The 71354-nt window shown below is 44.2% G+C and overlaps 3 protein-coding genes and 1 long non-coding RNA gene across 9 annotated transcripts; 2 read left to right on the forward strand and 2 right to left on the reverse strand.

Annotated features, from left to right (window-relative positions):
* Nucleotides 1-3542: 3542 nt before the first annotated feature.
* Nucleotides 3543-26773, reverse strand: LOC129824206 (SUN domain-containing ossification factor-like). 4 transcript variants are annotated; one of them, XM_055883667.1, is made up of 23 exons: nt 26594-26773; nt 26306-26400; nt 18737-18851; nt 18425-18589; nt 17807-18150; nt 17510-17651; nt 17220-17337; nt 17012-17136; nt 16848-16915; nt 16409-16516; nt 15836-15941; nt 15308-15328; nt 14787-14842; nt 12802-12896; nt 12439-12504; nt 12104-12245; nt 10451-11848; nt 10215-10302; nt 9865-9969; nt 9453-9613; nt 9148-9239; nt 8890-8945; nt 3543-8727 (listed from the first exon to the last, which is right to left on the reverse strand). In XM_055883667.1, the coding sequence occupies exons 2-23, from the start codon at nt 26368-26370 to the stop codon at nt 8281-8283; spliced, it is 4083 nt and encodes a 1360-aa protein (XP_055739642.1). In that variant the 5' UTR covers nt 26371-26400; nt 26594-26773; the 3' UTR covers nt 3543-8280. The 4 variants fall into 4 exon arrangements, with proteins under 4 accessions (XP_055739642.1, XP_055739644.1, XP_055739645.1 ...); XM_055883669.1 differs by having other exon boundaries at nt 17807-18129; nt 26306-26773; XM_055883670.1 differs by having other exon boundaries at nt 17573-17651; nt 26306-26773.
* A 4593-nt stretch (nt 26774-31366) lies between these two features.
* Nucleotides 31367-51891, reverse strand: LOC129824207 (dynamin-3-like). Of its 3 annotated transcripts, none has more exons than XM_055883673.1 (21): nt 51606-51891; nt 50988-51175; nt 48327-48400; nt 48108-48257; nt 47740-47943; nt 47467-47565; nt 46849-47009; nt 46553-46695; nt 46323-46458; nt 46157-46224; nt 45909-46047; nt 45693-45779; nt 45247-45317; nt 45007-45067; nt 41421-41534; nt 36953-37062; nt 36585-36699; nt 35235-35411; nt 34746-34972; nt 34301-34483; nt 31367-33129 (listed from the first exon to the last, which is right to left on the reverse strand). In XM_055883673.1, the coding sequence occupies exons 2-21, from the start codon at nt 51146-51148 to the stop codon at nt 33084-33086; spliced, it is 2526 nt and encodes an 841-aa protein (XP_055739648.1). In that variant the 5' UTR covers nt 51149-51175; nt 51606-51891; the 3' UTR covers nt 31367-33083. The 3 variants fall into 3 exon arrangements, with proteins under 3 accessions (XP_055739648.1, XP_055739649.1, XP_055739647.1); XM_055883674.1 differs by having other exon boundaries at nt 31367-33126; nt 50988-51286; XM_055883672.1 differs by having other exon boundaries at nt 50988-51286.
* A 7478-nt stretch (nt 51892-59369) lies between these two features.
* LOC129824491 (myocilin-like) lies at nt 59370-60060 on the forward strand. Its single transcript, XM_055884193.1, has one exon. It carries the CDS (start codon nt 59370-59372, stop codon nt 60033-60035), a length of 666 nt encoding a protein of 221 aa, XP_055740168.1. The 3' UTR covers nt 60036-60060.
* A 2468-nt stretch (nt 60061-62528) lies between these two features.
* LOC129824212 (uncharacterized) lies at nt 62529-68624 on the forward strand. The gene is made up of 3 exons (XR_008754728.1): nt 62529-62703; nt 65831-66300; nt 67414-68624. It is a non-coding gene; the product is annotated as an uncharacterized LOC129824212 (long non-coding RNA).
* The last annotated feature ends 2730 nt before the right edge of the window (nt 68625-71354 follow it).

The raw sequence follows: 71354 nt of genomic DNA on the forward strand, positions 1-71354 counted from the left end.
ATTGTGGATAAACATCAGGATTGCGTTCAGTAGGGCACACCGTAGCATAACATTTTGTATACGAAACGCGAACAGACGTGTTCTTATTGGACAGCTCAGGTAGTAACCTAGTTTGTCGTAGAGCTCGTTGATCATCGGTTATCACTGGTCATCAGTCACAATGTCATCTAGAAACACGGATATGACTCAGCTCTCAGCCGGCTAAATGTGAAACGCCTCTAAGGAAGTGCGTGTCCATGTGTGCTTATGATGACTCCATACCGCAGGCTGGAGTGTGTGTGCTGGGCTTAGCCAACATGTCTCAGCCATGTGTGCCCAGTGCACATGGGCAACAATTCCACCATGCATTGGGTGTGTGTATGTAGTGTAAGTCCATATTGTCCACATCAATATTGTATGTAGAAATGATGTGAGTGTGTGTGCATACAGTATGTGTGTGTGTGAGTACACACCATCACACCTCAACGAGCCATGATCACACAAACACACACTTCCTGACTGCCCTGTCAGAGAGAGCAGCAAATCTCAGGCGACAGAAGGGCGACGGAATGAAATAAACCCATGAAACATTGAGCAGAAAGGCTCCCTGGAGAAGAGAAGGAAGTTCTTCATATATATACTAGATCTCCAGGTCTTATCAAATGTGACATGTCAGCCTCTGCTATTTCAATGGCTGGTCCATTCTACACGCCTGGCCTAATCATACATTAATGGGGCTGGAACGGGGCTGGGCTGTGGCTGAGGATGCATCACTGGGGACTTATAAGGAGGGGTAAAGGCATGGCTCAATTGATTTCAAGTGGCTGCCAACGTCTTATCAGCCTGTGGCTAAGCGGACCACTAAACACCCTCCGTCAGAAGGCTATTGTTGCTGAGGCATGAAGATATCGCTGAAGTATAAATCGCACTACGACAGTTTATTGTGATGCTTTTTCTTACCGCAGAACCACATCAAATGTGCAGTGAATTCTAAAATTGGAGGGGGCAAAAAAGAAGCGTATCAATAACAGTCAAAATACGGTTGGGGGGGGGCATCTGGAACATAAATTGCAAATCCTCATTTTATTCGGTGGTCTCAAAGGGTATCCGCGTAACATCAAAGAACATCCCCCACAAATCAAAGCAAGCCAAACACTCAAAGGATTCTCCTCCTCCAATCACAGAAGGCCTCACTGAGGGGATTCTCTTCTCTCTTTTTCTGCAGTCACAGATGAGCTCATATACCCCCGGACCCAGAGAGAAGGAGAGAGGGGGGGCAGGGAGGGCGAGGGGGGATGGGAGAAAGATGGAGAGGGGAGGAAGAGAGAGAGAGAGGTGGGGTAGAAAGAGATGGAGAGGGTGGGAGAGAGGAAGGAGGTAGGAGAGAGGTAGTGAGAGGAGGGGGAGAGATGGAAAAATGGAGAGCAAGAGATGGAAAGAGAGACAGATGGAAAGAGAAGGAGCAAGGAAGAGAGAGAGAGAGAGAGTGGGGCGGAGAGAGATGGAGAAAGGGAGGGAAAGAGATAGAGTGATAGGAAAAGAGATGGAGAGTGGGATGGGACAAATAGGGAGGAGGAGAGAGACAGAGATGGAGAGAGGGTTAGCACCTCTAGGCTTGAGATGAGCATTTAACCTCCTTTAAAGGATGGATCAGCATTCTCAACTAATGAGACCTGACATTGGTATTTGAAAACCCCAACAGCAGCCAACACACACTCACATCCTCATCCTCCCACACTGACACAAAAAAAATCTAAAAATGCTGTCAAGACGAGAATGATTACAAGTGTTGGGAGAATGCTGTTGAAGGCAGCCCTCCCCTGCTGTCAATATTAGAAAGCACTCTCAGTCATAACAGACAACTAGCCACAGTAAGGTTGTCTTAAGGGGAAGTTATTCAAGAAAAATGTTATCAAATACTGAGAGTAGCCAGTGGAGGACCTCAGATGAAAACAGAGCCCCAAAGTAAAGAGGATTGTAGCCTTACGGCAGTGCATTTACAGATAATCCTCGGGATGAGAGAGAGAGAGAGAGAGAGAGAGAGAGAGAGAAACCTCGGAATTCTGTGCACCACAGAACAGAGTGAAGGAAAAAAGACCATCAGAGACGCTTATCTGTGAAAGGGTCAGAGGAATAAAGAGGTTTTAACCTAATTTCTGACATCAACCACAACTCTCGCTGGGCCCGTCCACAGAGAGAAAGAGAACGGGGGTGGGGGAAATTAATCCAGTTTTTCACATAAAAACAGCAGCAGCAGCTGTATGTAATAAATCCATGTTGGTCAAGGCTGCACATCCAAAGCTATAACCTACAATGACAATAGAGCAGGGTTTCTCCCCCCATTATTTTTCACTACAGGTACAGTAGGCTAAACACAAAATGGGTCTGGGTGAGCCCTGTAAGAAGGTAGATGTCACACAACTAGATTATTGGGGTTCAATTCCCACACAAATGTAGGCACAGATGTAGGATCATCATTTGATCACCCTGTTGCAGGATAACTTTCCTGCAATGCAAAACATTTCAGACTCGATACTCCCTTCCGGAAAATGTTTCAATCCCTACAAAAATTGAAATGAATTATAAACCACATAATAATTCACATTTCTTGTTCCTGCAGGATTATCTTCATGCTGTAGCAAACTGACTCAAGTTAAGATCCTAGATCTGTATACTACAGCCGTCACCTCAAATTGAATCCAAGGCTACAGTGCCCTCTGCTGGGCCCGAAATGCCATCTCCACACTCCAGCACTGAATGATGATGATGATGATGGTTTGCAGGTTTGGGTTGGATGACACCTGCCTGTATCTGCTGGGTCTTTGATACCTGCTGATGTAAAAAGTCAAGTAAGTAAGTAAGTAGCCTTGGCTTGGATTATGTAAAAAGGGCTTTATAAATATATTTGATTGATTAATACTGGGATATGTTGAGGAGGGAGCAACATTCTGACTGTGGCAGATGTGATATGTACGGACTTATCTCTATATGACAGAGAAGCATGTTAAACAGATTCTTATTAGAGGCTACGTTAAGAACTAGTGAAGGTGATCTTGTAATAGACATCTTGAGGTTTGGATGCAAAAAGACCCTTTAAAATATATGTAAACAGACCATCAATTACCATAAATATATGTTTTCTTGGTAAGCTGTGAGTGCCATTATATGATACAATATCCAGTTCTTGTTGCTTTTACAACTTGTCTCGGTCCTATCATCAACTGATTTCAGCCAGTGGATTGACTGCATTGTTCGAATGGAATGTTGGCAAATTGGCAGTTAATTCGAAAAATGTTTGGAATCATTCCTCTAAAACTGGCTGGCAAGCTAGCTAACAAACATACAGTGCAGATAAAATATTGTGTAAAACAATGAATTTGAATAATTTATCACAGAAGTGGCAAACCATGGTTGACAACTCCCTGACTAAAATTACTGACCTTTTATCCCATCATAAGAAGGTTCATGTCCATTCTAGTATTGGAATTCCTATAGTCTGAGTCGATAAGGAATTTCCCTTGACCACAAATTGGGGAAAACAAACATTCTTTCCCAGTCACCCCCATTGTCAGAGCCAACTTCGGCGTAGATTTTTTATTATACAGATACAACAAAACACACCGTATAGCTGCTTTGTTGTTCAATGTACATGTAACGTTAACCAGATAAAAAAATACAGACCTATGGATCACAATGCTCCCACGTAGGGAAATAGAGCCTTCTGAAGAGCCCTGTGGCTTCAGGCGATTTGGCATGGAGGAGTGGGGAAATGTGGGGACCCGGTGTCCATGTAGGCTACACGTAGCTGTGTGTGGAAAACATTTCATCACTAGTAAGACATTTAACTTGTTTAGTATAGTCCATTTTGTTTGTGTTATTGGTCTTGCCTAGTGTAATGTTCTGGTCGGTAGCTAGTTAGCACCCACTCACCTGGCTGCTAGCACCGTCATGAAAAGGGGCATGAGGGAAGCCTTACAATATTACGTTTTTCTAAGTAGTGAGAACGCTCTGGAGCAGGCAATGTTGAAAAGTAAATCTTTACACAAGTTGTACATTCATTAAATGTAGTTTTGTAATTGACTAAAACAAGGAGACAACAGGAAATTGTGTTTGTTTCACAGCAAAAACCTTTTCAATGGGGTAACCACAAGTTGTTTTCCTATTCGTTCTATCTAATACCGATTGGGGACTATATCAGCAGAGCTTGAAGATTATATTGACTTTTTATGAATATTCAAGAAAATAAATACATTTTTTCGAAATAGAACTTCATTAATTTGCCATTATCATGACAGCAAACAGAGCAATTCTGTATGAAAATAAGAAAACAATTGTATTATACGATAGTTAATACCTTAAGACCTAAAGGTCTTGACTTTTTCCAAATGTTGTTACGTTACAGACGTTTTCTAAAAATGATGATTAAATAAATAAAAGGGAGGGCTTTCTGGGTGGGAAACAACCCATGGATGAGTTTCCGTGTGGGTCCTGCTTTTTGTTACAAATCCATAGGCTTATCAACACTAAAGATAATCATATCATTAACGTAACATTCCTTTTAGAAAAACAACGGCAACGCTAGCTATTCTCTCTTGGAATTGGAAAGGACTAAATTGTCCTATCAAACATTCCAGCTGTCTTGATATCCTGGCATGAAACCATATTGACACAGCAATGCTCCAAGAAACACACCCGCTACAAAAGGACGCACATAGAACAGAGAACCATTTGGACAAACTGGCTGTTTTTTCATCATATAAGAAACTCAAAATCACCATCTTGGGTAAAAGCGAATAATAAAAAGGCAGGATCCCTTTCCTTAACTGTAGCCATGATGGAAATAAAATTGCCTTTATTCATATGTATGCTCCAAATACATATGATCCTACGTTTTTTTGATTTACTAAACAGCATATTGTCAGAATTAACTGAATTCTAACTGGTTGTTGGGACAGACATGAAAACCATTTCGGAAATGCAGGACAAATCTAATAAGACAAACTACAATCCGCAAGCGACCAAAAGCTCTACAACATATGTCTGATCACAACCTCATTGATGCCTGGTGAGCACATACTCCAAAAGCAAGAGAGTACACTTTCTACTCAAATAGGCATAAAACATTCTCTCGAAATGTAATTTATATTATCTACACCTGTATCTTCTACAATTAAGAAAATAGAAACATATGAGCTCGTCTGATCACCACGCTTACTACTGCCAACTGCACATTTCAGATTCCCCTAAAAAGAGCCACTACAAAATCCTACATTCTGGGATCAATTTGAAATTAAACTAAATGAATTAATGATGATCAATAGAAGTGTAGTCGATGACCCCAGGATTCTATGGAATGCTGTAAAAATAATGCAACTGCATTAGCATACGGGTTGAATAAATCCCAATTAAAAGGTGTCAGAATGTAAAATGTTAACTGCATTAGAGCGTTCTCAACCAACAATCTTTTCAGAGCAGGTAGCTACGGCGCATTCGGAAAGATTCAGACCCCTTGACTTTTTCCACATTTTGTTACATTACAGCCTTATTCTAAAAAAACATATCTTTTTTTTAAATCCCTCAATCTACACACAATACCCCATAAAGACAAAGCAAAAAAAGGTTATATTTTGTGCACATTAAAAAAATTAAAACCTGAAATATTACATTTACATAAGTATTCAGACCCTTTACTCAGCACTTTGTTGAAGCACCTTTGGCAGCGAATACAGCCTTGAGTCTTCTTGGGTATGACGCTACAAGCTTGGCACACCTGTATTGGGGGAGTTTCTCCCGTTCTTCTCTGCAGATCCTCGCAAGCCATCCAGGTTGGATGGGGAGCGTCGCTGCAAAGCTATTTTCAGGTTTCGATCGGGTTCAAGTCCAGGCTCAAAGACTCCAGCATTGTCTTGGCTGTGTGCTTAGGGTCATTGTCCTGTTGGAAGATGAACCTTCACCCCAGTCTGAGGTCCTGAGCGCTCTGGAGCAGGTTTCCATCAAGGATCACTCTGTACTTTGCTCCCTTCATCATTCCCTCTATTCTGACAAGTCTCCCAGTCCCTGCCGCCTAATAACATCCCCACAGCACATTGCTGCTACCACCATGCTTCACCGTAGGGATGGTGCCAGGTTTCCTCCAGACGCAACGCTTGGCATTCAGATCAAAGAGTTCAATATTGGTTTCATCAGATCAGAGAATCTTGTTTCTCATGGTCAGAGTCCTTTAGGTGGCTTTTGGCAAACTCCAAGCGGGCTGTCATGTGCCTTTTACTGAAGAGGGGCTTCCGTCTGGCAACTCTGCCATAAAGGCCTGATTGGTGGAGTGCTGCAGAGATGGTTGTCCTTCAGGAAGGTTCTTCCATCCCCACAGAGGAACTATGGAACTGTCAGAGTGACCATTGGGTTCTTGGTTACCTCCCTGACCAAGGCTATTCTCCTCCGATTGCTCAGCTTGACAGCCAGCTCTAGAGTGTTGGTGGTTCCAAACTTCTTTCCTTTAAGAATGTTGGAGGCCACTGTGTTCTTGGGGACCTTCAATGCGGCAGACAGTTTTTGGTACCCTTCTCCAGATCTGTGCTTCGACACAATCCTGTCTCGGAGCTCTACAGACAATTCCATCGACCTCATGGCTTGGTTTTTGCTCTGACATGCACTGTCAACTGTGGGACCTTATATACAGGTGCGTGCCTTTTCAATCAATTGAATTTACCACAGGTAGACTCCAATCAAGTTGTTGAAACATCTCAAGGATGATCAATGGAAACAGGATGCACCTGAGCTCAATTTCAAGTCACATAGCAAAGGGGTTGAACACTTATGTAAATAAGGTATTTCTGTTTTCTGAAAAGCTTTTTTCGCTTTGTCATTATGGGGTATTTTGTGTAGATTGAGGAACTAATTAATTGAATCCATTTTAGAATAAGGCTGTAACTAAACAAATGTTGAAAAAGTCAAGGGGTCTGAATACTTTCAGAATGCACTGTATATACAGTACCAGTCAAAAGTTTGGACACACCAACTCAAGAGTTTTTCATAATTTTACTGTTTTCTATATTGTAGAATAATAGGGAAGACATCAAAACTATGAAATAACACATATGGAATCATGTAGTAACAAATCATTTTGATGACTCTATCGGTGATTTACTTAGAATTCAAGGCACACTTAACCAGCATGGCTACCACAGCATTCTGCATTAATACACCATCCTATCTGGTTTGCGCTTAGTGGGACTATCATATGTTTTTCAACAGGACAATGACCCAAAACACACCTTCAGTCTGTGTAAGGGCTACCTCAACCCAGTTGAGATGGTTTGAGATGAGTTGGACCGCAGAGTGAAGGAAAAGCATCCAACAAGTGCTCAACATATGTGGGAACTTCTTCAAGACTGTTGGAAATGCATTCCAGGTGACTACCTCATGAAGCTGGTTGAGAAAATGCCAAGAATGTGCAAAGCTGTCATCAAGGCAAAGGGTGGCTATTTTGAAGAATCTCAAATATATTTTGATTACTACATGATTCCATATGTGTTATTTCATAGTTTTGATGTCTTCACTATTATTCTACAATGTAGAAAACAGTAAAAATATAGAAAAACTCTTGAAAGGTAGGTGTCCAAACTTTTGACTGGTACTGCATATGTGACCAATAGATGCATATCTGTATTCCTAGTCATGTGAAATCCATTGGAGCCTAATGAATTGATTGAAATTGACTGATTTACTTATATGAATTGTAACTCAGAAATCTTTGTTGCATGCTGCGTTTATATTCTTGTTCAGTGTAGGCGGTCTTGCATCCCTGTGTACTGTAAAAGCGGCAGTTGTAAAAGGTTTCAACTTCAGAGAATGAGAATCGATCTGGATACAGTACAGGAAAACACTACTGTTTCTGTCTAGACCGGCCACTCCCCAGTAAAAGCATCTTCAAAACTCTTTTTTACATTTTTCTATTCCTTTAGCCCATTATTGACATTGGCTATTATTTGCAGGTTTGATTGTTACATAGCGCAGGGTTGACAGTATTTACAAAAAAAATTACCATTTTGAAGGACAGATGGAAAATATATTTTTGTCTTCCATTGGTCAAAGCAAGAAAGAAACATCAAAGCCCGACAAAGGTTCAAAAGAGAACATGGACAGAACATAACATCCTGGTTGGGAGGTGGACGAAGAGGGATTGTCTGATTCCTAGCCTAAAGCTTCCTGTGTATACAGGGATAACAACGTCCCTCCTTTCAGGGGGCGACTGTTCCAGAGTCTGTTTACAGGAGGAGAGTTTAGTCTCGGTCCGACAGGAGCTCAGAGCGCCGTCACTCCCAGCATCCCTGCAGAGAGCTCCTTCCCCCCCATGAGGTCCTGCAGGGTGGGGGTTATGGGTGTTGCATCTCTCTGCGGGGCCTGCAGGAGATCCTCCACAACCACGCACCCAGGCTTGGAGCGATGCCGCTTGAACGCCTGCTTCTCTGCCCTGCTCCTGGGCGGGGGCAGGCCGTCACAGAGGCGAGTGCAGGAGGTGGCGGCAAGGCCGCATAAGGAGGGCTCGTCCGACTGGGAGGAGCTCTCTGAACTGCCCCCGGAAGGGGGGTCCATGAAGGCGTGGTGGCTGAGACGCCCCATGCGGGGTGTAGGGTCTGTGGTGCCACCAGGGGAGCCGCCGTTACATACGGGTGCTCCGTGAGCAAGCAGAGGAGCGCAGAGTACAGTGCATTTCAAGGTTTCCACGGTCTTCATCTTACTCCGTTTCTTCTGCAGAGGGAGAAGGGTTGGGGACAGAGGGTGGAAAGATTGAGGAGCGGAAGATTTGACTTGTCGAGGTTGGCGATGAGAGATCATGTTCATAAGACAGTTATACTCTGAGAGTATGAGAGAGAGACGTTCCTTGAGATAGGGACACTATTCCATCCATACCTTTTTATTAGCTGGTAGAAAAGTCAGTGGTTCAACAGTGCGCGGTGACTCTGGACCTGCGAGCACAAGGAGGAAACCAAGTAAATTACTTTTTGGTTTTTTACTGTTGAAACAATATTATCAATCAGCAAAACAAAAACTATCATAAATATAAATGACAAAGATCAAGATCCAAAGTCAAGTTATATTTGTATTCATCAGCAACAAAGAAATCACAAGGGAGTACACTACACATAACATAGTCATAGGTAAACTTGCCTTCAGTGGTGGGTAACTGGAAGGAGCCCGAGTGCAGGAGAGGATATGACATTCCTCTCTTCAAGCTCATGTCTTCATATTCCCAGAAACGCCTGAGAGGAACAGATGTGTTCGTTCGATTAGGACAAGACTTAAACACAGTATCCGGATGACACAATGTGCATCTCAACAATATTGTGCAGGCGAGTGTGTGGTGTCCCTTGGATGGGATAACTCCCATTCAAGGGTACCTTTAAGGACTTCATAACACGTTCGTAAGCAGTACATAAGCACAACCAATGGTGTTCCACCCCTAGTGTAGATACCTCTCTGGGCAGCAGTAGCTATAGCTCTTGGGTATAGGAGGCTCTGGGTCTGTGGAGGGAGGCTCAATGGCAGACATGCGACTGTGCTGGACACAGAGCAGCAACCCCAGGAACAAACACAACACCAGGCACAGCAGGAGGTAACTCTGCCTTTCAGACACCTACAACATAGGCAGAGCAAAACTAACACACAGTGCAGCAAAGTGGTGTGGGTTGGTAAAGACTTTAAAGAAATATACAATTCATTCACTGCTGCATTCCAGGTTTGGGACCAATTCCATGTCAATTCAGGAGGCCAAACTTCCTTGTTCAAAAGTAATGAATAGGACTTGTTTACTTACCGAATTGACTGACATGAAATTGACCCCAACCCTGCTGCATTCAATAGGCTAGGTAGGTATGAGGTATCTACCTGGCTCTGCAGCTGACTGACTCCGACAGACAGGTTGAGAACCAGCTGTGTGATGTCCTCCAGCTGGCCCTGCAACGACTGGATGGACTCCGTCTGTCTCTGGTCCTATAGGGATCCAGGAAACTAATGAGCTGGCCAATCACAAACACTCCCACAAGCCACATTCCCATACATTGCCAATCACAGCTTGATTTTTGATTGATTAACATCCAACCAGAGCCTTTCACACGACAGCCTTGACATTCTCATTATTCAAAAGGCCAAAACGGTGCGAGATTCCATCTTAAGATGGGCTACGTAGTATGTAACACTCTACACAAACACATTGAAGGTGGCCCTCCACTCCCCACCTGCTCCTCTGCTATCCTGGATGTGTTCTGCAGTTTGATGATGGTTTTGTTGAAAGCCCTCTGCATCTCTTCCATCTGCCTTCGGTACCTTCAATTCAAAGACAAACATCACCATCTAAACCTTCAAGGGACTGACTGTGTTCAAATGGAATTGAAAGCACTGGTCACTTCAACAGCATTTCACTTTGACATTGGACATTTTAACGAAGGCTGACTGGATGATGTACAATGCTTACCTCTGACTGAGCTGCTCCAGGTAGCGTCCGCTCAGCGACATGTTCATCTCCAGGGCCTTGATGCGGTTGTTGAGCCTCATGAACACAGACTCCTTCTGGCTGGTGGAGCCGTGCATCAGGTTCCCGTTCGCCTGTTCCGTGGGTTTGTGGAGCTCTGCGTAGAAGTCTGAGGAGGAAGGAGAGGGGGAGGGTGGGGGAAGCAGCTGCTGCCCGTTGCCATGGGGCGACGAGGTGAAGAGGATGTCCTCCACAAGCTCTGCTTCCCCCTTGGTTTCCGTTGTGACAGCCTGGCCACGTGAGGGGGGTTCTGTCATAACCACGGCGGGGACGGAGCGGGACTCCCCAGGAGTAGTGTTGCCACTGCCAGCAGCACTCTCTGGTTCAGCTGTGGGGGCGGGAGGCTGCTGCTGCTCTGTGGGGGTGGAGACAGTGGGGAGGGGATGGGGATCGACCACATGTGGGGGGTGGATGACCGGGATGTCTTGTTTGGCAGGCTGGTCGTCCAGACAGGGCCTCTCTACAGGGGCTCTCCAACTCTGCTCTAGGGGGCCACTGGGGCTGGAGGTGGTGACAGTGGGAAAAGGCTGCCTGTTCTCCTCCTGCTGCACCTCCCGGTTCTTCTCTGCCCCAGTGGCGGGCTGCTTCTGCCTGGGCAGGTCTCTCGAGGAGGCCTGGTGTGGAGGCTCCACGGTAGGGGTGGGCCTAGTGGCAGAGCTGGCGGTGTCGATGGAACTGGGTCTGGGCAGGGTGGAGCTCTGGCTGGGCTCCAGGTAGGGCAGCTCAGTGCTGGGCTCTCTCTCTCCCACTGCCTCCGTCTCAACCCATGGAAGGAGTGGTGGGGCTTCAGTGGGACTTGCTCCCCTCTCCCCAAAGGCAGAGCTGGCTTCTCTCTCCTGAGGCTGTTCCCCAAGAGTGTGAGGCTGCTGTGGGGTCTGAGTGGCCGTGGGGGAGATGGTGAGCTGCTGTGACGTGGTGGTGGTGGTTCCTGGGTCTGGGGGTGCCTCTGGCTCCCTCTCCTGGCTGGTGCAGGTCCTTTGAACGGAACACTGGTGGAGGAGGTACTCCTGGAAGGAGGCGGAGCAGGAGCAAGAATAGGAGGAAGACAGGCCGCAGTAGTCAAGGCTTTCTTGCTGTCGGAGGCCAGGGCAATGGTGCACCTCTCTGTCCCTCCCTTCCTCTTCCGTATCTTCCTCTTCCTCCTCCTCCAGCATAGTAACTATGAACTGGACCTCCTCCTCCTCTATAGGAGTCACAACCGTCTCCTCCCCAGTTAGATTCTCTAGTTTGGGTTCCTCTCTGACAGGGGGTTCTGGAGTAGGGGGCTCTGGTGTGGGATCCTCTGTGGTAGTGACAGGGTGTTCTGGTACCTCAGACTGTTCCACACCTACAGTGTCAGGCCTGGAACAGAGAGACGGGGACATGAGCTACTACAGCGGCAAAATAACATTATTATGCACATCCAAGCACAGTACATGCTAGGCAGAAACTCGACGGAGTCTTACTAATGACAAAGTTATCTCTAATTTATCCTGGTAAATGTCATTGCTTAAAAAAAAATAAAAAACGTTTTAAATGACAAGATGTGTGAGATCATTGTAAATGTAGATAAAGTAAAAGACTAGGCTAAGAAGTGAATGGTTGGCTGGTACTTACACAGGGCTGACGGTGGAGGTGGTGTCGGGGTCAGATGATTTACTGGCAGTCATATTCACTTCCTGGCCTGAGAAGTTCCCTTCCCCTGGTCCTCCTCCCAGCACGTTGACTTTAATGTTGTTCACCATGTTCAGAATGACATCTGGAACAACAGGGCAGCCCGTTAGTGAATACTTATCCCAGTCACTGAATCCATCTCCACATTGGCTTCGCAAAAGGAGAGCGACTCAAGTATGACACAGCACATTCTTTCAATATTGATATGCAGTTTGATACCATATTTGTGTGACTGGTGTAACAGGATATTTAGCTGGCTGTACGTGTCGGTAACTCACCCTTGGCTGATCCTATGAGGTCATTTGACGCCTCGTCCTCTACAGGAACATATCCAGGAGGATAATCTGAGGGTCACACAGCAGAGCGATAACACTACACTTACCAACATCAGTCACCCAAACAGTTCAAAGGTGAGAGGTAACATGTACATATAAAACCTGCAGTAGAGTCGCTTCAGGACTTCAGACGTAAACATTATATTACATCAGGTCTCCTCATGAAAGTGAAAATGTTGTTGTGTACATGTAACAACATATAAAATGACCATTGGTCAATGTGTCATATCTTATACAGCATTCACTGTCTTGGTGATTGTGATATGACAGGTATTCAAGCTACTGTAGAAGAGGCTCTCCTCTCACCGAGGTGGTCATCCTGGTCGCCATCCTGGTCTTCCGGTCTGTCCAGGGGGTCAGCGATCTCCTCGTACTCCTCCACCATACTCGTTCCAAACACCCTTCAACAGAGCGGAGAGAAACCGCTCTAAGCCATCTCACATAGTTGTGTTTTTGAATGAGATTGAGGATTGCCAAAGAATGGCCTACATTGACTGGTGGCCATATTGGTGAAGAGCTGTTATACCTTCTAGGAGCCACTAGAGGGAAGACAGAGATAGCCAGTAGCCCAGTAATAACACACCAAGTAGGTCGAATAATAGTTAAGGTTATTATAAGAATCCTAAAGGAAAAGGTTTCAACTAGGATATCTACTATCCAACTGGGACTTGAAAATACTACAAATCCCACAGTACTTACTATGACTGTGATATGTGGTTGTCTCACCTAGCTACTTTAAAATGAATGCACTAACTGTAAGTCGTTCTGAATAAAATGTAGTCATTATCAAGGCTGTATGCGTGGTTGAGTCTTTGGTCCCTTACAATAATGACCCCCATGGTCCATAGTGATTGGATTTGGTACGTTATTTTCCAGTTTCCTTAAAAATATATATATATATAAACTGACTAACAGAAATGGAATAATGTGTCCCTGAACAAAGGGGGGGGTCAAAATAAAAACTAACAGTCAGTATCTGGTGTGGCCACCAGCTGCATTAAGTACTGCAGTGCATCTCCTCATGGACTGGATCAGATTTGCCAGTTCTTGCTGTGAGATGTTACCCCACTCTTCCACCAAGGCGCTTCCACCAATTAATGAACATACACCTGTGGAACGGTCGTTAAGACACTAACAGCTTACAGACGGTAGGCAATTAAGGTCACAGTTATGAAAACTTAGAACACTAAAGAGGCCTTTCTCCTGACTCTGAAAAACACCAAAAGAAAGTTTCCCAGAGTCCCTGCTCATCTGCGTGAACGTGCATTAGGCATGCTGCAAGGAGGCATGAGGACTGCAGATGTGGCCAGGGCAATAAATTGCAATGTCCGTACTGTGAGACGCCTAAGACAGCGCTACAGGGAGACAGGACGGACAGCTGATTGTCCTCACAGTGGTAGACCTTGTGTAACAAGCTATCTTGCTACCTTGTGTAGCAAGTTCCCGGACATTTCTGGGGAGAATGGCCCTAGCCCTCACCCTCCGATCCAACAGGTCCCAGACGTGCTCAATGGGATTGAGATCCAGGCTCTGCGCTGGCCATGGCAGAACACTGACATTCCTGTCTTGCAGGAAATCACTCACAGAACGAGCAGTATGGCTGGTGGCATTGTCATGCTGGAGGATCATGTCCACCTCCAAATCGATCCCGCACCAGAGTACAGGCCTCGGTGTAATGTTCATTCCTTCGACGATAAACGCGAATCCGACCATCACCCCTGGTGAGACAAAACCGCGACTCGTCAGTGAAGAGCATTTTTTGCCAGTCCTGTCTGGTCCAGCGACGGTGGGTTTGTGCCCATAGGCAACGTTGTTGCCGGTGAGGACCTGCCTTACAACAGGCCTACAAGCCCTCAGTCCAGCCTATTGTGGACAGTCTGAGCACTGATGGAGGGATTGTGCGTTCCTGGTGTAACTCGGGCAGTTGTTGTTGCCATCCTGCCTGTACCTGTCCCGAAGGTGTGATGTTCGGATGTACCGATCCTGTGCAGGTGTTGTTGACTAGCAGTCCCAGATGCAACAGTCCTCTCGGCTCAGCCTTACCAACTGGTTTAGGAGGGGCGACTAGGGGCATATTTTTACCACTCCTACTCTATTACATAACCCCCCCCACACACACTATCTTCAGTTTGCTGGTAATCCATTGGCAAACATTACTGTACAATACCTGTGGATTCGGTAAATGTATGCTTTTTACAGCTCGCTATATGTTTTCTTTATATTAGCTGCGATTTTCCCAATTACCTTCTAAAATGTTCCATTAATTCAGTGTTTTTCTATTCATTGCCTACCTTACGAGACTGAGAGGGCAGAAGTGTTCAGATCCATGGTGAGAGACCAGCTCCACCTGCGATGAAACACAGACATCATTTATATCCAGGAAACAGGCATCAGCGCATGGTGGGATTTGGCCGGTGGCCAAATTCTCATTGAACTCGTGGGACAAATAGAAATCGTGGGACAAATAGAAGTATGTTGTTAACGTTGATGCTTTTCTGGGTGACCAGCGACAAGCTAGCGCGCTTTGAAGCTGTGATCAAACATCCGTGCCCTAAAGAATGGGTTTCTCTACAGTAAAAATGATATGGAATTCTCATGAGTGACATGACTAGATGAATGATAATATTTACAAATATATTTTGATTGGCTTGGTCCAGATTGTATAGATTCTGTGCTACCTGGCCTGCAGTAAGCTAGGGCTGATCAGCTAGCAAGCATCTCCTACTGTTAGCATTGTGACTAAACATTCCCTCCACTCCTATCTACATGCTCCTCCACAGACCGACCACCTCTAAGAGAGAAATGGGCTAACCTTTATGTACTTGGTGAACATCTGAAGCAGGAGAAACAAGAGAAGAGAAACAAATAATTACAAGAAGAAACATGCACACATGCATTTAAAACAGGACCGAGTGTATGAACGCTGGTTCCTGCTCCAGTCCTGAGACTGTGAGATAATGTGAGATAATGTCTAGATGCTTTTTATAGTGGAGATCAAGTTTATAAATTGCCTGGCTGGGCTGATGAGACAGTGGATTGCGCAGTCAGATGGAACAGATTAAAAAGGCATTTTAACGTCATAGATTTGGCCGGTGGTAACTTGTGGAATAGACACCGGCTGGAAAGCCGTTGAATAATTGTAAACTATTACTCTAGAATGAAAGGAACAGCATACATACACAGGCCTGCAGGATTTGAGTAAAGTGGGGGATACTCTAGTATTGATTATCTTTTCTTTTCATTTAAATAAGAAGTCCCATTCAGAGTACCTCTTCCCCCCCCAAAAAACCTGAAAGAGTAGAGTGGGAGTAGAGAAGGAACAGGAGGACGCCATACACACCTTGACATATTTGGTATACAGATGCTCATCCAGAGGGAAACTCTGAACAGTGCGCTCGTCCCGAGCATGAAAAGTTCCCCACTTCACCCACTTGTTGGTTGGATACCTGACGGAGCATCATCCAACATCATTCAACCTACTGATCTATCCTTAGTGCAGTAGTAGTGACTGTTTCTGTTTGTAGCATTTAGGATGTTCAGTATCAAAATGACAGATTAAAAGATATCAAAATGAGACATTCCTATTGGGGTCGTGTTCATTCGGCACCAAAAATAAGAAAACTGACAAATACAGGGAGAATATCTGGTAAAAAAAATAAACAGCACTCATTTTTGTTTCAGTTTCTAAACGGTTTAAAATGTAATTGTTTTGTTGTTGAAACGGAGGAGAGGAGCCGTGGTAAAAAAAATGGGGAACATATTCTGCTGTTCTATCACTTGTGCAATGATGTCCGAGGGGGGGGGGTGTTCGTTATTTGCAGTAACTTCTTTGTTGTTGTAATATCCCAAACGGACGTGGCAGTTTCACCAATTTAAGGACACCAGCTTTAAATGAACATGATGCAGGTCAAACCTGTCACTGATGGAGACCAGGAAGTCTTTGGGTGTGGAAGAGAAGAGCTCAAAGTTAGCGATGTCCAACTGCTTCACCTGGATGGGATCACACAGCTCGATGATGAACCTGAAGAAGAAAGAAAGAAAGAAAGAAAGAAAGAAAGAAAGAAAGAAAGAAAGAAAGAAAGAAAGAAAGAAAGAAAGAAAGAAAGAAAGAAAGAAAGAGAAAAGATGAAAAAAAAGAGAGAGAAAGAATGAGAGAGGATGTTGAGGGATGAGGATACAGTAGGTGGTGAGTGGAGTAGTGGATGTTGTTCTACCTGTGGTTATAAAGGGAAAAAGCAACAGGGAGGTTTTACAGGAAGTATAAGGATAAGGACAGAAGACATTTTTGAGAGACAGAAACACATGAACTCTCAAGAGCAGCAACACACAGGGATCTAGACACACACACTCACCAGATCTTGTTGCTGCAGGGATTTAACATGTAATGATCCATGCTCTCCATTAATATGGCTGAAGTGCTCTGAGAAACAAAGATCCTTCCATCAAAATCTGCAAAGCTAGACATAAAAATCTATATATTAGATAGGTTTGCAGGGTGACAGTTTGAAATAGATACCTTAGCCTCTGGGTTAGAACCCAGGATCTTTGCCCCACACTCCACCGATGCATAGTTGTTGAAGTTCTTCTGCACCTTCTTTACAGCGTGGGAGCCGCCGTTGGTGGAGGTATGAGTGGCCTGAGCTATGAAGAGAGATAGACTTTTAAATCAAAACCAGTGATTGATTTGAGTGACTGAGACGGGCCAGGAACACCATCTATCTTACTCTTCTCTGTCTCCACCTCCATCATTTTCTTCTTCCACTCGTCAAAGGTGGGGTTGTCCTCCGGATCCTTGGTTGCCACGCTGGGATCTGTCTCTGTGGCAATGTGTGAGATCAAACCCTAAGAATAGCAGTCAACAGACAAGCATCAGACCTGGGTCAAATACATACTGTCTGTGTGTCAAATACTTTCATTTGAGTTCGGGATGATTAAACTCGGAGGTTGTTACTTTTGGAACTATCGGCATCAGAAAACGTTATTGCCGTGCAACAAAATGTTGGTGTTTCTCTACCGGTTCTTTGAGCATGTGGGAGGCGTTGGCCACCTGAGCCAGCCCCACTGAGGCCTGACCTGCCTGGGCCGGAGGGGGGTCTATGTCAGTCTTGGTGCCCTTTCCCAGGGCATTGGATGTGTTCTCCAGGACAACAGGAAGACTACATAGGGGGACAATAGAAAGACAGCCTACATTCAAAAAATGGATTCGAACCTGAGCACCACTTAACCTGCTGATTTAAGCCTAGCCATTAGCTCTCTGGGTTCAGTCCTCTAGTAAGGCTACCAACCACAGGAGCACCTCCGTTACACTGACCTGGTGAGGGTGCCGTCAAAGGGGTTGGTTTCTCCAGCTTCACAGTCGGCTAAGGCCAGATCAGCATCACTGGATTCTGACAAAGGGACATCAGACACAATTTCCTCTGGTACACTAGAGGATGAGCTAGGGGTGCTGGAGGGGTCTTCGGGGATGGGGTTGAGGACAGGGGCAGATGGTGGAGGAGAGAGGTCAGAGGCGGGTGTTGGATTCTGCTCTTGTGTGACAACGGCCTCTGGAGGTGGCTGCTCAGCCTCTGGCCAGACCTCTGGCCGTGCTGCCTCTTGCTCCTTCTCTGCTACAGAATCCTCCAGGTCCAACGTCTGGGAAACATCATCACGGCACTAAAACACCGAACTTAGTATTGATGGCCCACGAAAACCACCCACCAGCCTGAGCCATACGTGCTGTATAACCTTTAACGCTAAAAAGATTTCAGGAACAATCAAAATGTCTGATCAATAGGTCACTAAAGAGAGAGAGAGACATCTGCTTCACATCTAGTAAGCAAGCCAGGGTGGAGTAGTTTTTAGGATTCATCATTGCAGTACCGTGTGGACCCCAGGAGCAGTAGGTTGTAACAGTTAAATGGGGGATCTAAATAAACCAAACGAATACCTTGACATGCTCCTTGTCCTCCACCTCTGTGCCTGGAGTCTCCGTCTCCTCCCCTGCTAGGCCCTGCTGCTGTGTCTCCACCTCCTCTCCCTCTGGCAGCACCTCCTCTTCAGATAGGTACTGGGCATACTGGGACCCCCAGCCCTCCTCTACCTGAACAACACCCTAACAGACGGGACAGGAAGGAAACTTTCGTTGCTGTTTGATCCAACATTAAAAGAAACGTGTGTCAACAGAAAAGTTGCTTATATTAGGTATGTAGAAAGAAAATTAAAACATCTTATGGTCCAACAAGTGGGGCAGGTTATGTACCCTGTGATGGGACTTGTCGCCTGGGTCTTCCTCTCCACTGCTGTCCTGAGCAGGTGCAGGCATGCTCTGAACCTCTGGGGGCTGCTCTGCGCAGCCAACATATTTAGTTGGGTGCCTGGGGAAAACACAGGAGAAGACATCAGTGTTATTGTTTTGGGCAAGGTGAGTAGAGTTAGGAGAGACGAGAGTAATGGGAAAAGTGGAATTGGAATTTCAGCTTACTTCCCGAATCGGCTTCATTTAGATTAAATTGACCCCGAATCCTGTTAAGATGTGGCAATATCCTGTAACCTAGCGTCACTATGTTTACTATACCAACAAGGACAAGCCGTAATCAGAAGGAAAACAACTTGATTTCAAAGAATCCATGAATGAGTCATGAGCAATCAGAGGGGGCTGCTTCCCAGCAGTCAGACCTGAGTGAGGTGATATGGGAACGACCAGGTGGCTGACACTACGAGAGAGACACATTTTATCTTATCACTGTGGGGGGCTGGCCAGGCTGGAGGTCAAAGTCAAAACCTAAAGCCATGTGGCTGCACAGAGAAAATGACAACTGCATGCCGTCTGTTGACAGTCTGACGGTGTGACAGGGAAATGGACAAGTCAATGTCACAGCTGTCCTGTTCATCCTGGCATGGGACAACAGAGATCTCCGGTCAGTCATAACAAGGCTTTAAATAGTTCCACTAACAACAATGTCAAATTCCTACTAGGGACAAAGGTCCTTGTCTTGAGCTCCAGTGTCAAAATACTTCAACACAAACTTGGCCTTGTCAACAGCAAGTCTATTGTCTAGTAGTGAGGTTTATAGGGTAAGTTATCTACTCTGCTTGGCTCTGCTTGAGTCTGGTAAGACACAAATACTGTAAGCTGTACAGTGTTTGTTTACCTTTTAATTCATAGCCAACAGTCTTAATGTAACCCCTGAGAAGCCATGCTGATTTTAAGGCACTAGACAATGAATAACGTATCAGAGTGTGTGGCCATTTTAACAACAGAATGAATTGTGGAAGGACATGTACTCCCGAGCATCTGCTGACCAACTGGCAAGTTTCTTCACTGACATTTTCAACCTGTCCCTGGCCGAGTCTGTAATACCAACATGTTTCAAGCAGACCAGCATAGTCTCTGTGCCCAAGAACACTAAGGTAACCTGCCTAAATGACTACCGACCCATAGCACTCACGTCTGTAGCCATGAAGTGCTTTGAAAAGCTGGTCATGGCTAACATCAACACCATCATCCCAGAAACCCTAGACGCACTCCAATTTGCATACCACCCCAACAGATCCACAGATGATGCAATCTCTATTGCACTCCACACTGCCCTTTCCCACCTGGACAAAAGGAACACCTACGTGAGAATGCTGTTCATTGACTACAATTTAGTGTACAACACCATAATGCCCTCAAAGCTCATCAATAAGCCACGCTGGGAATAAACACCTCCCTCTGCAACTGGATCCTAGACTTACTGATGGGCCGCCCCCAGGTGGTAAGGGTAGGTAACAACACATCTGCACGCTTGTCCTCAACACAGGGGCCCCTAAGGGGTGCATGCTTTGTCCCCTCCTGTACTCCCTGTTCACCCATGACCGCATTGCCAAGACAGCCTATAAGGAGATCAGAGACCTGGCAGTGTGGTGCCATGACAATAACCTCTTCCTCAACGTGATCAAGATAGAGGAGATGATCGTGGACTACAGGAGAAAGAGGGCCGAGCATGCCCCCATTCTCATCGATGGAGCTGTAGTGGAGCAGGTTGAGAGCTTCAAGTTCCTTGGTGTCCACATCACCAACAAACTATCATGGTCCAAACACACCAAGACAGTCGTGAAGAGGGCACGACAAAGCCTATTCCCCCTCAGGAGACTGAAAAGATTTGGCATGGGTCCTCAGATCCTCAAACAGTTATACAGCTGCACCATCGAGAGCATCCTGACTGGCTGAGTCACCGCCTGGTATGGCAACTGCTCGGACTGCGACCGCAAGGCGCTACAGAAGGTAGTGCGTACGGCCCAGTACATCACTGGAGCCAAGCTTCCTGCTAGTCAGAACCTCTATACCAGGCGGTGTCAGAGGAAGAACCTGAAAATTGCCAAAGTCTCCAGCCACCCTAGTCATAGACTGTTCTCTCTGCTACCGCACGGCAAGCTGTACCGGAGTGCCAAGTCTACGTCCAAAAGGCTTCTTAACAGCTTCTACCCCCAAGCCATAAGACTGCTGAACAGCTAATCAAATGCCTACCCGGATTTTTGCATTGACCCCCCCCCGCCACACACACACACTTTTTCCTATGCTGCTGCTACTCGCTGTTTATTATCTATGCATAGTCACTTTACCAATACCTACATGTACATATTACCTCAATTACCTCGACTAACCTGTTCCCCCGCACATTGACTCGGTTCCGGCACCCCCAGTATATAGCCTCGTTATTGTTATTTTGTTGCTCTTTTATAAAAAAAATGTACATTCATTTATTTAGTAAATATTGTATTATCTTAAACTGCATTGTTGGTTAAGGGCTTGTAAGTAAGCATTTCACGGTAAGGTTTACACCTGTTGTATTCGGCGCATGTGACAAATAGATTTTGATTTAGGCAGTAGAAAGAAACAATGACAGTAAAGCAAAAGTAGGCCTACTTGCCAAATATAGTAAAATGTCATCAAAACCATTAGCCAAGACTACATCCCTACACGTCTGAGGAATTTCAATGATGAGTCAAGTTCAAATAGGCTAAACTATTATCTGACATCACCTATGCTTCACGGAGTCGTGTCTGAACGAGGACATGGTTAATATAAATCTAGCTGGTTTTTCTATGCATCCGCATGACAGAACAACAGTGTCTTGACAACTCAAGGGCAGGGGTGTGTCTCTCTTTGTTAACAACAGATCGTAGGCGATCCCTAATATTAAGGAAGTCTCGAGGTTCTGCTCGCCAGATTGAGAATAGCTCATGATAAGCTGTAGACCATACTACACTGAACAAAAATATAAACGCAACACGTAAAGTGTTGGTCCCATATTTCATGAGCTGAAATAGAAGATCCTAGAAATATTCCATACACATAAAAAGCTTATTTCTCTCAAATGCTGTGTACAAATTTGGTTACAGACCTGGTAGTGAGCATTTCTCCTTTGCCAAGATATGCCTCAGCTGTCAGGTGGATGGATTATCAAGATGCTGATTAAACAAACAGCATGATCATTACACAGGTGCACCTTGTGCTGGGGGGCAATAAAATACCACTCTAAAATGTGCAGTTTTGTCATACAACACAATGCCACAGATGTCTCAAGTTGAGGGAGTGTGCAATTGGCATGCTGACTGCAGGAATGTCAACCAGAGCTGTTGCCAGATATTTGAATGTTAATTTCTCTACCATAAGCCGCCAACATCGTTTTAGAGAGTTTGGCAGTACAACCAACCGGCCTCACAACCGCAGACCACGTGTAACCATGCCAGCATAGGACCTCCACATCTGGCTTTTTCACCTGCTGCATCGTCTGAGCCCAGCCACCCCGGACAGCTGATTAAAACTGTGGGCTTGCACAACCAAATCATTTTGGCACAAACTGTAAGAAACCGTCTCTGGGAAGCTCATCTGCGTGCTCGTCGTCCTCACCAAGGTCTTGACATGACTGCAGGTCGGCGTTGTAACAGACTTCAGTGGGCAAATGCTCAACTTCGATGGCCTCTTGCACGCTGGAGAAGTGTGCTCTTCACAGATGAATCCTGATTTCAACTGTACCGGTGGTAACTTGAATGCACAGAGATACTGTGACGGGATCCTGTCGGGCCATTCATTCGCCGCCAACACCTCACGTTTCAGCATGATAATGCACAGCCCCATGTCGCAAGGATCTGTACACAATTCCTGGAAGATGAAAATGTTGCAGTTCTTCCATGGCCTGCATACTCACCAGACATGTCACCCATTGAGCATGTTTGGGATGCTCTAGATCAACATGTACAACTGCATGTTCCAGTTCCCGCCAATATCCAGCAACTTTGCACAGCCATTGAAGACGAGTGGGACACAATCCACAGGCCACAATCAACAGCCTGAATAACTACATGCAAAGGAGATGTGTGAGGCAAATGGTGGTGACACCAGATACTGACTGGTTCTGATCCATGCCCCTTACTATTTTTAAAGGTATCTGTGACCAACAGATGCATATCTGTATTCCCAGTTATGTGAAATCCATAGATTAGGGCCTAATGAATTCACTTCAATTGACGGATTTCCTTATATGAACTGTAACTCAGTAAAATCTTCGATGTCATCTACAAAATAGCTTCCAATACTCTACTCAGCAAACTGGATGCAGTCTATCACAGTGCCATCCATTTTGTTACCAAATCACCTTATACAACCCACCACTGCGACCTGTATGTTCTAGTCGGCTGGCCCTCGCTACATATTCGTCGCCAGTCCCACTGGCTCCAGGTCATCTATAAGTCTATGCTAGGTAAAGCTCCGCCTTATCTCAGTTCACTGGTCACGATAACAACACCCACCCGTAGCACACGTTACAGCAAGTATATCTCACTGATCATCCCCAAAGCCAACACCTCATTTGGCCGCCTTTCCTTACAGTTCTCTGCTGCCAGTGACTGGAACGAATTGCAAAAAGTTGGAGACTTTTATTTCCCTCACCAACTTTAAACATCAGCTATCTGAGCAGCTAACCGATCGCTGCAGCTGTACATAGTCCATCTGTAAATAGCCCACCCAATCGACCTACCTCATCCCCATATGGTTTTTATTTTATTTACTTTTCTGCTCTTTTGCACACCAGTATCTCTACTTGCACATCATCATCTGCTTTATCACTCCAGTGTTAATCTGATAAATTGTTATTATTCGCTCCTATGGCCTATTTATTGCCTACCTCCTCATGCATTTTGCACACACTTTTTTTCTACTGTGTCATTGACTTGTTTATTGTGTTATTGGCTTGTTTATTGTTTACTCCATGTGTAACTCTGTGTTGTTGTCTGAGTCACACTGCTTTGCTTTATTTTGGCCAGGTCGCAGTTGTAAATGAGAACTTGTTCTCAACTAGTTAAATAAAGGTGAAATAAATATACTTTTTAAAATTTATTTTTTAAAGGTCTAACACCACAGGCCAAAAAGGTGACTGAAAATGTGACTGAAAAATCGTCACTGGTATTGACAACGGAAGACTGCTGGTCTCTGATCCCATGTATCACACAGTATTTTCTGCCGTTGAGGTCTTGAGAAAGGCACTTAACCCTCCATAAAGTAAAATACTGCACTGACAGGCTACTGTATAAAACACGTGGTCCGTCAACCCTCCATCTGGAGAGCTACTGGGTGTGCAGGCTTTTGATCCAACCCTGCTCAAACGCACCAGAGTCAGCTTATCAAGGTCCTGTTGAGCCACTAATATTTTACAATGTGGTGTGTTCAGGCATGAATGGAGCAAAAGCCTGCACACCCAGTAGCTCTCCTGGAAACTCATGGAGGATGGTTGGCCACCCTGCAACATTACATTATCAAATATGTTTTATGTCATTATAAAATAGTTCCCTCATTCAGTGAACCAGGGATCTAATGGCTAAGGTGGGAGAGGTAGCTAACTAAGATGTTTATCTATTTGTAAGGTTAAAATATTCAGTGTTCAGGGGAGATCTTGACAGCATAGGAGTTACTTGTCAATTAGGCTATTCTAAGATTTAAAAAAAAAAAAATGTCAGAATTACATGGCCAGTATTGAATAGCGGAAAATCCTAGCCAATTTTGAGCGCTTGAGAGACGGTTTTATAACCAGAGTATGCAGCATTGGTTTCAACTGAGCACCCGTATCAACTGTGGTTATACACGAGTGCTGATGGAAAGTTTTTAGGACATTAATACAATAATGACATTAATACAAGCTAATAGCTAAATAGTTAACTAGCAAGATAGCCAATTCAAAACACAGTGTAGTTTGGCAGGTTATCTAGTTAGTATAATGTATATCATTATTTTATCTACCTCTCTCCCCTCTGGCAAGGCCCACTGGCACACACAGGTGATGCATACACCATGACTTTTCCAGGATTTTCCTTGCTGACCAAAAATTATGCATTGATCTCAAAAACACATCTCGCAACTGCATAATTGAAAGACCGCTTGTGCTCGTCAATGCAGGCCTACAATAATTATACTCTGACGCTCTCTGCAGAAATTGGGAGGACACTGATCCAATTCTGATCGGAGTAGCCTAACTATTTCATATTGTGATTTTTGCACGATTTTTTACTTGCCCCAGGCAAGCAAACAAGCGTTAATGTCGAGCCCTGTCTAAATGTACTACAGAGATGAAACCACTCTCTCCTGCTGAGCTACAATGTAGGAATTCCAGGCATATGCGTTGTTAGTGGCTGTGACGTAAGGTTCAGCCAGGAGTTGATGGACAGTCAGAAGACCGAATTAAATGGCAGGAGGGACATATCAGCTTCAAGTGGTGTCACATTTCACATCCTGCTTCACACAGGCAAAAGAGACAGCCCTGATTCTCACAGACACAGGAGTATATCACTCAATGCAAGCCATTTCAATCTATGTTCTCCACAAATCGATTTATAAGCTAGAATGTCTGTCGGAACCGACTTGTTGACCATGTAACGTACGTAGCGAACGACAGAGCAGCGGAATAATTTAGTGTGAGAAACCAGGCTAGGTTTTGACCTTTCCTCGAAAGGTCTTCAGGCTATTTAAATATTTGACTGAGTATGAATGTAGCATTGATGTGTAGTTAAAGTAAACTAGGTGCATTCTTCTCCATAAGCACCTCTGGATGGACCATGTCATCTGTTGTGTCAAAGGATTTACAGCCAGGGGTCAAGACCTAATCTCAGCGAGCCTGCTAGCTGACTGACTAACGTTACGTGGGCTGTAATCCCCTCAAGAGCTGAAAAGTCAAATCCATGACTGTCTTTCACAGAACACACGCCCTCAGGCTCAATACTGGCTGTGCAACAATCCAGCAAAGCAATGGCATACAATGCAGTGCCAGTTTTTTGACTTGATCTATTTTTAAAAGCTGTCCTATTCAGTATTATATAGGAGTGTTGTTTATTCAACTAATAGTTCCATGTTTGTTGCAATGGTGATGGATGGTGAGGCAGGATGAGGGCGGCACTTGATGGATTGTTGACATACCCTGAATTTGATAGCTAACTAGCTAACGACAACGAAAACAAAACAATAACACGGAAAAATGAACAGTTGAATTGAGCTAGTTAGGTATAGTAACTGGCAAACTGCATTTGACATCTCAGACGAGTCGACTGAACTAGCTACAGTAGCTGGCTACTGTATAGTATAGAGTTACGTTAACTTACCACTTGGCTAGACAGCGAGTTGCTAGCTACCACTAAAAAACTAGCTAGCAGCAAGCTAGTTAACGTTATGCTTGTTGTAGTTTATTATTTTAGCATCTCTTCGACTTTTGAATAACGACTTTTGAATAACGTTACTAAGTGATACAAAAAATCTTTCTTGATATGAAAGTGAAAGAAAGTACTGTAAGGCTTTACTTACCAACACGGTAAAAACACAATTAGGCACACTGTCACAACTCGCCACAGTCTCTTTTTCATCATCATCCCGCAGGGACCAACATTCTCGCCGTTTACCTACAAATGTATCAATACTGTCGTTATTCAACAGTTGTATGTTTTAAGTCAACGAAGTAGCTATCTAACTTCTGAATTGACAAGCTACAGATCCGACATATAAAATTGCTAGCTAGCTAGTTTCCTAAAAGTGTACTGTGCTGTTGACTGTCAAATCCAGTGGTTGTGTGTACTGTCTGGAGACCTTGCGCACCGCCAACCTGCCCCAGCTGTCATCGTGTCCCCCGCTCTGTCCAATGAAAACGCAGTAAAGTCAAAGACAGTACAGTATGAAGATAAGCAGAAACTGCTTCTCTAATAGAAATCTCCGATATAGCTTTTAGTCGATGTCATGGCGACGTTAAACTCATGAGCAGACACGTCCAACTGTCATCTCGCGCCGAACTGCGCATGTGCACGCCGTCAACTCAAAAGCAGCTTTCGAAATAAAGTTGTTTTTGACGAAAATGAAAACGTGTCAGTTTGTCACTTTCACGAGGCTATAATAATAACATGTTCCGCTACTTAAGATATTGGCTCGAATCCAGGTTGTGCCTTTAGATTTCGAGAAAATTAACAACTAAGAAAGTTTAGTAAGATGGCACAGACAGATATGGCATCTCTGCATCTAGCCCTCAACCGCAAGGCTCTCCAGAGGGTGTTGCAGTCTGCCCAACGCCTCACCGGGGACACGCTGCCTGCCCTCCAGGACACAGGAAGGCCAAAAATATCATCAAGGATATCAACCAACCGAGCCAACTATCAAGCTAGCATCCAGAAGGCAGGTCAGTACAGGTGCATCAAAGCTGGGACCGAGAGACTGAGAAACAGCTTCTAACTCAAGGCCATCGGACTGTTAAATAGCCATCACTAGCCGGCTACCACCCAGGTACTCAACCCCGCGACTTGTGGCTGCTGCCCTATATACATAGACATGGAATCACTGGTCACTTTGGAACACTAGAACCTTTAATAAGTGTTTACGTACTGCTTTACTCATTTCATATGTATATATAGTATATATATTCTACTGTATTTTAGTAAATGCCACTCCGACATTGCTTGTCCTAATATTTATATATTTCTTAATTCCATTATTTTACTTTTAGAGTGTGTGTATTGTTGTGAATTGTTCGATATTACTGCACTGTTGGAGCTAGGAACACAAGCATTTCACTATAGCCGCAATAACATCTGCTAAATATGTGTGTGACCTATACAATTTGATTTGATTGTAATGTTTCACTTCTCTCATTGACTTCTCTAACCCCAAACCCCGGCCTGGTCTGCTTCACAAGCGTTCCTCGCGATGTTGCGCCTCTGGGTTTAGAAACTCTGTGGTAAAGTTGAAAGGTTTTCAAAAAGTGAGGTAGCTCTCAAATTGCCAACTATGACACAAATAAGTGTAAAATATAAAATTTAATTAAAAAAATATTTTGTCGTTGATGACTGGATATGTGAATGGACTTTTACAGTAAATTGGCAAATGACTAATTGAGTTGGAGCTTTCAAAAACAAATGAGTTGGATCTTTCAACTGAACCCCCTAAAAATGTCTGAGTTGCTTTCTTTTCTCATTGTCTGTTAGAAAGTATCACACTTAAGACAATAACCAAATTCTTGTGTGCATATTAATATAATAATGTAATTACAATGACGTAAGACCATAGTCTTCTCTGTGTAGAAATGTACTTCATGACCAGTGGCGATTTTAGCATGTAAATCTTGGTGGGGCTAACAAAAAAAATTATAATCTTAGATTAATGCCAGCAAAGCCACGACACAACACTAAACAATACATTAATTGCACTATAACGGTGAAAAACTGTGCCCACAACCTGTTAGGGCCTCATAAAGCTCTCCCAACAGCAGAGCTTTATTTTCAGCACCATGTAGTGTGAATCCTTACCACTGCTACACCTGGCTATCAACAGAGTCTTCTCTGGCAGAGAAACAGTTAATTTAGCCTAATTTACTGCCATTAAAAAAACATAGCTGATATGGCTGACTTGCTTTAACAAATGTGGTTTCTACTGTATATTGAGATGTACAACTATGACATAAGGGGATGACGAGCGCATAAGAGGCGCATAATTTGGATTAAGACATTAATGAGGGAACTAGGACGGACGTAGTCAATATAACTATTTGTTCAGCACTTTTGAAATGTACAGCAACAGAATTCAGAACATGGGCCATTCTTACAGTATTCTCCCTGCACACCAAGTCAGAGCCATAGGATAAATAAAGGGGATATAAGCAGACAATGAAAGCTCTTACAATATCCAATGATTACATTTCTCTAAAACAGGCTATAGGATACATGTGCACCACCAAGTCAGAACAGTAGGCTAAATTATGAAGGGGAAAGTGACCAAATTATTAGGGTGAGGCAGATGGGCTACTAAAAGCTTACTACACAACATACACTTAGTATTACTTTCTTAGCTACAGTATGCATATCTGCCTGGCATTTTCCATCATTTATACAAGACATTTTTGGACAACTCACCTTGTTGTGCTGTGCTCACTTGAACAGGAAGGTGGCGACTTGGAATTCCGAGTTGATTGACCATTCAAAATTATTTTCCCAGTTGGAGCTAGTTTTATCTGAGTTCCCAGTTGTCTTGAACTCAATGAAGTCTGAGATTTCCCAGTTCCGAGTTTCCAGTTGTTTTGAACATGGCAGAAGTCATGCTGGATTGACAGCATGGCCAATGTATTCAATCTTTTCTGGCCCATGGCGTTAACCACTTTTTTGTGATATCCAATTGGTAGTTACGATCTTGTCACACCCCTACAGACTCGGCGAAGATTGAGAGCCACACTGCTTCTTGACACACTGCTCGCTTAACCCGGAAGCCAGCCACACCAATGTGTTGGAGGAAACACTGTCGAACTGACGGCCGTGAGGTCAGCTTGCAATTGCCCAGCCCGCCACAAGGAGACGCTAGAGCGCGATGAGACAAGGACATCCCGGCCGGCCAAACCCTCCCCTAACCCGGACGATCATGGGACAATTGTGCACCGCCTCATGGGTCTCCCGGTCACAGCCGGCTGTGAGACAGCCTGGGATCGAACCCGGGGCTACAGTGGCGCCTTAGCACTCATTGTTGAATTTGAGATTTCCAACTTTTTGTGTAATGTTTATGTCCAATGGCCGATGAGCACCGATACGTTTTATCTATAATTTCTCTTTATATGACAAGGATTGCAAAGGATTTGCCAGTAGATTGCCGACTTGATGCATGACGATGACTCCTCGTCTAGCTTGCTAGCTAATATTTTGAAAGTATGATGCCGGTGACATGATCAGTCCAATCAAAGCTATGGTAGGTATAGCGTGATTTGACGTCATTTTGCGGTGACAGTGTCCCCATGAGACAGTATACTGAGCCAATCACGGCGCAACTAAAGAACATTACCAAACCCTACGTTTCGTATTTTCCGGTGGCTGCCCCACCACCACAGAAAGCACCGAGCTAGGCTGAAACACCTGCATTTGGAGCTGCCTGACTCAAGAAAGAAAACAAGCAAAAGTGATGCAATGCAACCACTGATGTATATAAACCCTGGATTGCTATGTATTGACGCTATGTATTGGCCTGTTTGAGGCTTTGAAGCCACCGGTCGGCCATATTGGCAATGCACGGAAGGAGCAGTCCTCCATAGGAATTAATGGAATTCCACAGCATTTCAATATTTTTGTTGTAGTGGGGACAGTAACAGTAGAACTTACATTTATATATATATATATATATATATATATATATATATATATATATATATATATATATATATATATATATATAAATGTATGTTTAGCTAACATACTGTATAGTTTAGAAGTATGCATTAATGTATCTGTAATAGAATAAAGAGCTAAAACAAATGTTTACATTAAATGCATTTCTATAGCTTCCAAAATAAAATAAAAATTATACCGGTGGGGGAGTGCCAAGATGGAGGCGCAGTGGCTTCAAAACAGCCCCCTGTGAGTCATCTAGTGTATATATAAATCTTTGAATGTAACTCATTGTTGGTGAGGTGTTAATTGGCCCCATAATAAATTGAATAGTTTCGTTCCAAAATCCTTTATCAGAAAGTGTTTATGGGTACCTTCATGTGTGTTTAAAATATGACTGTTCTCAGATTTTTTATCAATAGATTTTAGATGTGTATTCAAATGGGTTATGTTGCTAAATACTATATTTTCATTGTTTAGCTGGAATGGAATGTTTGTATCCTGTATATTTGACTTATGTGGTTCTCATCTAGCTATCTTAAGATGAATACACTTACAGTAACTAAGTCGCTCTAGATAAGAGCATCCCTTAAATGACTAAACTATTAAATGTACATTTTTACATACAGATCTCATTATTGTATTGATTAATTTGTACACTTTCTTTATTTAAAAAACGTAGTTATAACATTAGACTGTAAAACTTAGTAGTATACTCGGAGTGAGGCGGATATACAGTATAGCATTTTACAACAAAACATGTCTCTCTGAAATAAAACCATCAAGTGATACTTTTTCCTAAGTATGTCATTGAACACCTCATGCCATGATTAGATGGTGACAAAACGTACCGCTATAAGTTCTTTAAACAATAAAAGGTCATTTACCAACATTGCTGAAAATGGATGTATAGCTTTTTGGAATTAAACTTGAAATTGTAGGCCTGCAGTTAGTTATGGCTATCCAGCAGCATCTTCTGGAGGAATACGGATACTGTTCCTGAGTGGATCATCATGTACCACACCACAATATAATCCCTTGATTCATTTTAGTTGAGTGGATTTCTGATTCATTTAAAAACAAACCCGCCGTCTTAGGTCCTTGAAAGCCCGCCGTCTTAGGTCCTTGGAAGAATTTAACTTGTATGTTCAGCTACTGTTATTAGTTATAGAGGGGCTAATGGGTTGGCATGCAGAGGTTAGTCAGGGAAATATATTTTGAAAAGAAACACTGAACAAATGAAAAGTGAGAGGGGAAGAGTTTATTTTAGAGAGATACAGACACACAAATAAAATTACCACTGTTGTTGCAATTCAATTCCACAATTACTCATTATGTCTATCTATACCCTCCCACAGGCAAGATAGTTTCATAACATTTGTTCATGTTCTGCTTGATATTGTATTATTTCCTTTCATGCCATTGAAGTGGTCTAATTTCCAGATAAAGAAGTAGAGTGAGATGCTACTAGAGACACGGAGAGTGCTAGATTGTAACAAGGTCATTATAGTCAACAGTTCTCATTAATACCTATGTTTGGATGTGTATATATACACACACACACACACACACACACACACACACACACACACACACACACAGCAGAAAACAGTTTCAAAAGAGGACAGGACCACATACATACACAATAACATACTGACAGAGAACACTTTAGACAAATCCACCTTAAGCTCTGGCACAGTGGCTGACTGGTCTCAGGACTGGGGAAGGAGAGGAGAAAAGGTTTTACACATGGAGAGAGTTCTGAAGTGGCCTGTGATCTCTCATGAACATGGGGGAGGCTTCAACCCAACCTGAGGAAAAGGCTAAATGGAACATGTCACTATGTTCTCAGTCATACAGGGATATGTATATTCCCATAATTCTGGTAGGTGAAGTAATATCGGTGAACTTTTCTGTCTGTCTTTGTGTTGGGAACACCCTCCCTCCATCTTTCCAGCCAGCCTCTGAGTTTGAGCTTAGAAAAAGGTTTGAGGAAAATGACCACTTGACCAGCGATACAGCAGATACAGGCATACCAGACTCCATTGACAGGGTTAAGTGCATTTATTGCGGCGGGTTGTGTGTGAAATAATATACTGTTGGTACTGGTCCTCAGCCGTGTTATATGTGTATCGGCTGCTGCGGCTGCTGCTACTACAACACAGGAACAAATCACACAACGATCCAACATCAAATTACTCTCAAGGGTCTTGATTTATTAACAGCTTGGACCAAGAAAACAAATACAACTTAAACAGCAACAAACGTGCAGATAGACAATACATGCACACAGGGTTGACACAGACACACCTACACTCTCTCTCACACACACACACACACACACACACACACACACACACACACACACACACACACACACACACACACTTTCGTCTCTAAGAGAAGAACACCTAGGCAAAAACATACAGAAAGCGGGTGTTGTACAATGTGTTATATATAATACTAAAACGAACTTGGCCTATATATAGGCCAATTTTTCCGCCTCCCACATACACACAAGTACGTGCAGTAAAAGCAGCCTATGTGCCATGCTGCATTTGGAATGGGTAGGCCAGTGCCACTGCTGAGCATAGATATGTAGAGAAGCAGCAGCTGGGGTGGAGGGGTTCTACGCAGGTTGTGTTCTAGGTAAGGGAGATGGAAGTTCTAGGGTCTGGAACCCAGTCGAAACTGAAGCTGCTAAGCAAACCTGGACGACAGGCGAGCACAAGCGTACATAAAGATATATACACCACAAGACAAGCACCATACTGTACATAGATACATGGACATTGATCGTCACCTGGCCTGAGGTCAGAGGTTTCAATGTCTGCACTGGGGGGGGGGGTGAAGACCAAGGAGAGATAGATAGCAGAGGAGCTTGGGGAAGGATGAGCGCTGGAGGATGACCTAGGGGATGAACACTAGTCCCATTAGAGATCGCAAGCTCCTTTGACTGCTTATGATGGGGGGATATTTCTTGTTGGAGAAGGAGGGGGTCGCCTACTGGTGGAGAGGAAGGGAGGGTGGGAGGGCAGTAGTGTTTAGAGGCCAAAGGATGACAGAGAGGGAGGTAGAATGAGAGGGGGAAGGAAGAGTGAGAGAGGGAAGAGAAGCAGATAGTTTAAGACGGGTTAAAAACAGGCAATCACATGACTTTTTACTTCAATTTTTAAAAGAACATTCAGTTGTGTATATTACTTCGTTTTTTACATTTTATTTGTCATTTCTTAATGTCATCATCTCATCTCTGCTCAAGGCAGTAGCATCCAGCCAACCATTTAACGTCATCTCCATGCTCCCCATTGAACGAGTCATCCTTTTTAGCAAGGCTAGTAGTAGCTAGCTGGCTGACAAAATCATTTTACTAGTTTGTCAATGTAGATAAGGCATACTTTCAAGGCTACTTATTACCAACTACTAAAACTATCCATCGGGTAGAGCTACCTCACAAACTGTCTCTATCCCGCTCGTTGTTATGTTGTGTTGCGTCATTCCTCTCTCATGCGGAAAGAACAGGTGCAATGGATTAGGGTCATTGTAACTAATTACCACGTTTCTGCGCTGAACTAAGTTGAATATTTGCCTAACTTCCAAAATCAGCCCAGCGTCCCACATAGCTATTGACTTAATTTCTCATGGAAGATTTGATTTCTATCTAGAGAAACGTCAGGTTGAGCTCAAAAAAATGTATTAATGGAATTCAAGTAATTTAACTGACGTCGGTCAATTCCTTGTTTAACAACCAGGAAAATTTAGCATTTTCGTTAATCACTCAGCACTAAGAGAAACACTTGAGCTTGTGGACTCTTCCTTGTTTCAGTAACCACAAACCACTGGAATGTGTTTGTGTGTTTTACTTGAATTAATAACCCTCCAAATATTCCGCTTAAGATAATGGAACGTCTATACATGATGTAGGGAACCGAGTCAGGTTAGCTATATGGTCAGGAAAAACTCAGGGTTACCCCTGGTTATGGAGACACTGAACACGTTGGTACCCATGTGCATATATATCAGACCTTTTAATCAAAAGGCCAAAGCAACTTAGTGAGTACACACATTTTTCGTATGTGATCCCTGTGGGAATTGAACCCACGATCTTAGCATGATCACGCTCTTACCAACTGAGCTACACAGGAGCATATAGGCCTAAAGTAGGATGCCCTGGCCTCACCTGGGGATGCTGGGAGGGGCCCGGTTGGGGCGGCTGGGGACCTGGGGGCTGTCAGCACTGTTGTTGAAGGGCCCCAGAGGTCCTGGACGGTTAGGAGGGGGTGGAGCCCCTCGCCCTCCTCCGGGACTAGGGCGTTGGCCTGATGACATCCTCCTGGAACCAGTGGGGCTGGTTGGAGGAGACCTGGGGGGGAGGGGGCCATCAGTACCCTTTCATACATGACATATTCTTGACATCACATAGATAAGACTAAACTATTTGTGATTTCATTCAACAGTCTCCAAGTAAAAAATTTAAATTAAAAATTAAAAAGAATGACAGTCTTCAAACACGGTTCTCCTGCTCGCCAACCCAACATCTTCACCTGTAGACCAATAGTTGACTCCATTACATTACACTTAGATATCTAGGGAAGTCATTATCCATGGACTACCAGGATGCCTACCTGTTTCCCCCTCCACTGCGCCAGTCGTTCACGGGCGGGGGCATTGGGGTGGAGATGGTGGTGGTGGAGATGTCTCCTATGATGGCCAGGGCCTCCTTCAGGGACTGGTGGGTCCTGAGGACCTCGTCCCTCCTCTGGACCTGCTCCTGGGACTCATCCATCAGGGCACCCTGGTCCCCGGCCGAGTACAGCTGGGCCAGCAGCTCCGCATTGATGAAGTCCTTCACCTGGTGGTGGGGGAGAGAGTTGATGGTTGGACTCATTCAAATTATTTATAAAAGCTCTTTTTACCATGGTTGTCACACAGCGTTATACAGTAACCAGGCCTGTTTGAGTTAGCTTGCCTGGCACAACGGAACCAATAGAATCATGTGAAAAGTTGCACACCAGCCAGGCTCAAGCGAACGCTGAAAGTATTTGAAAAACGCCAACTACTATTTGAACCCATGCCCGATACCATTGGGCCAGCGTGGAGCAGAGGTCCCTTACATTACTGATCATGAGGTGCATGATGGTCTTGGGCATGAGGTCACGGATGCACTTGTTGACGATGGCCATGTAGGAGTCGACCAGGTTGCGGATGGTTTCCACTTTGCGCTCCAGCTGAGGGTCCATGGAGAAGTTGTCCTGGGACGAGGACGATGAGCCGCCTCCCTCACTTTCCACCTATAGGAAGACAGCTTTAAGTTAACACACCTGTATTTAGTGATACAGATCTTGTGGCTTGCATCTTTAGATGTAGAAAAGTCACGTGCATATCAAATGACAAATAATAATTGTATTTGTAAAGCGCTTATCATTACACATGGAAATCACAAAGCTCTGTACTTCAGCAACAACCTTAAGAAAGGCTTTTAAAAAAGGGCTAAAAACCTTTAGCAAAAATGAGTCACTATAACAATAGCATATATGCATGTCAGTCTCCCGTGGTTCAAAGTGGGAGAGAGATTGACGTCATCACTAATTGTTTTTGTAAGTGTTGACAAGCTGAATGTACCGAGGTGTCTGTATAAACTACTAGCACACAGCTCAGACACCCATGCATACCCCACAAGACATGCTACCAGAGGTCTCTTCACAATCCCCAAGTCCAGAACAGACTGTGGGAGGCGCACAGTACTACATACAGCCATGGAACTCTATTCCACATCAGGTAACTGATGCAAGCAGTAGAATCAGATTATTTATTTTTTTATTTTTTTAAACAGGCAAAAATACACCTTATGGAACAGCGGAGACTATAGAGACACACAAAAAAGGTACAGACACGCATGGTTGTTGTACAGTGGTATTGTACATTTTGTATTGTATGTATGTAGTAGTGAAATAATGTTATATGATGTACTGTTTAATATTTTCTATTGTACACTTTGTATTGTAAGTATGTAGCGGTGAAATAAAGTGATATGATGTACTGTTCATGGGGAACAGTATGGGGACCCTTAATAAATACAAATATCAAACAACATATCAACAAGGTGTAGCCTACATCTACTGTGACTCACTACATCTTCACAGTTACATCAAACTTCACTGAGAAAGAGAGGATGGAGAAAGGGAAAATAAAGTGATATGATGGCTCACTTGGGAAGTGATAGGATGGATGACATAACAGAAGTGCAACATGGGAAGTGAGTGAAGGGTAGTCATGGGTAATAGGGAACAGGATAAACAGGGCAGATGAGGTGGACAATAAGTTGCAGTGACACCACGGTAAGTGGTCACAGTGGTGGGCACCAGGGTTGGGGGCAATTTCATTTCAATTCAGCCAATTCGGTTTACTTCCTGAACTGAAATGGAATTGCCCCAACCTTGGTGACCAGTGCAGCTGTCACTCACATTAGAAGACCTTTCGGGGTAGACTCCAGCGCGCAAGAGAGAAGCCCTCCAACTGTCCACCTCGTCCTGAGTGTCACAGGCCAGCTCCAGGAAACGATTGTCCTTGTACACATTCCTGTCAGACCACAACACAGGGGAGGGGAAGAGGAAGTTAGTTACGCTTCCGGGTCATTTTAGGGGCACGTGGCAGGCTCATCCATTTAAATAAAAGGAAAAAAACAAGCCCACCAGACTATCTGGTTTCTGTCTCCTTCTAAAGTACGTATCGTTCTTATTAAAACTAGTGGTACTAAAGTAGGAATATTTTAAGTAGAAGTGGTGCTATAATATTACAAGTAATGTTAAGATGTGTCTCGCTGGTTTCCGACCTTTGTTCTGTGTTGAAGATGGCAAAGGCATGCTTGCTGGACATGAACCCTTTCTCCACGTCGCGCACCTTCAAGTTGTCCAGAGGGAGCATGTATTTCTTTTCCTTCTCCTGAGATACAAACAGAAAGGGAGGTACCATATCAGCAGGTTTTACAATATAAACAAGCAACTGCAAAGAACCATGTTAGGGAAATGTTTACTTCGTTTCTGATTACTATCTGATCTCTGCGTGTCATATTATGTTTATTTCTCAGCTTGATTTTTAAAATCAACAGGTTGGCTTAGTCGGGCGATGATCCAGGGAGAAAGGGAGAGAAGGGGAATGTGGAAAGAAGAGTAGGGAGAAGGAGGAGAAGTTGGGGGAGCACAGGGGAGAGGGTGGGGGAGCACAGAGGTGGAGATGGAGTGGGAGGAAGAATGAGAGTGGGAGGCAGAGCGGGGCAGGGAGGGGGAGAGAGAGGGGGAGACGACATGTGGAAGTCATTAGTGTGCGGGTCGTTCTCCACGGTACGTTTGAAAAGGGAGGGAGAGCTGGGGCTGGAGGAAACGTTCTGGCTACGATAAAGAGGAGAAATACAGATGTGGAAAAACACAGGGGACTCCGGGAATGCGCTGTGGTGTGCATTTGAATGCATGGACGTCGGATCAAGCAGAGGGCTGTGGGTCAGGATAACACTGAGCATGACATGGTTTTAATCGTGAGCACAAAGAGTTGAGAGTAAAATGTTAAATTCTCCATCACACACACTCCATCAACCCTCACCATCTCAATTCTTCTCTCTCTCCATTATCCCTCCCCCTCTTATTTCTTCAATATTTCTACTTTCCTTTCCAGAGGCCCACTTCCTGCCTGATTTTCCGGGGAGTGAGGGAGAAAGAGAGCGAGAGATTAAATGACAGCCTGGCGTTAAGACTCGACATCTGGTACTGCTTAACACCACAGAGAGATGGAGTGCAAGAGAAGGAGGGAAGAACTTCCAGAGTGGAGTTAAGAAAGAGAGGGAGACCTGAAGAAGAAACAAAGCGAAGGATTTCGAAAAGTGGTTCAACAGAGGTGTCCATATGTGACCCCCTGCAGAGCGATGGTAGGGTCTCACTAGGATGGTAGGGTCTCACTAGGTATGAAACGAGAAAAGAACCATTGCAGACTTCTCTCGGTTGTATTCACCAAGGGGTCACTCCAACCCATATATGGTCACGCGTGTCCCTCCCTCTTCCTCCATCTCTCCCTCTTTTTCCTTCCCTCTCTCTTTTTTGCAATATCCCCTCCCTGAGTGCTCAACCAGTCTGTCCCGGTCGGTCGTCTGAGTGAATGTGCCACGTCAAGCCTGGATACTCTGCAATGCCGGCATGACCCAAACGGACAGTGAAGGGAGCGACACCCAGAAACACAACAGACAAACAACAGAGAGGGGGAGAAGAGGCGACACGGATGGGTGAAAAGAAAATAGGTTTTGAGGTTTGAGGGGGGGAAATCCCTACTTCTTGATGCCAAAATGGAGGAAGGAAGGAAGACAAAGATCCGTAAACGTTACTGCCTACGGAATGGCAGAGAGTCAATGTCTTTGGGGCCTAAGACAGTCTGTCCGGCTCCGTCCTCCCAGTGTTCAGACTACCTGTTCATTGTCTTACTGGTGTACAGTAGTCTGCACATTGGTTAGACTGGGCAGGGAAGCACTTCTCTTCGGGGAAACACTGGCTTTCAAGGAGGTTTCATAGTGGGTTTGATTATCTACACTCCACCACTGACCATCTTCCACTGCCGTTTGCTCATCTCTTTGCTTTGTCTTCTACTCTGTGTCGGGTATCGGTTCCTATGTTGTACTTTTTGAATATTCTGACTGCATTTAAGACTTACTTTACGTCGTGGAATAAATGTATATCATTGGTTTCAAAAAAAAAGAGGGAAAAAAAGACCTATATAAAGTTAAAAGTCAGTCAGGTCTCAGACCAATGTGTTCTAACGTCCTTGAAACAGTCTGCTTACTAAATGTACGGTATAACAGCAATAGAAGTGTGTAGGCTCCTGGATCTTTACACAAAGAATCCAGCCCCGACTCTGATGCAGTAGATGGGAGAGGGAGGAGCAGCAGAGGCTCAATAGACTCAAACAGTCATGCAAAGTGGTCAATCCATCCATCAAGTCCTGCTTCAAATACAAAACACATCTTTCCAGTATTTCATTGGCGCTAGGTTGGGAGGTAACAGTAACAATGTTGCCTAAAGATACAGTCAAAGTCAGAGCTAGAATATGATACTATTATCATTTAAGTCTGTGGTCAAACTATTGTGTGGCAGATGGTCTTCTGTCCAGTGTGTAGAAGCAGCTAAAATATTATTTCACTGATGATATAATAAACCAACTAGAGGAGAGGTCTAGTGGTTTGGTATTTTGGTGGGGCTAGTGGATGATGGTGTTAAAAGGATGTATAAGGTTTATGTATGTAAGGTTATGTTACAGTAAATTACTGTATTGGGAGTTGTGTACTGTATAGGGAATAATATTTGATTGGGTAGGGATGCTACTGTAGGATTAACATGATTACTGTAATATTAGGGCGGCTGTGGAATTGTATTGGTGATAGATGGTCTGGATAATGAAGGGCTACTGGGTTCAGAAACAGAGAGGGAGGAATACTGCCATTTAATAGGTTATTTCTCCCCGCTGAATCATTGGAGACTGATGTTTGGATTACAAATGTGTGATTTTCGTGCCAAGAATGTGTGCAGTTTCAGAGAAACTGCCAACTGCACCAAGAAAGAGAAGGGGGGGGGTCAGAGAGAGAGAGAATAAATAAATATACAGTAAGATGCTCAAGGAAATATGGAAAAATGCTTGGTTGAATGCAGTGGTGGGATTAAGTATACATTACATATTACAAAAGTAGTGTGTTACTTTACAATATTACTTTGTGTGGAAAGTAAAGCATTACTTTATCATGTACTTTCATGAAACAAATCTAAAAATCTCCCCGTTTGTTTGACTGTCAGAGGGAGCATGGCGAGCCGCGAGCTCACTACCAAAAATAGCTACTTACTAACTTGGGTTTTAGCTCTATTTTCTCCTTTCATCTGTGGCGCTGCTTTCCTGTTGCTAATCTACAAGTGCTGCTTAATTAGCCATATATAAATGTAAGCCAAAACATCTGTACAGATTTATCGTTTCATTCAAAATCTCTCTCGAGCAGCCAGTTCTGGTTATAGCCCGCACTTAAAAAAAGGGACCCATAGAGATGTACAGAGGGCACATTTACCACTAGATGTGAAAGCCCTCTTTGGGCTTTGCTATCACAGAAGCGATCAATGGCAAAGATCAGAGGTGCGTACTCTATACATTTCTATGAACTGCAGCTGTTATGACATTTCTCCAAACAGCCTTTCTCCGCTCGCTCAAGAACTAAACGAGGAAACAAGTCAGGATTGGATCATGGAAACACGCGTCCGGTAGAGATATGATTCTGAAAGTCACGCACGCGTTGTTTGACAAAGTAACTAATATTACCCATCCATTACTCATTAAAGTAATCAGATTACACAACGGGTTACTTTTGTAACACATTACCCCTAACACTGGTTGAATGTCAGAGATTCGTAAAACAACTGCTCTAAAGGTAACGCGACATGAGAATGTCTACGATCCATCGAGTTACCGTTTTGAATTACTCCTAATCAAATATCGTGTCATAAAGCCGATGTGTGTATTTGCATGCGTGTGAGCAGTGGTTTTCTTTGGGATGGTTCCAATTGTGCAAAAGAAAACCAAATGCTTTAACTCCCAGCAGAGTGATACGAGAGGTGGAGAGACAGAAAGAAGAGGGGGGGAAACAACAAAAAAACAGACAAAGAGAGAGAGCGATATCTGTCCAGTGAATTTAGCTGTGTATCGACCACGTACTGTATATAGAGACGATTTAAACCATGTGGACTGCTTGTTACCCGTGTGATGTCATCTGCTGACCAGTGCACGGATTGGCTGACTCCGGGAGTTGCCGTGTGTCTGCCTGTCTACACTTGCTGTGCAGAACATCCTGGAACCTGTACAGCAGGCACAGACAGGCAGACAGACACCAGCCCGTCAAGCTATGAATGACACCACATCCAGCCAATCAACGAGCACCCTGCATCGCAAGGGGAAGAGCCACGTCACTGAAGAGCCAACGTGGAACCACTGTTGAGTTGTGATTTAGTGGGTAGTCAAAAGGTATGGTTTATATTATGTCCTCTACAAAGATATCAAACAAAATACTTATCACTTGGGAATTGGCCAGAGATTCAAAGCGCATATGTATATTTTACCATTTGTTGACCTGCCCACCCTTCTGCCAGACATTAAACAGAAAGGAGGGCTGTATCAGGGGAAATGGCGTTCCAATCCATCATTACCTGAAGTCTAGCCATAAACTACATCAGACTTAATGTGACTGACTATACTAACTCACCCTGAAGAGGGTGAACTAACTCACTCACCTCATCATCCTTGAACCAGGACAGACTCTCAGCGGTCAGGACAAACCAGTACTCCTTAGCCCCGCCTTTAATTATGCTGATGTTGTTGATGGTCAGCCAGCCCTTACGGATTACCTGTAGAGAGAGAGCGGGGGGCAGAGGTTAGAGGTCAGGGGATGAAAGATGGGGTCATAGTTGTGGTGGGTGGTGTGATTGCCAGGAAGTATGAGAGGTTTAAAAAAGGTACTGAAGAGTTGTCATGTCCACACAGAAGCATCATCTACTGTACCTCATCCTACTTCAATCATAGTCAGTCAAACCTGGCCAGCTAGTCTACTGCATGTACCCAAACCGATGTGCACAAAAGTGACGTATGAATAATAAAATGCAATGAGAAAGTGTGTTGTGTGAGAACTCCAAGTTAATTGATATTATCAGTGTATATCTTTGTGAATAAACCGCAGGTTGGCATTTATTGTCATGAATCTTGCCCTGGAGGCAGCTCTGTAGAGTGGTCACTAGCTGGCACAGCCACACATCTGATTTTAAACCTAACCCTAACCACACTGCTAACCCAAATGCCTAACCCTAAATTATGACCAAAAAGCAACAACAAAAAAATTATTCATTTTTACGATATAGCCAGCTGGCCCATCTAGCGGAAATCGCTCAGTTCTGCATCCAGGGCAAGATTCATGACAATAAACATCAACCTGCAAATAAACCAAACCATAATTTGTGACTGAGTTCAGTTCGGGATAGTGCCCTGTTGTGGCTGGAGACTATGTTGAAAGTTACAAACAGAGGTCTGTGTCACAGTGTTAAGAGGTGACCATCGTGTTATTAGTGCTTCATAACATCCCCCAAACAAACAATATTAGCATTATAGCACTATAGCATTAGAGCTACATCCGTGTTTGTGTTAGGTGTGTTAACTAGCCTGCACACGCAAGCCAGTGGAAATCAAAGGATTGAGTGATTATTAAGTTAAGTGTCTCAGATGGCCTACAACCACTAAGGGGGTTACCCAAAAAGCATATTTCTAAAGTCTTATTTTTGTTCAGTCCTGATACAAATCAAAGATTTTTTCAACACCATTTATAGTGGGAGGCTGACTGACAGGTAACCCCCTGTGGTCAGAGGGATGAGGGAGTGTCGTAACGTAAACTGTTGCTCTTACAATCAGGCCTGAGGCGGGAGGAGAGGAGGCCTGAAACAGGAAGGAAGTGGGCCGTTAAAACACCTAAGGCACCACGTCGGGATACAATCTCATGAATGGAACCTACCACACCGGCCTCAAATACATCATGGTAAATACTTTAATACTTAAGGTGTGCTTAATTTAGCTTGGAGCTTATGCTTTTGGGACTATTCTATTGGTCCCATTGTATAGCAAACTAAATCAATGCAGATCGAGCATTTTAAAGTATTTCGACATGTATTTGACTGACCCATAACCTGTGTAAAGTAGCTAACTAACAGCCATAGCAGTTGAGTGGGTTCAAGTTAGCACTTTACACTTGTACCCATACATGGGTAGAAAATGGCAGATTTGGGCACTGATAAGCGCATAAATTGGAACACAGTAACATGCTATAAATGATGCCAGAGCTCAAAGCTCAGCGCTGTATGGGTCTTGATCCAACACCAACGGAACCTGCCAACTCCCACTCCTAAGGACACATCCAACTTACTGATGTTGACTCTGTGGGGTTTTAGAAAGTAACTTGACATTGTTGGTATCTGCCTATCAGCTTTTCTGGAATGAAAACAAAGTAATGTTCCCTAGTTATTTAACTTTAACTGAGATTGTTCCTATGCCACTAAAGGTAGCCCTTTACACTCGTACCTCTATACGGGTTGAAAATGGCAGGTTTGTGCACTGACAAGTGCATAAATTGGAAAGCAGTCGGTGTACAGTAACATGCTATAAATGACATGAAGCTCAGGCCTCATAGTGCTGTGTGGGTTTTGACCGAAATCCGTTCTGATCTTCAGCACCACAAGCGATAAGAAGTTGCCCCCATCCCTCCTGCTAATTGGGCAACTTTTGCAGACTCTTTGTTGTCTGAGTGAAGAAATGCTGTTAATGAAGACGACTATGTGTTTTGAAAAATGAGACGCCGTACGAGCAAGCCAAACACCGGCGAGTCCAAATGTGCACTTCACATTTTCATATCAAAACTCAAGTCATACACAGTGTCAACGTTTATGAACACTAGGTCTGACGTACAAACACAACGTGACATGGCGTCATACCCTGGGTTTTTCGGGAACAGAACGTCTGTCTATTGTGAAGAAAATTCACTGCGGAACACGGACCTGAATGCACCCATGACTTTCTGTATACACCAAAATTACAATCTGTTTCTCTGAATTGCCCTGTGAATGCCTAACACTGTAATATCATATTTTATAACTTAGCTAGTCATGTTGGCAATGGAACAAGCTTTCAAATGATGCACACCTGATCAAGATGTCCATGTATAATGGGCCTTTTTAGGATTGCGTAAACAACTACAGTAATTGTGTGATGGCAGGGATGCAGGGCTGTGTTCAAAACAAAACAAGTGTGCCTCCTTAACGGCACAGCTAGGAGAGCTGCAAAAAGCACATTCTAGTTAAAGAAGCTTCTTTGAGTCATAAAAGTGTATTGAAATGACTTAGGAACTGTGTCCACCTTCGAGACACCAGTTAGTTCTTTCACTCAAACCCTTGTCATTTTTCCCCAGTTACTGAATTTATCCAGAGTATTTTTACGTTTCGTTATCAACAAATGCGGCTAAATGTAAAATGCACATAAAATCAACAGTGTAATGTTTGGATTCAGTCTTGTGAACTATTGTGCCCTCAACTTTGGTCAAATCATTTCCCCAGAATCTCCAAACTGTTCCCTTTCATTCGCTACCATGCTTATGCTTTTCAAATGTATTTTGTAAGAATCATTTCGATTTATCCCTATTCATATAGGCCAATTCCCAGGAGTGTAAAGGGTTAAGCTTGAGAGTGGAAAAAGCTATAAACAGTCAACTCAGGGTGGCCACAAGAAGGAGCCACACTCTGGGCAGTGGAGTAAATACAGACAGCAGGCAAAGCCCAACCCTAACCCCAACGAGTGATACTCACCAACCAGGCCAGACGCCCAAAACAGGGCTGCTCAGATTCTCACTAAGGGTTTGGGATGAAATGCATGGGGGCACCTTGATGACATAGAAGGGGTTTAAACATAGTGACAAAAGGTAAATAAAACTTAAAAACATCCATTTGTTTTGCACACACACCCAACATAATAATAAAAGTGTCACCATCCAACTGAAAAAGACAAAGGCAAAAGGTCCCCCAAAATCAACATGAAATGTAAAAAAGCATGCAACAAAGGCAATAATGTATGTAGAATGTACAGTAGTATACATACTGTGTGCTGTGTACAAATTAATGACATAAAGAAACTAGGAAGCATACGAGTCGCTGTCCCTATGGCCCTGTTTCCCCCTATGTGGCCTGCAGCCCCACTGCTGGAGTGTGGGCACCCTTGGCCTTTTGTTCTGGAGCGCGTGGGTGCGTGCGTGCGTGCGTGCAGTATTTCAGATCCTCCTCTATATCTCACCTGGCTGACCTGGCTTGCAGCGCTACTCTGCTTGTTACTCTGCTTGCTGCTCTGCTGTGCACTATGGAGCAGAGAAAGCAGTGAGACAGAAACAGACAGCGATAGGAAAGTAAGCACAGAGAGAAACAGACAAGGGACGGAGAGGTCTGTACGGTATTATCAGCATCTATTTTCACCCCCCATCTCCACTTTGTAATAACATTAGCAGGCCAATAAAGGCAGGCCTGGTCAGTCATTTACTTTGCAAAGCCTATGAAGTCCTCATGGTTAGTGTTGATGTACGAGAGCTGGACATCGATCAGCAGCAACACCTGCAATTGGAAACAGAAAGATTTGGTCAAAAATACATAGAAGCTTCATTTACAGTGCGGTATTACTAGCCCCTGGGTCAATAAGTCCACTGTTTACATAACAGTGTGTGCATTTGTACTGTGTGTGTTGGTTCTTCTATCCCTGTGGGGACCTAAAATACCCAAAATGTCCCCACAAGGATAGTAAAACAAGGAAAATTCTCCCTCGTGGGGACATTTCCACGTCCTCATGAGGACAAAGGCTATTTTAAGCTTAGGGGTTAGATTTAGGGTTATAATTAGGGTAAGGGTTATGTTTAGGGTTAGATAAACTAGGATTTGAATGGAAATGAATTTTAGAAGAACATAACGTGTGTGTGATATGTAGGTTGTTACCTGGTCCTTTGCCCTGCTCTCTCTGTCTCGGATGTGTGAGGTCACAATTCTCTCGGTTTCCTCGCGCAGTCTGGGGAAGCAATCCAACTGAAAACACAGGCACACATCGCATCTTATCAGGGTACACCATAGGAAATAATATCATTTAAAAAGGCACCACGTTTTCTAATTCTAAAAAGGATCCCAGAATGAGGATTGATTGACTAAAAAGGTTACCTTGTTGGTACACTGACGCACGGTGTTGATCAGCTCCTGAATGACCATGTCCACACACTTGATACACGGCTCCTTGATTTTCACTATCTGCTTCTTCACGATTGCCTCAAATGCCATGTCTGGAGTGAACAAGCCAGTCCTGCGGAGAGAGAGAGAGAGGGAGAAAGAGGAATAGAGAACAGTCAGGAAAGGAGGAAGAAGAGGATAGTTGAAGGTGGTAGGAGAGAGGTAAACAGTAAAACACCCACCTGATACCGTGGATGTTCTTGATGGCGTAGCTGATCTCCCGCCGCATCTCCTTGTCATCACACTCCATCTGGCAGCGAGAGCGAGAAAGGGAGAGCGATTGAGAATGAGAGTGTTTTCTAGCCAAGCACCAAATGAAACAAGATGTGCATCAGTCAGCTAGCTAACCTTAACCAGCTCGAAGGGGAATCGCTCGTGGAAGATGCGGTTGATCTTGGCTCCACCCGAGAGCTCTACAGTATCCACCTGGTCCCCAGAGCCCTCGATACGCTTCTCAAAGTCCACTGAGAACTGCTGCACCATCCTAAACACACACAAAATGTCAGCTGATTTGCTGAATTTAGAAGAAATTGACCCCAACCCTGATTGTGAAACTTGTTTTTTTCTGAAGGACTCACTGCAGCAGTTGCTTGGTCTTCCGTCCCGGGTCATCAGGGCGGTATCCCCGGTACTCCTCGGCCTCCTTGTCCAGAGACAGCAGCTGGGTCTGCAGCTTGCTACGGAACGCCGGCAGTGTGTCACGGATGTGGTTGGTCAGTTGCTATGGCAACACAACACAAAATGTACCCTAAATATAACGTCGCTAAGCAAGCCTATTATACTGCCTTTGGGATGCATAGCAAGGATGTAATAACCTGTAGGAGAGACTCAGTTACTGTTAACTGGTCAGTCTACAGTCAGTCTGTTAGCCTACCTGGTTGAGGACTTTCTGCAGGCACGGGGTGCCCATCTTTTCGGCCATGTGTCTGTAGGCCGGGTGAGTCAGGAAGAACTTCCTCTCAGCAGCCATAGCCATCTTGATGTCCTTCTTCCCATCAATGTCCTTCTGACTGCGGTTCACCACTCCAATATAACCTGGTAACACACAAATGGACAGGGTGAAACCACTCCAATGTAACCTGGCAACAAACACAAATGGACAGGGTGAAACCACTCCAATGTAACCTGGCAACAAACACAAATGGACAGGGTGTAACCACTCCAATGTAACCTGGCAACAAACACAAATGGACAGGGTGAAACCACTCCAATGTAACCTGGCAACACACACAAATGGACAGGGTGAAACCACTCCAATGTAACCTGGCAACACACACAAATGGACAGGGTGAAACCACTCCAATATGGTTGGAGTCAGGGGGAATGAGGGGAAAAACATGACTGGGATGGAACCAAAATGAAAAGTAATGAAAAGCTGATACCAAAGATAACCAAATTAGATTGGTTGGACCTAATAATGGATAAAGAAAGACAAAGAAAGAGAGATATTGGTAGAAAGAGAGAAAGAGTGAGCAAGAGACGGATGTCCCACCTCTCCTCAGGGGCAGCAGCTTGTTCTCCAGGACCTCCCTGGCATCTGTTCCCTCATCCATCAGGTCCAGCTTGGTGATCACTCCTATGGTCCTCTGGCCTGGAGTTCAAAGGGTAAGGGGCAAAAGGCAGGGGCAGGCCAGTCACAACACAAAGGCTACGTTCCAGGCTGACGTGATTGCAGACGCCTGCGAGATCTCACAACGCCTGGGCCGGTGTTTCAAATATTAGGTAACCATATCATATGACAGAGCAATATTGATCAACGTCTTACCCTGGGGGTCGACGTCTTTGGCCAGTTTGAGGGCGTCTGAGTTGGCCAGGTCAGAGTTGGCCGGGGTGACAGCCAGGATGAGACAGCTCTCCCTGCAGATGAACTGCATGATCATGTCTCTGATCTGCTGCTCGATGTCCGCTGGCTGGTCCCCCACGGGCACCTTGGTGATGCCTGGCAGGTCGATCAGGGTCAGGTTCAGCACTGCAGGCAGAGGAGAGAGGACACATGTCATAGTGAATATTACCTAACACACAGGAGGCTGAGGATAACAGCCCACAATGAACAATACACAATTGTTCAGCAGTGCAGGAGGTAGAGGACAGAGATGAGAGAGAGAGAGTAGTTAAGGGGTTGTGCATGTCTACCATGTGGGGAGTAGACGCGCAGGTTGATGGGGACGGGAGAGATGCCCTTATTGGCCCCAGTAATGCGGTCAGTCTCTGCCTCAATCTCCTGGCGAACCTCGTCGAAATCTGTGAACTTCTTCCCTTTGCAGTGTAAGAACTCTGCCCATTCTGTGAAGAAAAATGCAAAGATTAGATTCCAAATGTGTGTGTGGGTGTGGGTGTGTGTGTGTGTGTTACCTGCATTGGCGCTGATAAGCTGCAGGACAAGGGGCCTGCGGGTGACGATCCCAGAGCCTCGGGGCAGGAAGTCCCTGCAGACAGATAGCCAATCAGAGAGGAGGTGGGGTTGAATTTAACCTTGCCTTCCAGGAGCGAATGAGACAATAAGATGGTGTCTGGCTATGTGAGACTATGTTGACGGTGACTGTGAACCTAGGGTGAACCACCAACAGCCGCTGACTGCTATGGTGTACAATGACTCACACATACGGAACACACACAACCACGTAATGTAGAATTAAAATCACAGCACACAACCAAATGGAGTCTCTTCTTACTAACAGAAGATATTATGAACGGGGGAAAAAATGTTGATCTGAAAATGTCATCAGGCTCTTTGGTCCAAGAGTTTACCCTCAGAACCCCCTGAGTACACCTCGATCCCCTTAATGCTGCTGATCAAATGAAATAGTCCTTAAAGTCATCAATTCTGACCTAAAGCACAAGAAGTCAACATGAACAGCTGCACAGTGGCAAGTAGCAGAGCACTCCGTTAAGGAACGATGACTTCGGTACATACCAGTCTGCTACCAGGCGAGAGAGTGCATGTGTAGGTGTGTGTGTGTCTATTTTACCAGGCAGGTCAGTTAAGAACAAACTCTTATTAACAATGATGGCCTGGCAAGTGTGTGTTGACCTGATAGCCAGCAAGGTGAGACAAGGTCTCACCAACACCCCACATGCTTAACCACTCTTGTGTAAGGGGAAGCTGGTTTGATGAAGATGATGTGTGTTCCTGTGGGCCAAATACACCAGATATTGTTGTTGTTTGGGGGGAGAGATATGCTCATTTTGGAAGTGGGCTGCTCATTCGAAGGCAACATGGCGTCGAGAAGCTGCCAAGAAGCTGCTTAAGTACCAGCCCCTCGTGGCAGGCTTGGACAGCCTCGGGCGGAGGTGCTAGCTGGTGGCGCTGATATTTTCTGCAGTCTCAGTCACGCACACAGGCTTGCAGTGTGTGGCCTCCAGATTGCTGGCCTGACAAAAACTAGGTCAAAGCAACTGGCTAGGTACTGCTCTGTTTCAGCTGTCGTGGGCAGCCTAGCTGTTTGGAGAAGGAGGTGCTTCCTGTACCCTGGACTGCCATGCACACAGCGACCTTTGAACTGTTTGGATCCTTTTTTTGTCAATTTGATTGGTGGATTCAAATAAAGTATTTAAAGTGTGTGTGTGTCTACATGCATGTTTAGGCCCCTTGTCATCGAGTTGGCTAGATGAATGAACACATATTGATATTGAGACCTCTATCTATGGGCTAGCAGAAAATATGAGTCAGACACCTGCTGTCCATTCGGCAAGTCGTGTGAGTGGGGGAGCCAACCCTGGACAGCAGGACTGTTACTCAGCTGGATCCCAGGTCTTAGGGGTGGCTGGCTGGACCTTGACTCATGCTGCTGCCAACAACCCTGCACTTCATCTATCTAGACCTGGGTCATATTCTCTAGGCACAAAACGGAAGAAAACAGACTGAAATAGAGAGGGACTGTGAACCTTGTTCAATAAGAAACTTTCCTTTTTGTTACCATTGCAAACCATTTGCTACATTGTGCACTAATTAATATGACCCTGGAGATTAGTAGGAAACCTTCTATACCTAACCTCAATTGCCAGTCTTTACCATTCACATATCTGTAAATATTTGAAGGTATATGCAATCTTTCTGAACCTATACCCTCCTGTCCATATCTAATGGTATCTGTTTTATGTACCAACCACATTGCCATAATGTACCACTTAATCCCACAGTGCAGACAATCTAATGGAAGCTCTTCTTTATGATTGACAGTAGAACGGATTTGATCATATTGTAATGAAACAGGCAGGGACCAGGCCGAGGTCCGGCGCGCTATCGACTGTGCCGCAAAAGCATGCTCGAGCGACAGAGTAGATTTCCGCCCTTATAAACCCAGGGTCGTTACACTACTCCCTCCTTTCAAAGAGCGCGTCCTCGCGCTAGCTTGCGACTCTACGTCTTACAGGAACGCGCTGACCGGTCAAGCACACACACTGTCGTGGGTGCAAGGTCCGATCCCACTTCTGACACCAATGTAATGAAACAGACAGGGTGCAGGTCTCGAACCCTCGACCCCGAGGTCCGACGCGCTATCGACTGTGCCGCAAAAGCATGCTCGAGCGGCAGAGTAGATTTCCGCGCTTATAAACCCAGGGTCGTTACCCTATTAATGTAATAAGAGTGTTGCCTGGTGTTAACGTATATATCCACCAGTCCTTACAAGTCATTTCCTTACCTATTTTACTGGGGGGCATTTTACATTTCAATGAGTTTAAGCAAATGGTTCAAAATAAATGCTGAGATTTCAGGGACTGAAACAGGCTAAATGGGGCTGGCTGATTGGGCTGGAGTCTCGAGTGGGTTGCGGTAACCCAAATATCGGCTCCCTTGTCATAAAGCCGGTATAAAATAGTAATGCGCGTTAAAAATAAGATGGAGACGAGCTCCTGGCTCAAAGAAGATCGGGACGCCACAGACGTTTCGAGAAACGAAACGTGACGGGGATGGACACGACATCCCCGACCCCATGCTTAACACGAGATAGTATTATGTATTGCCCTATAGTGATGAATTTGGCGTGTTGTGCTTGGATGCTGCTCCTTTACCTGCCAACGAAGTTCTCCAACACGGAGCTCTTGCCAGCGCTCTGTCCGCCGACTACCGCGATCTGTGGCAGGTCAAGATTGCAGCTCTGACCGATGCCGCTGAAAGCGTCTTGAAGCTTGTTGACCAACGGGATCAAGTCCTCCATTCCCCGGTTACCCATGGTGCTAGCGGGCGTGAGAGGCTCAAGCTGAGAGAGAAGGAAGTGGGCGGTTATATCTTTAATCCAGTGCTACCGTGCTTGTTGATGTTGTTGTCATCCAGACGCGCAGTGCCCCAAGCAAAGCAAGGGTTGATTCGACTGAGAGAGAGAGGGAAAGAGAGGCAGTCAGAGTAGGATTGCGCAGTTGCTTGCCACCAACACCGCGCACACACACACAATTTTCTTCAAGGGCATTTGGGTAATGAAGTCCTTGATAAAACCCCGCTCTAAAAGCACATAATATAAAACCGTGCATGGAATTGTAGACAGTCTAATTCCATAGGTTTGGAATGACCTACCCACACCAAATGATTCGCGTTGCATCGAACATGATGTGTTTTGCTTACAGGCAACACCTTTACAATAAATAAATCACAGCATTCATTCTATTCTTTATCTATAGCCATTTCTCATTTACCCTTTCTCAAGGATTCCTTGGCGTTTGAAGAACAGGCAGATCCAATCCAAAATCCGTATCCATACGCAATTATAGCCTACAAGCAACGCCACCTGCTGTAACTGAGCATCGGCTTAATGTGAATGTCATGTGGTATATAATTATGTTTAAGTAGTGTTGATATGCTCGGATGGACTTCAAAGCCTCATTCAGAGCGAACACAAATTCGCCTCTATAACGGATTAATCATATTTCTTTTACGCAACAGCGATAATTGCGATGCTCGCCGCGCCTGGTGATAAGATTGACATATGACGTGCCCAATGACAGCAATGGAGTAGTGGTCGCGGCACACATACGCGGCGCGGTAGGCCTATAGGGAGAGCGCACACAGGTTAGGCAAAACAAACCCGCCCCCTGTTTACATCGTGCCAGTTTTGCCGTCGTGACTCACGGCTGCGAATCCCCTCACTGAGCATGATTGGTTGGATGCACTTCATCAACCCCCTGCAGTGAGACAAAAAATTACATTTCGAATATTTGAGGCTGAAGGACACTGACACATTCATGTCCAACAGCCCCCCTTTCCATCACGGCCTCTTCTATCGTGTATGCATAGATAATGTTTTTTGTTAGATGGCAAAGCATTGTGTTCCATAGCAGGTGGCCAGTATAGTGGTCACCACAGTCAGTTTGTAGGCTAGGTCTAGGCTACTGTAGGCCATAGGGATGTCTGGAGAAGGAAGTCATGCAGAGAGGACAAGGCACAGCCTGCCTATTTTAACCTCACCAGGCCAACATCTGTGTTAGATAAAAGCCATTTTGTTTCTTCCATTCGTTATAACAATAACAATAGCTATACCCTACATTTGACATGCTCATTAAACATCAGCATTAGAATCGGTTGCTAAATGTGATTTGGCATTAGGCCTACCAATTGTCTTTACCTTGGTGGGTGCAGACATGCTACGGGATGACCGAAGCAAACCAAATTGTAGTTGTCAGATGCTTTGTAAACAGGTGTAGACTAACAGTGAAATGCTTACTTACGGATCCTTTTCCAACAATGCAGAGTTAAAGATAAAAAAATATATATAAATAGTAACACAAGGAATAAATACACAGTGAATAATGAATAACGAGTAAAAAATAACATGGCCATATACATGGAGTACCAGTACCGAGTCGATGTGCAGGGCTACCAGGTAATTGAGGTAGCTATGTAGATATACAGTACCAGTCAAGGTAGTTACCTGGAGTGCATTTCAATTAACTGGTGTGCCTTGTTAAAAGTACATTTTGGGAATTTCTTTCCTTCTTAATGCACTTGAGCCAATCATTTGTGTTGTGACAAGGTAGGGGTGGTATACACAAGATAGCCCTAATTGGTAAAAGACCAAGTCCATATTATGGCAAGAACAGCTCAAAAAAGCAAAGAGAAACGACAGTCCATCATTAATTTAAAACATGAAGGTCAGTCAATGCGGAAAATAACGTTGAAAGTTTATTCAAGTGCAGTCAGAAAAAACATCAAGAGCTATGATGAAACTGGCTCTCATGAGGACCGCCACAGGAAAGGAAGACCAAGCGTTACCTCTGCTGCAGAGGATAAGTTCATTAGAGTTACCTGCACATCAGATTACAGCCCAAATAAATGTTTCACAGAGTTCAAGTAACAGACACATCTCAACATCAACTGTTCAGAGGAGACTGTGTGAATCAGGCCTTCATGGTCGAATTGCTGCAAAGAAAGCACTACTAAAGGACACCAATAAGAAGAAGAGACTTGTTTGGGCCAAGAAACACGAGCAATGGACATTAGACCAGTGGAAATCTTTCCTTTGGTCTGACGAGCCCAAATTTGAGATCTTTGGTTCCAACCGCTGTGTCTTTGTGAGATGCAGAGTAGGTGAATGGATGATCTCTGCATGATTGGTTCCCACCTGGAAGCCTGGAGGAGGAGATGTGATGGTGTGGGGGTACTTTGCTGGTGACACTGTCAGTGATTTATTTAGAATTTCAAGGAACACTTAATCAGCATGGCTAGCACAGCATTCTGCAGCGATATGCCATCCCATCTGGTTTGCGCTTAGTGGGACAATCTTTTGTTTTTCAACAGGACAATGACCCAACACACCTCCAGGCTGTGTAAGGGCTATTTGACCAAGAAGGAGTGTGATGGAGTGCTGTATCAGATGACATGGCCTCCATAATCACCTGACCTCAACCCAATTGAGATGGTATGGATGAGTTGGACCGCTGAGTGAAGGAAAAGCAGCCAACAAGTGCTCAGCATATGTGGGAACTCCTTCAAGACTGTTGGAAAAGCATTCCAGGTGAAGCTGGTTGAGAGAATGGCAAGAGTGTGCAAAGCTGTCATCAAGGCTAACACCATACCCAAACCGTGCGTCCGCATACGCCATCGTGTGCAAATTGATTTTGTCCCCCCACACCAAACGTGTCACGTTCCTGACCTGTTTTGTATTTATTTAGTATGGTCAGGGCGTGAGTTGGGTGGGTTGTCTATGTGTTGTTTTCTATGTTGGGGTTTTGTGCGTTCGGCCTGGTATGATTCTCAATCAGAGGCAGCTGTCAATCGTTGTCCCTGATTGAGAATCATACTTAGGCAGCCGGGGTTCACGTGTGTGATTGTAGGTGTTTGTATTCCGTGTCAGTGTTCGTGCCACACGGGACTGTTTGTTGGTTAGATTCTCTTTTGTTATTTTGTTACTTGTAGTGTTCAGTTTATTTATAATAAATATGGACACTTTCCACTCTGCGTTTTGGTCCGATCCCTAAACCTCCTCTTCTGACGAAGAGGAGGAAATCTGCCGTAACAAAACGCGATCACAACACGCAGGTCGAAATATCAAAACAAACTCTGAACCAATTATATTAATTTGGGGACAGGTCGAAAAGCATTAAACATTTATGGCAATTTAGCTAGCTGGGTTTCAGTTCGGTCGTCGTGGGTATCTGCTTCTATAAATCAATGAGGAGATGGGAGAGGCAGGACTTGCACTGTGTTCAGCGTCACAAATATAACTGACTTCTATTTTAGAGCTTGGCAACGCAGACGCTCATTGGCGCACATGAGCAGTGTGGGTGCAATGATTGAATGACAAGTATTTGTACATTTATTTTGCAACGCTAGCGCATGTGACACGAGCGGTGTGGTCAGCATGCAAGGGTGGCTAGTTTGAAGAATAAAATCTAAAATGTATTTTGATTTGTTTAAAAGATTTTGGGTTACTACATGATTTCATATGTGTTATTTCATAGTTTTGATGTCTTCACTATTATTCTACAATGTAGAAAATAGTAAAACTGAAGAAAAACCCTTGGATGAGTAGGTGTGTCCAAACTTCTGCCTGGTACTGTATATCATGTATATATATATTTACCCCCCACAAAAATAAATATATATGGGGGATTGGAAATGATGCAGACAATTACATTGATAGAAACCACAGTCTATCTGCAATATTAATGCTGATCTACACCACATGATCCAGAACGGGGTCAATAGCGACCGCGGATCACAGTTTTAGTTATTTTGGCGGGAATGTGGTCGGGATTCGACTGCTGGTATCATATGAACACACATAAGACATGGAAAATGTGTCGAATTTCAGGAAATTAGCTTTAAAACGACAATTTTTTCTCTCTCTGCCATCAAGAGGTGTGAACAGTTTGGGGTCGCATGGGTTTCAAGGTGGGGATTTGTTACTTGGCCGTGAAATTACCATCCGGACCTTTGCCATCTAGGAAATGGGACTGACTGGACCTTCTCAAATAGCATTTGAGTACCTCTGCTCTAAATGGTATAGGTGCTACTGCTGCTGATGTTCAGTGTTGTTGGTGTCATAAATCACTTTATGTGTCCACAAGAAAACAATGGGAGGTTTTAAATTCAGTAGCTTAATTTGAATTCATCCCCTGAATTTAAATGGAATTTAACCCTACCCTACTGCTACTTTTTTTTCTCAAAATCAGATGAAAATGGTGCTTACCTCTGCAGTTTACTAGATCTGCGGGGACTAATATACAGATCAATATTATGTACAGTTATGGATTGTTTTCGTCTTCTTTACGTCTCCTTCCATCTGGTCAGGTCTCTCCAGACTACTTGGAGGAAGGAGAGTTATAATTCCCTTAACTCTTTCTTCATCCTCTCCTCCCTCTCCCCTCCCTCCCCTCTCTCCTTCCTCATACCCTCTCCTCCCTCCCCCTCTCCGCTCCCTACCCTCTCTCCTCCCTCCCCTCTCTCCCCTCCCTCCCCTCTCCCCTCTCCCCTCCCTCCCCCCTCTCCCCTCCCTCCCCTCTCTCCTTCCTCCTACCCTCTCCTCCCTCCCCCTCTATCCTCCCCTCCCTCCTACCCTCTCTCCTCCCTCCCCTCTACCCTCCCCCCTCTCCCCTCCCTTCTACCCTCTCTCCTCCCTCCCCTCTCCCCTCCCTGCCCTCTCACCTCCCTCCTACCCTCTCCCTTCCCTCCCTCCTACCCTCTCCCCTCCCCTCTCCCCTGCCTCCTACCCTCTCTCCTCCCTCCCCTCTCCCCTCTCCCCTCCCTCCCCTCTCTCCTCCCTCCCATCTCCCCTCCCTCCGCTCTCTCCTTCCTCCTACCCTCTCCCCTCCCTCCCTTCTCTCCTTCCTCCTACCCTCTCCCCTCCCTCCCCTCTCCCTCCTCACTGTTTTGATGGCAGACTCTCTAATTCTTAGATTAGCTTCACCAGAGTTCACTGTTGTTAAGCTGTCATTGATGAGGAAAACAGTTGTCCCTTACATAACATGCACATAACACCTTCCCCATGTGCACACATACACATACACACACACACACACACACCACACACACACACACACACACACACACACACACACACACACACACACACACACACACACAAAACCAGGACATAGACACATACATACATAAGTACAGTGGTTGTGTGGCTTGTGGAATGTGTTTGGTTGCATGACAGAGTCAAAGTATTTATTGTGTCTTTTAAATATACAGTATTATGGTCATTGGTATTCCGAGGACCTATACTTATAGAACAACGTGCCTGAAGGTTGCTTTGTGAAGAGGGTATTACTGGAATTATGAGCTGGAATTCCATGATTTGACCCTATATATTTACATTACGTGATCGGAGATAGACAGACGGACAGACAGACATACAGATGGACAGGGAAAGAGAGTGAGGGAGTGAGACGACAAATGGGGATATATTTGCATATTATATTACAGCATGGTAGTGTAGTCCTTTACAGTAGCAAATGTCAGATACGAAAATAACATATCTGAATCAACATCAGACTGTTTTCATTGGATCAGAGAGAGAAGGAGAGAGAGACATTTGGTACTGTGTGCATCTTGGTCTCTCTACCCTTTAAATGAGTGTTTATGTGTATGTATGTGTGTGTGTGGGGGGGGGGGGGGGGGGGGGGGGGGGGTGTCACTGACGAGGGTGACTATGTAGCCAGTCTACAATGGAGTGTTTGCATTTCAGTCTCGTGCCATGTTAGTCTGACTGTATTCTTAATTAAGACTTATGTTCAGAAACACCTGGCTGGCTGCATTGGGCTGGCAGTCAGCATTGAGTGACAGTCAGTGACTGGACAACACTTCCAGGAAGAGTAGCAGTAGGAGGGCGATAGTGTGTGATCAGCCATCATCACACCTGGCAGACAGTCATAACAGACAGAAGGCAGACACTCTTTACAAACATCCCATCCCACCATTGAAATCTACCACCTGAAGGCTCAATTGGGACTCAACAAAACACCCCCGGTATCCACCCCAATACCCAGTACCAGTACTACTGTACCAACCTTGAAGGATACCTTTACCAGAAACATGAATCAGAAGTAATCAGTCATTTCTGTTTTCACCAATCTTATACTATGGTATAGTGTATGTACTCACATGCATGTAACGCTACATGTAGCAAAGTAAACATTGAGGTTACTGAAGAATGTCTGTGTATGTCTCACCCTGTATATCAGGACCAATCAAGCAGCGCCACAATTTAAATGAACCTTTTATTTTTTTTATTTCACCTTTATTTAACCAGGTAGGCCAGTTGAGAACAAGTTCTCATTTACAACTGCGACCTGGCCACGATAAAGCAAAGAAGTGTGACACAGACAACAACACAGAGTTACACATGGAACAACAAGACAATAACACAATAAACAAGTCAATGACACAGTAGAAAAAAAGAAAGTCTATATACAGTGTGTGCAAAAGGCACACACTCTACATTACGTTTCATACCAGTGAATGGGTCGTTCCACGAAATGAGTGACTTTTGTGTCCGTTTGATTTTTTTTTTTTTCAATTTAAAGTTTTATTAAGTTTTCAATCAACCAACCAAACACATTCCACATTCACAGATGTGACTTAAAAAAAAGAATAATAATAATATTAATAAAAAATTGTTTTATATATATATATATATATATATATATATATATATATATATATATATATATATATATACATACATATATATACATACATACATACATACATACACACACAAATAATAATTATAACAAAATTTAAATTATAGAACTTGCAGCAGCACTATCAAGGTTCTTATTAGCTATTTCCAGCCTTAGCTGAGATGACGAGCCAATAATTAATTTTTAGATTTTACAGCACCTTACACAACACGCATCTGCTCATCTCCCTGATTCCCCCATTCACTCTGCGTTTGACATTTTAAGTAGAAGCTGTGCACCAGTATTGAATTTTAAAAACGTGTTATATTAAATGAAGTGCCCTTTAATATAGACCACATATAGAATTCCAATCTGATTTTGAATATGAATAAAGGCTTGCTAAAGTGCCAAAACTCTGCATTTTGGCACGTGCCAACATCTAGATAATACTTTTTTTAATGTGATTAGTGATTAATTTCTGTCTGTCCCTCCTTTTAAGCTCAACCCTGTTATGTGAACTGAACTCTTGTTTTAATATGGTGAAACTATTCCTTTGAAATCTTTTTTTCAAAAGACACATTGAACATTTAATAGTCTAATCATTGAGTAAAAACAGGTGGGCCGGTTCTACTATTTTCGGACACTTTCTGGTGTTTTGTGGTGGAAAACTGAGCATGCCGAGCATAACACGTCAACCCTGTTACCCATAGATAGACAGGCTAGACATGTTTAAAAATTGCATTTTGTTTGTGAAGCTTGTATTCAATTGCCACTTCCTGTTGCACACAACAAGCTTCTATTCCCCCTGTCACAAGGGAATTTATGGCTGATTTAAGAAGAAATCGTCAACCCTGTTACGGTCAACCCCGTTACTTTATTTGGCACTTAATAGGCACTTACTATAGATTTTTTTTTTATTTAGCCTCTTGAGATGGGAAAAAATGTTTTTATTAAGTTGAACATGCTGCTGGGTTTTTCGCAGTCAACAGTTTCCGTGTGCATTAAGAATGATTCATCGCCGGAAGGACATTCAGCTAAATTGACACTGTGGAACGCTTTCGACAACTTATAGAGTCCACACCCAGACAAATTTAGGCTTTTCTGAGGGCAAAAGGGGGTGCAACTCAATATTAGGAAGGTGTTCCTAATGTTTTGTACACTCAGTGTATATTGTACATAGCCCAGTTGTTGCACGTATTGAAATTACACCTGTGTATGTACTAATGTCTCTTCTGTTGCAATAAAAGTCAGTAGGGCCTTTTAAGTTAAAATCAATGAGCGCATGACTGATTGGAATTTAGAAATGTTTTTGTCTCAGTCAAGAAGGTTTTGAAGATGCTACATGTTTTCAGAGCAGAGGGGAGGCCATTCCATTTCTTAGCTGCTTTGAATGAGAAGGGCTTCCCCATGAAGGTGCTGGTGCTGCCGGTGCCCATGGAGAGCACAGGGGCAACGCTCTACCGCGACTCTCTCTACTACCAGCGCCGACACAGCCGCACCCTGCTCCGTTACAACCTGGTTTTCAAGAGCCTGGCGGCACGTCTGGAGCTCCCCCACGCCGACTTTCATGGCCAGCACCCCTACTCTTGGGGCGGCTACACAGACATCAACCTGGCGGTGGACGAGCAGGGCCATTGGGCCATCTACAGCCCCAGCAAGGCCAAGGGAGCCATCGTGGCGTCCCAGCTGGACCATGAGAGCCTGGAGGTGAAGAGGAGTTGGGAGACCAACATCAGGAAGAACGCAGTGGCTAATGCCTTCGTGATCAGCGGTCGGGTCTACACAGTGGCCAGCTACACGGCCCCAGACACCACCGTCAACCACGTGTTTGGCACGGCCACCGGCCAGGGCCGAGGAATGGCGGTGCCCTTCAAGATCCACTACCGTTACAACAGCATGATGGACTACAACCACGCCCAGAGGAAGCTCTACGCCTGGGACAACTTCCACATGATCACCTACGACGTCAGGTTGGGGAAACCCAGCGGAAACAGACAATAAGAGGAGGCTGGGCAAAGATGATGGATTGGTGTGGAGTGCTGTTACTAAAATATTATCAACCAATATCATTACTAACAGCTTTCTAATAAGTTCATAGTGAGGCCTTTGTTTGTGTGCGTTACTCTGTCTAGTAGAATGTACTAATGTAAACAACATGAATCTTACAATAAAATACATCACTACAGTGGAACTCTTTGTGCTACTCCATGTAAACAATCTCAGATATTGCTCTTCCTGTATTATATATTATGTCTTTAACTTATTTTAATAAAAAAGTGTACTGTATTGTCCATGTTAATTTTCTACTAAAGTTGTATCTTCACTCTTCACCATTACTTTGTCATTTTATCTCGAAGTAAAATGTAAATGATAGAGATCCCTAAAAAGATTATCAGTCTGCATTTGTTTTGTTCAATAAATTACAGTGGGACAATTGGCTCAGAATATCATTCATGACCACACGATACAAACATGTGAGGATATAACTGCAGGTTGTAAACATCCAAAGAAAAAGTTACATGTTTTTTTGTCCCTTGTGTATTTCCATTTCCTGTATTTCCGTTTACCGAATCAATTTCATTAATTCCAAAGCCTTGAGATACACATTAAACTACAGAATAAGCCACAGTACATGAAGTGCAGAGCATTTCAGACAATAGACGTTGCAGGTTTGTTTTTAACCTATTATGTGGTGCCATCTGCTGGCCATTAGTTGACGTGTCTAGTATCAGATCAAGGAGTTGTACAACATTACAGCTATGTAACCTTGAATCTGCACTGAGACATATTCAGTGTGGATTCCAGGTTAATAGTTACACTACATGGCCAAAAGTATGTAGACACGTGCTCGTCAAACATCTCATTCCAAAATCATGGGCTTTAATATGGAGTTGGTCCACCCTTTGATGCTTCCACTCTTCTGGGAAAGCTTTCGACTAGATGTTGGAATATTGCTGTGTGGTCTTGCTTCCATTCAGCCACAAGATCATTAGTGAGGTTGGGCACTGATGTTAGGCGATTAGGTCTGGCTCGCAGTCGGCGTTCCAATTCATCCCAAAGGTGTTCGATGGGGTTGAGGTCAGGGCTCCGTGCAGGCCAGTCAAGTTCTTCTACACCGATCTGGACAAACCATTGATGTATGGACATCGCTTTGTGCACGGGGGCATTGTCATGCTGAAACAGGAAAGGGCCTTCCACAAACTGTTGCCACAAAGTTGGAAGCACAGAATCGTCCAGAATGCCACTGTATTCTGTAGCGTTAAGATTTCCCTTCACTGGAACTAAGGGGCCTAGTCCAAACCATGAAAAACAGCCCCAAACCATTATTCCTCCTCCACCAAACTTTACAGTTGGCACTATGCATTCGTACAGGTAGCGTTCTCCTGGCATCTGCCAAACCCAGATTCATCTCGATTGCCAGATGGTGAAGCATGATTCATCCCTCCAAAGAGCGCGTTTCCACTGCTCCAGAGTCCAATGGCGGAGATCTTTAGACGACTCCAGCCGACGCTTGGCATTGCGCATGGTAATCTTAAGCTGTGTGTGGCTGCTCGGCCATGGAAACCCATTTCATGAAGCTCCCGACGAACAGTTCTTGTGCTGACGTTGCAACCGATGATAGACAATTTTATTTCACCCACAGGATTTCACTTCCTGTCCAACGATAAGATAAAGAAATAAACTATGCGGTTTGATACTTCCCTTCATTTTATTATTTTTTAGTGTGAAGGTGATGGATTGGCAACGTCTTTATTGACTGTCATTACAAACAGTGTATGTCAGTCCTTCCCAGTAGAACATGTGACACACAAAACAATATCAGAAATTCTGATCCACCCATCAACATTTTTTATTTTCAAACTATAATAGCTCTGGGAGCTTTGACAAGTAAATATATATATTCCCATCCGTAGAGTCAGTGCATAAATGCAACAGTGCATTTTACTACTATTAGGCTTGGCCTTTTCATCAACTGTTACTGTATGCCACTTGGCAATTGGTAGAATAGAATGAAATTCTGTAAATGCGTTGCATACCCCTCAAAAAGATATACAGAGAAATGTTTCCCAAATTGTGTTAACAATTGCGTTTTTCTATTCAATTCTAGCTCATTTTAAAACAGAATACAACCATTCTCTTGGCCAGTTGTGCTTTTGCTAAGACAGTCAAAAATACCCTTTTCCCACAAACGAATGCAATATCAGACACTTTCGTGAATTGATGGGACTTTGGCAAACAACACAGCTCTGCCCAACACTGTCCATTAACTCAATGCAGCTTACATTTACATTTACATTTAAGTCATTTAGCAGACGCTCTTATCCAGAGCGACTTACAAGTACATACATTCATACTTTTTTTGTACTGGCCCCCCGTGGGAATCGAACCCACAACCCTGGCGTTGCAAGCGCCATGCTCTACCAACTGAGCTACACGGGACTAGCTTAAAATAACTTTTGTTGTGGTTAGTCCCAACGAGTTCACAATGCATATGCTGCACGTAATTGCGCATAGGCTACTCATCTACATAGTGCAAAGTGTGCAGATGGACCCCTGAGGGACATTATGCAGGACTGGAGAGGAACCATCTGTCGTGCACTAATATGACATCACCACGTCAGTAAGAATGCTGGGTTCTTGATGCACCGACAGTCGTGGAGTAAACAAGGTAAGTCAAATCACATCACAATGTTATTTGTCACACGTGCCGAATACAACCAGCGTAGACTTTACTGTGAAATGCTTACTTACGACCCCTTTCCCAAAAATGCAGAGTAAAAAAAATTATGCTTTAAGAAAGAAAGAGAATAAAAAATGAAATAGTAACAGAATAAAATACTGGGGCATCTGTCTAAGGCACTGCATCTCAGTGCTAGAGACGTCACTACAGACTCTGGTTCGTTTCCAGGCTGTATCACAACCGGCCGTGATTGGGAGTCCCATAGGGCGGCACACAATTGGCCCAGCGTCGTCCGGGTTTGGGTTTGGCCAGGGTAGGAGGTCATTATAAATAACAATTTGTTCTTAACTGACTTGCCTAGTTAAATAAAGGTTAAATAAAAAATACATAACAATAACGAGGCTATATACAAAAAGTACAGGTACCAAGTCAATGTCCAGGGGTACAAAGTAGTTGAGGTAATTTAGGTAATATGTACTTGTAGGTAGGGGTAAAAGTGACTAGGCAATCAAGATAGATAATAAACAGTGTAGCAGCAGCATGTTTGAAGAGTGTGAAAGTGTGTCTATGTGTGTGAGCGTATGGGTAGAGTCCAGTGAGTGTGCATAGAGCCAGTGCCATAATGTCAGTAAAAAAGGGGGTCAATGCAAATAGTCCGGGTAGCCATTTGATTAACTGTTCAGCAGTCTTATGGCTTGTGGGTAGAAGCTGTTCAGGAGCCTTCTGGTGCCAGACGTGGTGCTCCGGTACCACCTGCCGTGCGGTAGCAGAGAAAACAGTATATGACTTGGATGGCTGGAGTCTTTGAAAATGTTTAAGGCCTTCCTTTGACACCGCCTAGTATCAAACTGCCTCAGAAGCTAACAGACTTTGTCGTTAAATAATTTCCCCACGGTTAGAGTTAAAGAAAACAAGCGTTATCTGAAAAATGGCAAGTACAATGGACTAATATAAATTCTCTGAATGTTTGAGTTATTCTGTGAAAAAGATAAGGTGCAGAATGTTTTGTAGCAGAATAAATAAAAGGAATACCGTTTCTTTTTGCATATGGTAGAAAAAAGTAAGCTGATAAAGAAAAGTTGTTTATTGTTAACACAAAGGTTGCTGTACAAGTGTTGTTGTGTATGTCATGTTGACATTGAAGTTTATATCCAAGTAAAGGGGGGATGATGTGTACTGATATGACATCAGTAAAGAATGCTGGGTTCTTGACCGACAGTCATGGGGTAAAGACAGTCATGGGGTAAAGAGTTGAAGTTTACCTCTGGGTCCATTTGATTCAATTCAGTATAATATCCAAATTTAGCACAAGTGGTAAATGTAGGATTGAACACCATCTGTTCAGTTGAATCAAGTATTATGCCTAGGCTAGTATCAAAACAAAATGTCATACAATAACTCATCCAATCAGAAGCTCAAAGGCCTATAAAAGCAGTGCAAGGGCTTTGAAAGAAAAGGGAGACCATGCATGGGGCGAACAATTCACTGAACGGAGAGTGTAACCGAAGCAATACGAGTTTGTGGTTTAAAACAATTGTTGTAAGAGCATCATTTTATTATTATCTAAAGATTAGAGCACAACAGTGTAGGATAGTCTATAAAAATCCAGATGACATAAATCCAACCCAGATGATAAAATATGAGTCTACTCACCTAAAACCAGGTTGAGCATCATCTCTTGCTAGCAACCTAACATAGAAGGTGTAAAAGAAACTCCTGAAACTACAATAGATCCTCTACTTACTGGTCTTGATGGGAAGAAAAAAAACTGTCAGGGGAGGTTCTCTTCTGCACTGTTCAACCAATCCAGGAAATGTGGAGGAGGGGTTCAAATGGAGTGTCCTCTTGTTAACGTCCAATAACGGAAGTCACATCACAGGCTCTCTTTTGTCATCCGGTTGTTGGGGACTTAGCAGAGGCTACTTGCTCTGTGAAGGTTTCATCCCGGAGTAGACAGTACAAGGTGCCGATGAACCAGGGCACAAAGTGTCCGGTGATCTCCACCAGCTTCACTAGGGTCCGGATGTTGGCCCAGAACGAGTCCTCACAGACGCACACCCCTAGCCGTTTGGAGGGCCACAGGTCAATGGATAAAAACAACCTCAGGATGATAACAAGAATGCACTGATTGAAAGACACAGAGTAAACCTCCGTCTGCGCACCGGCTGCAGAAGAGGGGAGAGGGGACATAGGAACAACTGGAGCCTCTGAGGCAGGATGGGCACTTAGACGTCCACTAACGGCTCGCTGTGATAAACTCGAATTACAAATCAAATTGCATTTGTCACATGCGCCGAATACAACAGGTGTAGTAGACCTTATGGAATTGGCTGGATGTCCTTTGGGTGGTGGACCATTCTTGATACACACGGGAAGCTGCATGAAAAACTCAGCAGCGTTGCAGTTCCTGACACAAACTGGTGCGTCTGGCGCCTACTGCCATACCCCGTTCAAATGCGCTGAAATCTTTTGTCTTGCCCATTCACCCTCTGAATGGCACACATACACAATCCACGTCTCAATTGTCTCAAGGCTTATAAATTCTTCTTTAACCCATTTCCTCCCTTCATCTACACTGATTGAAGTGGATTTAACAAGTGACATCAATAAGGGATCATCGCTTTCACCTGGATTCACCTGATCAGTCTGTCAAGGAAAGAGTTCTTAATGTTTTGTATACTCAGTGTAGGTCAGTTGGTTGTGTCAGGCTAACGAGGTCGAGACGTCAGAGAAAAAACTGCTTTACTTACTGCTCAAATTATTTGTTGTCTGAGCCCACTCAATGAAAACGCTGACTCTGAAATGTCAATGGGTGCAAGATCTCTGTGGCCATACTTGAGGCCAGCTACATGCCACTTTTACTTTCCTCCTGGTTCTTAGCTACATGATGAAATCAAACATTTGAATGGAACTTTAGGCTGCTTAACATACGTTTTTTAAAAGTGTATTAAACATTGAAATAACTATTTCTTACCCTGATCTAAAAGCAATAGTGGTCAAATAATGAAACACAGGAGCCAGGTGGACAGAGGCTGTCATTCCTCTGCTAGGCCCCTACTCTCTCTCTCGCTGTTTCTGTCCCTCTATCTATCACCCCCCACCCTTCTCTCTGTAGCTGGGGTATCCTGTTCTCCCACCTCCGTGACTACACTGCTGTCTGCACCACAGAGCTGGGCCGAGCCGCCAAACTCAGCTGTAAATTTAGCAGGAGCAACATAGAGATGATCGCACTGTCCATCGACAGTCTGGAGGACCATCGTGTCTGGACCAAGGTTTCGTGTGCTTCCCAAATGGCTCCCTATTCCCTTTATAGGGCACTACTTTTGACCAGGGCCCATAGAATAGGGTGCCGCTTGGGATAAAGCCATAGTTTTGAGTGCCTATACCATTGACCAGTGCGTTTAGTAATAGAGGGGCTGTGCTGTGATCCTGTAAGACATCCTAGCCTACAACAATGAGGAAGGAGTCTGGCTGTGCGTTCCTCTTCCCCATCATAGCAGACAGTCACAGGAAGCTGGCAGTGGCCCTGTGCGTGCTGGACCATGACGAGAAGGACAAGGACGGCATTCCCCTTACTGCCACTGTGTGAGTGTCAAAACACACGCACACCTACAGGCACACACACACACTCTCTCTCTCAGACAGCCTTTCTCTCTCTCCACTGTTTCTCAGTTTCCGGTATGACTCATTGGCCCACCATGAGATCATCCTGCTCTTTCTTGTGCTCTATTTCCCATAAACGTTACTTATTCATGCTGATGCAAGCAGCCCATCTTCACTGGTTAATAAGAGTTAGCTACCCCTCCCACCCAGGCCCCACCACCCCGTCTCGCAAAAACACACTACCTCAGCCCCTTGCTGGATACGATGACGTAATCTTATATGTATCAGTGAGGGTGATATCACCACATGATGATTACTAATGAACACAGCTCACAAGCTCATATTTGCTACACTCCCCCATCTCTGTCAAACACACACTTTCTCTCTCTAACTGTTTGCCATGTGAGTAAACCCATCCCCTACCGGCCTAATTCCTTCCCACCAAAGTGTGACATCTTTGCGCGTCAAGAAATATTTTCATTGGCCCAGGCAAAAGGTTGAAGCTTGTCCCTGCTCTACCCTCCCACAATGGCATGGAACTTTGATGAGATCCTGAGAGTGGTTGACGGCCTGCAGTTCACAGCACAGAACCAGTTGGCCACCCCTGCTGACTGGCAGGTCAGCCAGTCCCTCTCGAACTCCATAGCCTGAAAGTAGCCAAGTCTCACTATATAGAGTAGCATTTGCAGCTTTCTCCAGGAACTATTATTAGTCAAATATAAATGGCAGCTTGAGTGACCCTATAGACAACCAGTTAACATCAGCATTCATCACTGCAACTATTTGTATTGCTCTCCAAATACTTGGAACCTACTGTCAGAGCGACAGCAGTTGGCATTCAGTACAACATCAATTGGCATGCCACGGACGGTGCATTCGGAAAGTATTCATACCCCTTCCCTTTTTCCACATTTTGTTACGATACAGCCTTATTCTAAAATGTATTAAATATATATTTTTACTCAACATCTATACACAATACTCGATAATGACAAAGAGAAAACAGGTTTTTAGAAATGTTTGCAAATGTACAGTACCAGTCAGAAGTTTGGACACACCTACTCAATCAAGGGTTTTTATTTTTCTACGTTGTAGAATTGTAACGGCTGATTTCCAACCGCGTTGCCCGTCTGCTCTTCGTCTGAAGAGGAGGTGTAGCAGGGATCGGACCAAAGCGCAGAGTGGTAAGTGTCCATGTTTTAATATAATTAACTGAACACGACAAAAAATACAAAATAACAAAGTAACCTAACCGAAACAGTCCCAGTGGTACGAACACAGACACAGGAAACAAACACCCACAAACCAACAGTGAAAACAGGCAACCTAAATATGGTTCCCAATCAGAGACAATGCAAAACACCTGTCTCTGATTGAGAACCATATCAGGCCAATTGACAAACCTAAACATAGAAACACATAACATAGACTGCCCACCCCAACTCACGCCCTGACCATACTAACTAAAGACAAAAACAAAGGAAAATAAAGGTCAGAACGTGACAAGAATAATAGTGAAGACACCAAAACTATGAAATAACACATATGGAATCATGTAGTAACCAAAACAAATACAAATATATTTAATATTTATCAGACCTCAGGATAAGACCCAGATGCAGAGAGTTCGAATCACAGATGTTTATTAACAAAACAGGGGGCATGCAGACGACAGGTAAAGGGCAGGCAGAGGTCGGTAATCCAGGGTAGTGTCAGACAGGTACAGAACGGTAGTTAAGCTCAGGGTCAGGGCAGGCAGTGGCCAAAACCAGAAAAACTAGAAAAACAGGGGCAAGAGAGAAACAGAAGTACGGGAAAACCACGCTGGTAGGCTTGATGAGACAAGACGAACTGGCAACAGACAAACAGGAAACACAGGTATAAATGCACAGGGAATAAATGGGGAAAATGGGCGACACCTGGAGGGGGGTGGAGACAAGCACAAGACAGGTGAAACAGATCAGGGTGTGACAATACTTGAGATTCTTCAAAGTAGTCACCCTTTGCCTTGATGACAGCTTTAAAAGATTCATGAGGAATGCTTTTCCAACAATCTTGATGGAGTTCCCACATACTGTATGCTGAGCACTTGTTGGCTGCTTTTCCTTCACTCTGTGGTCCAACTCATCCCAAAATATCTAAATTGGGTTGAGGTCAGGTGATTGTGGAGGCCAGGTTATCTGATGCAGCACTCCATCCCTCTCTGTCTTGATCAAATAGCCCTTACACAGCCTGGAGGTGTGTTGGGTCATTGTCCTATTGAAATACAAATGATAGTCCCACTAAGCGCAAACCAGATGGGGTGGAGTATTGCTGCAGAATGCTGTGGTAGCCATGCTGGTTAAGTGTGCCTTGAATTCTAAATAAATCACTGACAGTGTCAACAGCAAAGCCCCCCCCCCACACACACACCTCCTCCTCCATGCTTCACAGTGGGAGCCACACATGCGGCGATCATCCATTCACCTACTCTGCATCTCCCAAAGATATGGCGGTTGGAACTAAAAATCTCAAATTTGGACTCATCCGACCAAAGGACAGATTTCCACCGGTCTAAATAAAATTAAAATAAAATCTAATGTTATTTGTCACATGCGCCGAATACAACAGGTGTAAACCTTATCGTGAAATGCTTACTTACAAGCCCTTAAACAACAGTGCAGTTCAAGAAAGAGTGAAGAAAATATTTACCAGATAAACTAAAGTAAAAAATAATAAAAAGTAACACAATAAAATAACAATAAAGCGGCTATGTACAGGGGGGTACTGGTACATTCGAGGTAATTTGCACATGTAGGTAGGGGTGAAATGACTATGCATATATAATAAACCGCGAGTAGCAGCAGTGTACAAAACAAATGGAGGGGTGTCAACGTAAATTTGATTAATTGTTCAGCAGTCTTATGGGTTGGATGTATAAGCTGTTAAGGAGCCTTTTGGTCCTAGACTTGGCGCTCCGGTACCGCTTGCCATGCGGTAGCAGAGAGAACAGTCTATGACGTGGGTGACTGGAGTCTCTGACAATTTTGGGGGCTTTCCTATGACACTGCCTAGTATAGAGGTCCCGGATGGCAGGAAGCTTGGCCCCAGGGATGTGCCGGGCCATATGCACTACCCTATGTAGTGCCTTACGGTCAGATGCCGAACAGTTGCCATATCAGGTGGTGATGTAACCGGTCAGGTTGTTCTTGATGGTGCAGCTGTAGAACTTTTTGAGGATCTGGAGATGCATGCCAAATCTTTTCAGTCTCCTGAGGGGGAAAAGGTGCTGTCGTGCCCTGTTAACGACTGTCTTGGTGTGTTTGGACCATGATAGTTTGGTGGTGATGTGAACACCAAGGAACTTGAAACTCTTGACCCGCTCCACTACAGCCCTGTTGATGTTAATGGGGGCCTGTTCGGCCTGCCTTTTCCTGTAGTCCACAATCAGCTCCTTTGTCTTGCTCACATTGAGGGAGAGGTTGTTGTCCTGGCACCACACTGCCAGGTCTCTGACCTCCTCCCTATAGGCTGTCTCATAGGCTGAAGGCTGTCTCAATGGCGGTGATCAGGCCACCCACTGTTGTGTCGTCATCAAACTTAATGATGGTGTTAGAGTCGTGATTGGCCACGCAGTCGTAAGTGAACAGGGAGTACAGGAGGTAACTAAGTACACACCCCTGAGGGGCCCCAATGTTGAGGATCAGCGTGGCAGAAGTGTTGTTGCCTTACTTATCACCTGGGGGCGACCCGTCAGGAAGTCCAGGATCCAGTTGCAGAGTCAGGTGTTCAGTCCCAGAGTCCTTAGGTTAGTGATGAGCTTCGTGGGCACTATGGTGTTGAATGCTGAGCTGTAAACAATGAATAGCATTCTCACATACAGTTGAAGTCGGAAGTTTACATATACCTTTGCCATAAAACATTTAAACTCAGTTTTTCACAATTCCTGAGATTTAATCCTAGTAAAAATTCCTTGTCTTAGGTCAGTTAGGATCACCAATTTATTTTAAGAATGTGAAATTATTTTAAGAATGTGAGATTTCTTTCATCACATTCCCAGTGGATCAGAAGTTTACATACACTCAATTAGTATTTGGTAGCATTGCTTTTAAATTGTTTAACTTGGGTCAAACGTTTCGGGTAGCCTTCCACAAGCTTCCAACAATAAGTTGGGTGAATTTTGGCCCATTCCTCCTGACAGAGCTGGAGTAACTGAGTCAGGTTTGTAGGCCTCCTTGCTCGCACACGCTTTTTCAGTTCTGCCCACAAATGTTCTATAGGATTGAGGTCAGGGCTTTGTGATGGCCACTCCAATACTTTGACTTTGTTGTCCTTAAGCCATTTTGCCACAACTTTGGAAGTATGCTTGGGGTCATTGTCCATTTGGAAGACCCATTTGCGACAAAGCTGCAACTTTCTGACTGATGTCTTGAGATGTTGCTTCAATATATCCACATCATTTTCCTCCCTCATGATGCCATCTATTTTGTGAAGTGCACCAGGCCCTCCTGCAGCAAAGCACCCCCAGAACATAATGCTGCCACCCCCGTGCTTCACAGTTGGGATGGTGTTCTTCGGCTTGCAAGCCTCCCCCTTTTTCCTCCAAACATAATAATGGTTATTATGGCCAAACAGTTCTATTTTTGTTTGATAAGACCAGAGGACATTTCTCCAAAAGTACGATCTTTGTCCCCACATGCAGTTGCAAACCGCAGTCTGGCTTTTTTATGGCAGTTTTGGAGCAGTGACTTCTTCCTTGTTGAGCGGCCTTTCAGGTTATGTCGATATAGGACTCGTTTTACTGTGGATATAGATACTTTTGTACCTGTTTCCTCCAGCATCTTCACAAGGTCCTTTGCTGTTGTTCTGGGATTGATTTGCACTTTTCGCACCAAAGTACGTTAATCTCTAGGAGACAGATCGCTTCTCCTTCCTGAGCGGTATGACGGCTGCGTGGTCCCACAGTGGTTATACTTGCGTACTATTGTTTGTACAGATGAATGTGGTACCTTCAGTTGAAACCTCCACAAGTCTGGTTCATCCTTGGGAGCAATTTC

This window comes from Salvelinus fontinalis, chromosome 26 (assembly GCF_029448725.1).
Source record: "Salvelinus fontinalis isolate EN_2023a chromosome 26, ASM2944872v1, whole genome shotgun sequence".
NCBI classification, from domain to species: Eukaryota; Metazoa; Chordata; class Actinopteri; order Salmoniformes; family Salmonidae; genus Salvelinus; species Salvelinus fontinalis.

What these genes read in the sequence shown, in the direction of transcription:
- LOC129824491 (XM_055884193.1), top strand. Translation starts at nt 59,370, where the DNA reads ATGCTACATGTTTTCAGAGCAGAGGGGAGGCCATTCCATTTCTTAGCT.
- LOC129824206 (XM_055883667.1), bottom strand. Translation starts at nt 26,370, where the DNA reads ATGATGATGAAAAAGAGACTGTGGCGAGTTGTGACAGTGTGCCTAATT. An exon ending in TGTATACCAAATATGTCAAG is followed by an intron (nt 15,329 to 15,835) that starts GTGTGTATGGCG and finishes CTCCTGCTTCAG; the next exon opens with ATGTTCACCAAGTACATAAA. An exon ending in CCAGTTACCCACCACTGAAG is followed by an intron (nt 8,946 to 9,147) that starts GCAAGTTTACCT and finishes TTGTGCTCGCAG; the next exon opens with GTCCAGAGTCACCGCGCACT.
- LOC129824207 (XM_055883673.1), bottom strand. Translation starts at nt 51,148, where the DNA reads ATGGGTAACCGGGGAATGGAGGACTTGATCCCGTTGGTCAACAAGCTT. An exon ending in CAAAGACGTCGACCCCCAGG is followed by an intron (nt 47,566 to 47,739) that starts GTAAGACGTTGA and finishes TTTGAACTCCAG; the next exon opens with GCCAGAGGACCATAGGAGTG. An exon ending in CCTGGTTCAAGGATGATGAG is followed by an intron (nt 37,063 to 41,420) that starts GTGAGTGAGTTA and finishes TTTGTATCTCAG; the next exon opens with GAGAAGGAAAAGAAATACAT.